The sequence below is a fragment of the Aotus nancymaae genome, unplaced genomic scaffold, assembly GCF_030222135.1.
Source record: "Aotus nancymaae isolate 86718 unplaced genomic scaffold, 86718_ANA_hifiasm-v0.15.2.pri h1tg000009l, whole genome shotgun sequence".
NCBI lineage: Eukaryota > Metazoa > Chordata > Mammalia > Primates > Aotidae > Aotus > Aotus nancymaae.
This window is the reverse complement of record NW_026988420.1, coordinates 1-70477: the sequence shown is the minus strand read 5'-3', so window position 1 is coordinate 70477 and position 70477 is coordinate 1. Positions and strand designations below refer to the sequence as shown.

Genomic DNA, 70477 nt, shown 5'->3' with positions numbered 1-70477 from the left:
CTCTCAATCCTCAGTGATGAGAAAAAGTGTAATACAGACCAGAAATAGGAACTCGAGAGTCCAGTGTTATTTACTTAGTTCAGCAATTAACTTGCAAAGGCTGTTAAAATCTTATTTTCAGTTGTATTATTTTTGCCATTTACAAAACACAGGCATTATGCAAGTAACCACGCAATGCTGATAAAGTACTGAGTCCTCATCACTACAGTTATCCCTGTCTGCTCTGTACTAAATCCATGACAGGATTTGTGTAATTTTAGGGCATGTGCCTGTTAAAAGCACATCCCCCACACAATCCATTTAGTCATTCACAAACAAAAGAGTAGGATTAAAAAAAAAAAATTTCATCTTACTAGGCTTTGTGGAATTTTTTTTTATTTGTTTCCGTTCCTATTGTTGAGATTTTATGCCTTATTTATTTATTTTTTTTTTTTGAGACAGAGTTTCACTCTTGTCGCCCAGGCTGGAGTGCAATGGCTCAATCTCAGCTCACTGCAACCTCCACCTGACAGGTTCAAGTGATTCTCCTGCGTCAGCCTCCCAGAATAGCTGGGATTACAGGTGCCCACCACCATGCCCCGCTGATTTTTGTATTTTTAGTAGAAACAGGGTTTCACCATGTCGGCCAGGCTGGTCTCGAACTCCTGACCTCAGGTGATCCACTCACCTCAGTCTCCCAAAGTGATAGGATAATAGGCGTGAGCCACCACACCCAGCTAATCTTGTGTTTTTTTCAAACAGTTGTTTTATAGGAAAAAAAAAAAGGCTAGACAAAGCTACAGTCAAGCATTAATAGTAGTAGTGAACTCCAGGAAGCGGAACTGGGTGTTCCTTTTATTTTACTTTATGTTCTGCATTGTTTGTATTTTTCACAGTGGGAATGTATTGATTTTGAAATTAAAAATAAACTTTTAAAATATTACCGATGATTAACTCTGAGTAGAGGGATTACAGATGATCTTTTAAAATTATTTGAATATTTATATTGAGAAAAATAAGCATTATTTAAAAGAACATTGACTACACTGTTGTCACTTTTTCTGCAGAAAGTGCAACAGGTGTATCAAGTTACAGGTACATCTGGCTGTTAGAAGTCTGTGAACCTTCCTTCACCTCATTAATCATTGGCTGACCTACAGAGATTTCAGCAACCAGAAATAAAGGCATGAGGTCAAACTGCACAGGGCTTGGGAAGGCTGTCTGACTTCAGATCCTTTAGGCCCTCAGACCTCACGGTTCAAGGTCAGACTGACTGGGAAGGGAGTGAAAGTCTTCCTGGGGCATGGAGTGTGCACACCATCGGAACCGGCCGGGGAATACCAGGTACTGCAGAGCAAGGGGCCGTTGTTAAGGGATTTTTTTATATGGTGTGATGCCTTATTGTGGTTTTCTGTTGGCTTTCACTCCATACACTTGTGTGAGCTTCTTACTATTTACCAAGCACTGTGCTCATACTTGGTAGGGGATAGAAAGAGGCAAAATATAGGATCCCAGTTCCCAAGAAGTCTCTCATCAAAAGTAAAGATTAGACAGGTAGAAAAGATAAATTATAACACAGTGGGACAAGTGATATAACGCAGGTTTACTCCTCTCAAGGAATGCAGAGAGGAAGGAAAAATCAAACCTGAAGGGTTCAGTGAGTCTTAGCACAGTTTGTCTTGCAGTAGGCAGCGTGGGGGAAGGTGACTGGGAGAGGAAGTTCTAGGCCCATAGAATACCTGGGGCGGAGATGCAGAGACAAGGAAGAGCACAAAGAAGGCACCCACATCTAATCTCTGTGTTTCTTTTGAATTGCTGCAGTCAAAGTACCACAGACGCAGTAGCTTAAAATGACACAGAGAGATCTGACCACAGAATGTGGCTATGTGGTAAGGATGGGAGCAAGAGGCTGCAGTGATGGATGGGAGGGAAGACCATGAGCCAGGGCATGCCGGCAGCCTTAGAGTCGGAAGGGGTGGCCAGGCATGGTGGCTTACGCCTGTAATCCCATCACTTTGGGAGGCTGAGGCGGGTGGATCACCTGAAGTCAGGAGTTTGAGACCAGCCTGGCCAACATGGTGAAATCCTGTCTGTACTAACAATACCAAAAAAATTAGCTAGGTGTGGTGGTGGGCGCTTGTAATCCTAGCTACTTGGGAGGCCGAGGCAGGAGAGTCACTTGAACCCAGGAGTTGGAGGTTGCAGTGATCCAAGATTGAAACTCTGTCCAAAAAAAAAGAAAAAAGATTGGAAAGGGCAAGGAAATTGATTCTCCCTAGAAACTTCTAGAAGGAACCAGTCCTGCCAACACCTTGATTTTAGACTCCTGGCCTCCAGAACTGTAAGAAAATAAATTCGTGTCATTTTAAGCCATGAAGGTATTGAAATAGTTGTGATTTGAGGTGGCTTGTTAAATAAAAATAGGTAATAGGAACAGAGTTTGGTGTCTGGATATAAAGTGCTGCTTAAATACCTAAAACATAAGTACCATGTTTAATTAGCCAATACCAAAACATGTGGTTTGAGGACTGAGTGGCAGGAAGAAACCAAATAGGCATTAGGTAAGCTGATAGTGAGTATTTGAATAAAGTGAAGAAAATATTATTTGAAGTTGGAGAAAATAAAGTATTTGTTATATATTGGCAGAAACTTTGGCAACACTGTCGTCTGAGATAATATGGAAAACAGGAAATGAACTTAATAAGCTTAACTGGTCTAGCTAAGGAGATTTCTGGGCAAGGCATTAAGGGTGCTACCAGCTTGTTATAGCTGCCTATGTAAAACTTGATGAAGATGAAATAAAAAATATGATGCTCAGCTTTCAAGTGAAAATAAGAGGATACCTACAGGGCTTTTAGCTGAATTTATCTAGCAGGAGATTCTCAAGGCAATAAAAGACCTCTAGGGAAGATCAAATCTAGGACACAGCCAAAAAAATGTGTTCTCAGAATAAAAATGAAGCCAAGCATGTGACTTTGAAGCTCCTTGCTGGGATCTAAGAAAGGTATAAATAAGGTGGTCCTTTGTAAACTGTTTCAAGTAGACAAAAGGCCTCCTAAGGATTCTAGGGAAGCCTTTCAAACAATCTCTGTCTAATAGTGGGGCTTCTGAAAATCTCAAGGGCATTGCTGCACTACAGCTTCATGGGGAGCTCAAGGTAGAGAAGGGCTTATCACAAAGAGATCTGTGGGTGTAGCCTTATCTAATGGAATGGATTTTATAAACTGATATGTAAGAAACCCCCAAAGATATTAAAGGAATTATATCAGCTTGGTTCAAAAGGAACAGATAGTACAAAATAAAATAAGTCTCCCCATACTTCTAGTCAGACAGCAGGCTGAAACTCTGCACAGGCTACTTTTTATGGAAAAGAAAGGATAACTCAGAAAATGTGAACAAAGACCTACAAAACAGAGGAAAAAGTTCCAGAGAGTAATTTGCAACCAGCAGGACTGGGTCCTAATCAATACAGTGGGCAACATATGCTCAGATGGGTTTCAGAATTAACATAAACCAATGACTGTTAATGTTTCCATTTTCCGTACTTTAGAACAAGAGTATCTATACACATTATCTTATATCTATACCACTGTGTGTTGGGTTTATTAGGGGGAAGAGTGGCAGAAAACTTGTCTCTTTATTTCATACGTTTTCAGATCAAGAGGAACCGTATTCAAGCAACTTAACTGAAGGAGGCTAATCTGCACCTGGACTTAATTTATATTAGAAAACCCTGGATCTTGAGCATAAGCTCAGTGCTTTAATGAGATGAAACTTTGGGGGGAAAAGAGCTTGGATGTGGAAGAATGTAAATAATTTGTGCACATGGGGCAAACTGGAAGTTTGAAACATGGCTGCAAATTTTTTGATATTCCTCCCATGGACTGTGGATTTATGTCTCCCCCTCTCAAACCTGGGAGGGCTTATATCTACTTCCATCAGTTGAAAATGGTGGTGGAAGTGACAGAATGTGATCTGAAGTGAGGTCAGAATAGTACATAGAGCTTCCATCCTGCTTACAGGGAACACTGACTCTCCGAGCTCTGAACCACTAATGTTAGAAGTCACTTCATGCAGAAGATTAAAAAAAAAAAAAAAAAGGCCAGTCGCGGTGGCTCACGCCTGTAATCCCAGCACTTTGGGAGGCTGAGGCGGGTGGATCACGAGGTCAAGAGATCGAGACCATCCTGGTCAACATGGTGAAACCCCGTCTCTACTAAAAATACAAAAAATTAGCTGGGCATGGTGGTGCATGCCTGTAATCCCAGCTACTCAGGAGGCTGAGGCAGGAGAATTGCCTGAACCCAGGAGGCGGAGGTTGCGGTGAGCCGAGATTGCGCCATTGCACTTCAGCCTGGGTGACAAGAGCGAGACTCGGTCTCAAAAAAAAAAAAAAAAAAGTCACAACCCTGTGGAAGCCCAAGCCAGATGAAGAGGAACTCTGGTTAACAACCCAAAGTAAGCTCAAATTTCAAATTTGTTTTAGCCCAGGCATCAGTAAAGAAACCTCTAGGTGATTTCAGCCACAGACATTCAATTCTTCCTGAGGCTCCAGACTGTAGCATGGAGACAAGTCATTCTTACCATCCCCTGTCTGAATTCTTGTCCCACAGAATCCATGAACATAATGAGCTGGTTGTCGTGTGACACTAAGTTTGAAGTTGCTTGTTGTTTGACAGCAATAACAGGAACACTGCTATATTAGTTTCCTGTGGCTGCTGTAACAAACTATCACAAACTTGGGGGTTCAAAACAACATACGTGTTTTGTCTTACAGTTCTGGAGGCCAGAAGTCCAAAATTGTTATCATTGGGACAAAATAAAGTGTTAGCAGGGCCACACGCCCCCGGAGGCTATTGGAGAATATCCCTTCCTTGCTTCTTCCAGCTTCTAGTGGTTGCTGACATTGATTTGTGTCAAAGTTAACATCTACAAATTTCTCTCTGTTCCTTCTTCACATTGCTTTTTCACGCTGTGTGTGTGTGCATGTATGTCTGTGTGTGTGTGTGTGTGTGTGTGTGTGAGAGATTAGATGGGGTGGGGAAAATCTCTTCTGTTTCTCTCTTATTATGACATTTGCAATGGCATTTAGGGCCACAAGAACAGTCCAGGACAACCACTCCATCTCCAAATTTTTTTTTTTTTAACTGAGTCTTGCTCTGTCGCCCCAGGCTGGAGTGCAGTGGCACAGTCTCAGCTCACTGCAACCTCTACCTCCAAGGCTCAAGCGATCCTTTCACCTCAGTCCTAAATAGTTGGGACTACATGCATCCACCACCATGCCAGGCTAATTTTTGTGTTTTTCATAGAGATGGAGTTTCCCATGTTGCCCAGGCGGGCCTCGAACTCCTGAGCTCAAGTAATCTGCCCTCCTCAGCCTCCCAAAGTGTTGAGATTACAGGTGTGAGCCACTGCAGCTGGCCTCAGAATCCTTGATTTAATCATGCCTGCAAAGACTCTTTTGGACTGGATTTTGATTTTTTTGTTTGCTTGCTTGTTTATCTAATTGTTTCTCATACAAAGTAATATTCATAGGCTCTAGGAATTAGGACATGGGTATCTTTTGGGGTGTCCTTTTACAGTCTGTTACCACTGCATAGTTGCAATATATATGCATGTGTGTATATATATTATATATATAAATAAAAATATATATATGGGGTTTCTCCATGTTGGTTGGGCTGGTCTCAAACTTCCGACCTCAGGTGATCAGCCCACCTCAGCCTCCCAAAGTTCTGCCAAAGTGGGATTACAGGCATGAGCCACCACACCCGGCCAGTGGCAAAATATTACACTGTACATATTCTTTTGTATCTTGCCTTTTAAAATGTATGAGCCAAAATAAGCATTCCCATGCCATTACATACTCTGAAAACAGCAATATTATTGGTTATGTAATATGCAATTGAATGAATGTAACTTAAGTTATCTAAAACCTTAATTTTTCTTTTCTTCTTTTATTTTAGGTTCAGGGGATACATGTTCGGGTTTGTCACATGGGTAAATTACATGTTGCTGGGGATTGATGTACAAATGATTGCACCACCTGGCAGCAGTAAGCATAGTATGCAATGGGTAGGTTTTGTTTTGTTTTGTTTTGGAGACAGGGTCTCGCTCTGTTACCCAGGCTAAAGTGATAATCTTGGCTCACTCCTCTGTCTCCCAGGTTCAAGCGATTCTCCTGCCTCAGCGTCCTAGGTAGCTGGGAATACAGGCATGGGCCACCACAGCTGGCTAATTTTAGTATTTTTAGTAGAGAAGTGGTTTCACCATGTTGGCCAGGCTGGTCTCAAACTCCTGACCTCAAGTGATCCATCTGACTCGGCCTCCCAAAGTGCTGGGATCACAGGTGTGAGCCACTGCGCCCAGCTCCAATGGGTAGTTGTTTGATCCTCACCCTTCTCCCACACTCCACCCGCAGGTAAGCCCTGATGTGTATTGTTCCGCTCTTTATACCCATGTGTACTAAATGTTTAGCTTCCACTTATAAATGAAAACTTGCAGTATTTGGTTTTCTTTTCCTGGCCTCTGGCTGCAACTGTGTTGTTGCAAAGGACATGATTTCGTTGTTTTTTATGGCTGTGTAGTATTGCATGGTGTATATGTACCACATTTCCTTTATACAGTCCACCACTGATGGGCATCTAGGTTGATTCCATATTTTTGCCATTGTGAATAGTGCTGCAGTAAACATACATGTGTTATGTGTCTTTATGGAGAATGATTTACATTCTTTTAGGTATATACCCAGTAATGGGATTGCTGGGTCAGGTGGTAGTTTAAGTTCTTTGAAAATCTCCAAACTGCTTTTCCACAATGACTGATCTAAACATTCCCATCAGCAGTGTGTAAACATTCCCTTTTCTCCACAACCCTGCTACCTGTTTTTTGGCTTTTTAATAATAGCCATTCTGATTAGTGTGAGATGATATCTCACTATGATCCAAAACCTTAATATTGGACACTTATTTCCAACTCTGTGTTTTTTTATTATTTCCTGAGACTAGATTCTAGATATGGAACTTATGAGTGTGAGCAGCTTACGACTTGTGACTATTGCCAGACTGCCATTTGGAAATGCTTATTAATGTATTATTTTATTATTCCTGTGGGTGCATGTCTCATCATCATATCCTCACCAGCATTGAAGTACTGGATTTTTCAGTTTTGGTTATTTGCCAATATTTCTTTAGAAGTCTATGTTTTCTTCTCATTTTGTATTGGATTCCTTATAGGGTAGCAATTTTTTTGACATTTTTGTAGCAAATACTTTTTCATCATTTTGTTATTTGCTTTTAAATTTTGGATATGATATCCTTAATTGCTACATACTTACAAAGTCTGCACTTTTTTTTTTAAATGGAGTTTTGCTCTGTCGCCCAGGCTGGAGTGCAGTGGCATGATCTCAGCTCACTGCAACCTCTGCCTCTGGAGTTAAAGCGATTCACCTGCCTCAGCCTCCCAAAGTGTTGGTATTACAGGCATGAGCCACTGCGCCCGGCCCAAAGTGCACTATTCAGAGAGCTGACTCAGTAGTGCTTGAAACAGCACAGGGTTTGATGTCAGAAAGGCCTAGATAAGAATCTCTCTCATAGAAATGAATGCTGGCTGTTTTAAAGCTTAAATAAAATAATTTAATTTTAAAAATCAAGCATGAAGGCTAGGCTATGCAAGTACTCACTCCATTTCTTTTGGTTCTGTTTGCTAGAAAAGAAAACAAATCATCAAAGAGAAAATCCAAATGCCCAATAAACATGATTATGTTCAACCTGTTTAATAATCTTAGAATGAAAAGTTCAAAATGGTTACCATTTTCTGTCCATCAGATTGGCAAAAATATAAGAGATAATGTCTAGGGAAACTCACTCAAGGGGACTGTGGACTGTGTGACTTGCTAAAGTTTTTTGGAAAGCAATGGCTATCTTTACTAGAGTTTTAAAATGTACATATTTTTGACCTATCAATTCCAATTTCTTAAATTGTGAAAAGAAGTTTATCTTTGTTTGGTTTGTAATAGCAAAACACTGATAACTTAAATGTTCATCTGTCAGGAAATTGTTAAATAAATTGATTTTAAATTTCTTTTCACTAGAATTAAGCTCCCCAAGAACAGGGATTTTTAACGGTGACGATGACTGCTGTTTTCCCAGCACTTAGAACATAGTAAACATTCAAGGCCGGGCGCGGTGGCTCACGCCTATAATCCCAGCACTTTGGGAGGCCGAGGCGGGTGGATCATGAGGTCAAAAGATCGAGACCATCCTGGTCAACAAGATGAAACCCCGTCTCTACTAAAAAATACAAAAATTAGCTGGGCATGGTGGCACATGCCTGTAGTCCCAGCTACTCGGGAGACTGAGGCAGAATTGCTTGAACTCAGGAGGCGGAGGTTGCGGTGAGCCGATATCGCGCCATTGCACTCCAGCCTGGGTAACAAGAGCGAAACTCTGTCTCAAAAAAAAAAAAGAACATAGTAAGCATTCAAAAGAAATGATTAAATGATTGAATAAATAAATAACATTGTATTATATCTTTATTTACATATGCAATAGACATTTTAAAAACTGGTGTGATTTGTGTGTAATGATCTGGGGAAATGCCCATGATATATTATTAAATGATAAAAAGAAGTCACAGAGTAAAGTGTGACGTCATTTTCGTTTTTTTTTTAAGGGCAAAAAAGGAAGAACAAGAGTATAAATATAATACATATTTGTGTAAGCACAGAAAATTCTCGAAATGACATCCAATGTAGTGTTAAAATTGTTAACAGAGGGATGGAATTGAAAGGATGGAGAAGTTATTAACTTTTTTCTTTACACATCTCCGCATTGTTTAACCTTCTTGGAAGGAATTGTTTGTGCAAGCCCTTAGCTCAAACCAAACTAGACTTTGCTATGGGAAAGTCAGTAGGCTTGAATCCGCGCACACATTAGGGGACAGTGACCTTGATACTGTTAGGTATTCTTTGTACAGTATTGGTTTGTTGCCTTTTTTTAAGTATCTGTCTAACATTGGTAAATTTTGCTCCCCTCCTCTCAGTAGTCGCTCGGCCTGTTCTTTCCTGCAGGTATTTCTCCCGCGGAGCCTGCCGCCTCGCCCCCGCCCTTATCTCTGGACGGCTTTGGAGCCAGCGCGGCTTCTGTGGGGCAGCTACTGTGTGCACGCTCGACCTTTGCCACCCTCCGCGCTGATGGGAACTGGAGGAGGATGTGGTTTCGACACAATGTGGCCCACGCGTCCTTGTTTCCTGAATATACCCCAAAGTACAAGTCCCATCTCCAGTTTTGAAAGAATTCCCCGAGAAAGGGGGCTTGCGTGGAGGAGGTGGAGGTGCGATGGTAAGATGAGGTGTTGGAGAAGCCCGGAGCATGGGGCCTCTATTAATATTAACTTTCATTAAGGACTTGGCCTTTCTCTCCCCGGGGCTTCAAAAGCAGGAAGTCAAGGGCAGTGGAAAAGGGAAGGGAATTGGCAGGAAGAGAAGACCTGGAGTAAATTATTTAGCTGTGACACGAGATTAAGAGTGATCCCACCCTCCTCCCTGCCCCACACACCCCAAAGTGGGCCCAGGTTGGGGAGCAGCGCTCCAGCCGCCACTAATCATGGGAGCCCAGAGGCGAAATCGGGTTCCCGGGGACCCGGAAAATTGCTAGAGTCTGGCGAGGGGCAAATCAGGAAGTGTCTTTGTCGGAGATGAGAGGGAACCAGGCCTTGGGGCGCAACCAGGCTCCAAGGGAGACCGCGTTTGCCCAGGTGTCAGGCCGCGCCTTCTGGTGGCTGTGAAGAGAAGGAGCTGGGTTAGAGCCACAGCGCCGCCGGGAGAATGGAAAGGAGTAGATTCGCTGGCGCCCGCTGTGCGAGGCGACTCCCCCCGAGACCCACCCGCAGTCCCGCGCCATTGGCCGAGAGGCCAGGAAAACCACCGAGGCGGCCGAGAAGGGCCGCGGGGGCACCCCTCGGCTTCTCCTGCCGCGTCTCCTGCTGCCCCCGCTCAGCCTCCCGCTCCCCGCCCGGAGTCCCAGCTCTCAAGTCGGCCGCAGGGCTGGAGACAGAGGCCGCGGGGTCTCAGCAGTTCGGCTCTCTCCGCCGGAGCAGCAGCGCCGCCTGCCGGGGGCCTCGCGGAAGCGAGACAGGCCCGCGGGCGGCTGCAGCTTTGAGGGACCGAACACACCAGCGCTCCCGCTCCGCCTTTTGAAAATCGAATCCTTCGGGCCTGATGCCCCCATCGCCGGCCCAGGGCGTCCAGCTATGACAGGTCGAAGGCAGGCGCCCCGGGCGTTCTTTGCCAGGGTGGCTTCGGCGCCCGCGGCCCAGGTTCCCCGCACCCCCGCGCCGCAGTGGCGCGCGCCTTTTGAAAAGCATGGCGTCTTCAGGTATGAGGACGAAAACAACCGCGGACACCACACCGTTCCAAAGAGGAAAAAGAAAGTGCCCGGAATCTCAGGGCGCACTTCCGGGGCGGCGGGCGGCGGCGGGGAGGCGCTCCTAGGGCTTCCAACCTGGCAGGAGGCCGCGGCCCCCGGACCTTGCCCGCTCCCGCCGCGCGCCACCCCTCAGGAGACGCCGCGAATCTCTCCAGGAAGCCCCAGGCGGCCGCGGGGACCCAACAACGACACGCAGCAGGCAGAGACTGGCCGTCTTGGACGAGAGCAGCGAGACAGGAGCCCCTGGGCGCCCGCCGGGAGCGCGGGGAGGCACTGGGCTCGGGGATCTTGCGCTCCGAGTGACCTTGGGGGAAGGTCAAGGAGCCCGGGCCCCGCGGCGGCCGGGAGTAGATGTCACTGGTCGCGTAGGCCGCAGGGGAAGGGGCGGATCGCCGCTGCCTAACCTCTATCTGCTCTAATGGCTGGGTAGATCGCAGAGATGCCTGGATACCAGGCCGAACGCTTCCCCCAGGCGCGTTGTGGACAACGAGCCCATTTAGGCATAGATAAAGAAGAAGTTCCATCCATTTAGACCGGGCGCGGTGCCTCACTCCTGTAATCCCAGCACTTTGGGAGCCTGAGGCGGGCTGATCACCTGAGGTCGGGGAGTTCCAGACCAGCCTGATCAACATGGAGAAACCCTGTTCTACTAAAAATACAAAATTAGCCGGGCGTAGTGGCGCATGCCGGTAATCCCGGATACTCCGGAGGCTGAGGCAGGAGAATCGCTTGAACCCGAGAGGTTGAGATCGCGCCATTGCACTCCAGCCTGGGCAACAAGAGGGAAAATCTGTCTCAAAAAAAAAAAAAAGTTTCATCCATTTTTCTGTCTAAAACATTCAAAGACTCAAATCTAGACAATAGTTTCTCTGAGGTAGAAGTGGGGGGGAGTGGGAATAAACTAAAAGTTGGGGTGAGGAGCTTGCTTCTTGTCTATTTTGTCTGACTACAGATTTGCAAAAGGAGCGCCCTGCTGTATTCAGTAGCACCCAGCCCTCCTAGAAACTTACCCACTGAACAGCTTCACGTGGCATGATCATTTGATGAATCGCTTTTTAGTTTCCCATTCCGGCCAAATATCCACCCAAGAGAACCGATCATAATACTGGATGCATTATGACATGTCAAGACTCTCACTTCTCTGTAGAAATGAGAAATAAATGTCTTTTGTTGGTTTTCTGTAGACTTGTGATCACACCCAAGAACTGTCATTCTCCAGTTACCAAAATCCGAATCATTGTCTAATGTGCCATGTGCATAACCATATATCACTAACAGCGATCTGAAAGTGTAAAGATGTTTATGTAAAATTCATAGATATGATGAAAATGATAATAGGAATGGAGGAAAATAAATACAAGAATGTGGATTTCTAAGATATGCGTTATTTTGAATAAAGTGGTCCAAGAGAAAAATAATGTTTTAATTTTTTATGTGTGGATTCCAGACAAGCAGTCTTTCTTTTTATTCTTTCTACAGTTTTCTGTATTTCTGTATTGTTACTAGACAGTAGTCTTTGGTTCTGACATATTTATGTCTTTTTTCTGTTTGTTTCTGGCAATGCACATAATAAGAAATATACACGCAGCAATAATTGTGCTGTTGTTATTCACAAACACCCAAGGGAACAAAAGAGGCAACAAGGAGAAATGAAAGAAGTCTCAGCCATAGAATGGCAAGAAAAGTTATATGCTTTTTAGGGCCACTCCGACAGGTTGCTATTTACCAGCTTACTGACCTTGGGAAGGCCCCGACCTCTGAGCTGCTACTTCCTCATCTGTAACCTGGGGATCCAGTGAGGTGGTGTAAGCCAGTGTCGCATTGTATGCTTATGACTAGACCCCAATCATGACATGAGCTGCTTCTGTCTAGAAAATAGAGGGCCAGGTGAAGACTGAAAATAGAATCTAGTTCTGTTAAGTTTTGTTGTAGCTGTTGTTTTTTAAATATATTAGCTACACAGAGTGAAAGAACAATACCCAAAGTGTATTTCATGAGTAGAAAACAGCCTGCCCTGGTCATTTTTAACAACTCCTAATCTGTGGTTTAGGTATTTAATCCTTGTTCTTGATTCTACTAATCATCAATAAGTTGAAATTATTTAAGTGCCACATAACAAGCCATCGTAAGTTTGTACTACAATTACTTAAGCTCTGCATTGTTTTTGCTTGTTTGCTTCCCTGAGGTTGGAGAGGAACTTATCAACTACTATTTGCATAAAACCCATCATCATACTACAGATACTAAGTGTGATGATAGCAGACTGTTAATCCTGAAAGTTCTGAGATAACGCATGAATAATTAGAAAAAAAATCCTGTTTAGTTTTAAAGTTAAAACTCAAATATAAAAATGCATGAACTGCCTGGGGTTTACTTACCAATAAAATATTGGACACATAAACCCAGAATACAATATAAATATTATTTTTAAGTAAATGTGCGTGTGAAGCGATGGTTTGGTAATCATTTCATGTCAGGGAAGTCTTTTCCATGGATTAAAACTGGTCGTGTTGTGGCTTATGGATTAGATCTCTAGCACAGAATCACCAGGATCCTGCTTTACTGGTCATTTAACTTTGGGGCTCTGGCAACCTCGTTGATATTATCTATATCTACTGCGGTTAATGACAAATTCCAATTGGGAAAAGCTGTTGTTAAAACAAATGTAATGTTTGGGCACTATAGACATAGAGCCAAAAGGTCACCTAAGTGCTGCCCCCACCTTCTCCGGACTGATTCCTCCAAGAATGTCAAGGTAAATGTTGGTATAATCTCTGGAACTCACAGAGTCTACTTTCTTTATTTGGAATTTGAGAGGTTTTTTTTTCCTAAATCTAATGTCATAACCTTCTAGAAAATCATATTTTATACATATATGTCTATATATATATAAACTATCTCTATTTTTATATATGTATTCCTCTGATTTGTAGCTAAGGAAAGAAGACAGCAGGTGACCGTGCTGGCCAGTATCACACAGCTAGCCCCACTGCCACCTCTAAAACCTGCCTGGTTTGTTAAAATCATAGTACACTCTCTCCAAGAAGAGCAGGAGGCAAAAAGAAAAAAGGCAAAGGAAAACTGACTGAATGTAAGAGTTGTGGGGTTGAAAGTTTGTACAGTCTAAGTGTGATTAAGAAGATAAGTTAAATGTTTATTTTAAATATTTACAAATTAATCTACATTACTCAGATATGAATTTTTTTAATACTCCAAAGCAAAACCAATTTCATACAAGATCTGCTGCTGTAATTTTATTGTAAGGTAGAATTCTGGAGATGAGAGTAAAGCACTTTTCTTAAAACAACATCTAAGTAAGAATAAGCCTTTGAGAATTTAAAGCTCAACAGCCTCCTGGATGGCTCCTGAAGAGTACAGAATTAATATTGAGGTGTTGGGGTGGAAATTGTCTCAAAATAAAGAAACTTTTAATGCCATCTAGTTAGAGTATCTGCCTGTCTGCTCCTTTTGGGTTAAGAGTGTGCTGATGGATTATAAGAAGGTTCTCAACTACATCCTCAACTAATCTGGATTCTCCTAAGTATGATTAGATACGAGATGTTCTAGTTGGGAACATCTCTTCCAGTCAATGAAAGGGCAAGTAAGTTATACAGATCAGCAACTTGTCGCCACATCTGGAATGCTACTTTGTGCCTTGCCACTCAAGATTTTATGCAGATGCTTAGGAAGTGGCAATCAAGAAACAACAGACTTCAGGCAATTTTGACAAAGTAAGCAAAGCTGAATGCATTAGAAAAAAAATTCTGGGAAGGGGTTATTCTATTGTCATTTGAGAAATTATCTTGCTCAAAAGCTCTTTGTAAGGACTCTCTAGCACTTCGAAGAATATAGTACAAAAAGCAGCTCATATCGTGACTGGGGTCTAGTCATAAGCATACAATGCTACATTGGCTTACATTACCTTGCTGGATCCTCAGGTTACAGATCAGGAAGTGATAGCTCAGAGGTTGAGATCTTCTCAAGGTGGGTAAGCTGGTAAATAACAACCTGTCTCTAAAACGAGGTGCAAAGAGTGGCCCTAAAAACGTATAACTTTTCTTGCCATTCCATGGCTGAGACTTCTTTCATTTCTACTTCTTGTCTCTCTTTTTTATTTTTTCCTGAATGGTTGTGGATAACAACAGCAAGAATATTGCTATGTGTATATTTAGATTGCTATTTAATATTAGTTTTCTTCACTGATGTAGGCATCTTTCTAGATATTACTAGAAAGAAGTGAAACACATTGCAATGAAATATTCGTTACTTTCATTGACAGTCCATCGTGTTAATTTTATTGGATGAATATGATAAAGCCACGAATTGTTCACAAAGGGGAAAAAAGACTTAGGCCGTTCACTCTCCATAAATACTTTTTTGTTTGTTTGCTTGCTTGGTTGCTTGCTTCCTTGTTTTTGAGACGGAGTCTCTCTCTATCACCTAGACTGTAGTGCAGTGGCTCCATCTCGGCTCATTGCGACCTCTGCCAACCAGGTTCAAGAGATTCTCCTGCCTCAGCCTCCCAAGTAGCCGGGATTATAAGCGCACGCCACGACGCCCGGCTAATTTTTGTATTTTTAGTAGAGAAGGGATTTCGCCATATTGGCCAGGCTGGTTTCAAACTCCTGACCTCAAGTGATCTGCCCGCCTGGGCCTCCCAAAGTGCTAGATTACAGGCGGCAGCCACCGCGCCCGGCACATAAATATTTTTTTTGGACCTCAGTTCCACAACAGTGATAGGTTTTATTCCCTATTTTATTCCCATATTTATCCCAAATTCCCAGTATTACCATGTATTAATACTGTGCCCACATTACTGTAAATTTTAGAAAGAAAATACCTTGTGCAAAATGACCCTTTTAGAATGGTAGATAGTCCCTCTCCCCTAAATTTGTTTTTCTTTTTTTCTTTTTTTTTTTTCTTTTAAAGACGGGGTTTCACCATGTCGGTCAGGCTAGTCTTGAACTTCCAACCTCAGATGATCAGTCCGCCTTGGCCTCCAAAGTGCTTGGATTACAGGCGTGAGCCACCACGCCCGGCCAAATTTGTTTTTCTTAAACATTCAACAGATCCAAGAATATCCCGTGCCTGACTTAGTTTGAACTTAGTTTAAACAGGCCCATGGCCAACGTGGAGAAATCTTGCAGCGCCTGGGTCTGAGCTCAGCGGGAGCCGGGAGAGGCGCAGGCGCTTGCACCTCCCAACTGAACTGGAACCTTTCCGGGTCCACCAGCCGAAGCCACATCTCTTCCCAGAGCGCGCGCGCCCTCTGGCGCCTAAGCGGACTACTGGACGCGGTGGAGGCGTGGGATTCGGAGGCCACCGCCCCCAGCCCTGCGCTGGAGGCGCCAGGAGCCGCGAGGTCGTCTGGTCTCAAATAACCTCAGGCGCCCCTATGCAGCCCTCCCTAAACTCCTCGAGCCGCGCTCCCCACTCGTGCCACATCCCTTGCTCCATAGGTATTGCCCCGGGGGTGACACGGTTGGCGTTAGAAGCGCGGTGGCCTCACTTGACGGAGAGGGCCCCGGATTTGCGCCTTTTACCGTGGCCCGGGAGTCTTGCCAGGACAGCCAGGTGCTTGCATGTCAGAGAGCAGCCGAGCTCCTTTCCCTGGCCCTGGACCCGCGTGCAAGGGGACCGAGCCCCTGGAAGGGGAAGAACTTGTAATCGCTTGCAGCGGGACAATGTCGACTTTTGAACCTCTAACCACTAAGCAAACAGCCCATGTGCTCTTGCTCCACTGTCCAAACAGGGTTTATTGACAGGCGTTTCACAGCAACGCATAGCAACCGCGGCGACTAGGGGGCGGGCGTGTGGGCGCGGCCGGAGCGCGGGGAGACCTGCGGGGCACCGGGGCTCATACCGGCCCTGACCCGGGACCCCAAGCCCAGCGGACCGGGACACGGCTTCCTCGTCCGCCCGGCAGCCCCCGCCCCCGCGCCCCGCGCCCCGCACTCGAGCCTCTGGCTTCGAGGCCAGGCGCCCGCGGGCGGGGCCACCGAAGCCCCTGTCCCAATCCTGTAGCTGCAAACGCCACCAGGAAGGGCCGCGGAATTGGGGAGGTGCTGCAGAGGGTCTCTACCTCTTGATGGCTCGCTGCTCGGCTCATCCTCCCAAGCTGCCCTTGAGGCGCTTCCTCCCTCCGTGGGCGCGCTGATTAGGCTCTCGGATGCTGGTAGAAAGACGGAAACAAAGGCGAAGCCCCTCTCACACAGGTCCTGCCGGGAACGCTCAGCTCGGCGGCCTCCAGGATCAAAAATCTCAAAGGCTGCAGCCAGGTCCCCAGTGAATCGGCCAGATAACAAGCAACCGTCACTAAGAGGATCATTTTATATTGAGTCTTGAAATCTTGTTTGTGGGGGTAATTGGGTAGGAAGAGGGACGCAGTCGGGGATAAGGAAACTTCGAGAACAGAGAAGAGAGTGGAGGCAGAAAGGGCTCACGGAAATGCCCTGTGATTTACATAAGACTAAATTCAAGGCAATGCTGTCTTGGGAAAGTAGGGGGATTTTTTTTTTTTTTTTTTAAATTTAATGCTCGGTTAGGGAGTGTCCTTAGAGAGGAGGGAGTCCCTCCAGAAGGGAACTGCCTGCTGTTTGCAAAAGCTTCCGTGTGGATTTGGTGAGATGCTGTAAGGGCCCTCTCACCCCCAATCCCCGTAATTCCTGGCTGCTGGGAAGCAGCTGGCCATGCAGATGTGCATTTCGCCCAAAGGCACCCCCAGGAGAGCCACGCATTCCAAGGCTGGGCTCAGGCTTGGGGGCAGGGAAGGTCTCAGAACCTGCTCTTTCAGGCTTCTGATGCTCTGGGGTAAAATGAGGCTATCCAGATAACCTCCACTCCCTCTCTGAATTTCCCAAATCAGCTTGCAAGCAGAGAAGATATTTCATTTCTTTAAAAAAAAATAGTTGCAGACAAAATCTGAAGATAAATACAGAATCTGAAATCTGGAAAGCTCATTTATCTCTTTTTCTTTTTAGAAAAAATTCAACTGTGTTCAAATACCCCCACTTCCCTTCACCATATCAGTTCTCACCCCCATGGATCCAGAAGGCTTTAAAAACTCTGGCTTGGATGTTACACAGACCAACAACCCAAACAGCAGCAACAACACCAACTCCCCCCACCCCCTTCTTCATCAGCCCCAAGATTGTGAAAATGACAGGAAGTCCAGGTTGGCTCTGGCATTTATAGCACTGACACACATTCAGCCCAGAGAAGCTCTGGTGACAGGCTCTCTAAACAAGTCCCTGTTTGGGCCCCCTGGTCAGGCCTGGAGTCCAATAACCACCCCCTCATACCACACCCTGTGCATACACCAGCCAAGCCTTTCCTGGTCTGGGAAGGGAAGAGAAAAAAGACACAGGCCATCTGGGGGTTCTGCAGTCTTTGGTCAGTCCAGCTTTCTATCTTAGCTGCCTTTGGCTTCTGCAGTTTAAACCTTGCCTGCCTGGAGGCAGGAGGCCCAGCTGGACCTCTGATGGCCATGAGCAGGCAGCAGCTATCTCGGCCCCAAGCTTGCCGTTCCCCTGAGTCCCTCTCTCCCCTCAGCTCCAACCAGAGGTGCAGCCTGCAGATCTAGGAGGGGAGGAGGTGGGGAGGAGGAAGCTGAAGGCCTTGTTGGTGTGGTCAGTCCAGGCAATGCTTCTGTCAGTCCCGAATGAAACTCAGTGGCCGCTTTCTGTCTCCTCAGTGGCAGAAAGAGCCAGATGGGAAAAAGTAAAAATCTGGGAGAGTATATTTCTTGAGGCCCCAAATCCCACTTGTCTTGCTCCTGGCTCCCATTTTTCCTCTGAGAGCCAGGTTTGTAGGTCTCCGGCTGTGGGTGGGAGGGGAGGGGTCTCTCCTGAGGAGTCTAGCAGAGTCCATGCTCCTCATGGCTCAGCCTGGAATTGCTCTGCCGCTGCAGACCCCTGTGGGTCACTGGGTGACAGTGGGGTTTAGCACCCCCCCAGTCGGCCCCAGAACCCCAGGGACAGAGCCAGGCACTGAGCCTTGCAGGGAAGACACCGGACTCAAGGACTCCGGGACACTTCTCAGAGGACCTGGCTGAGGCTGGGGAGGCTGTGGCGGCGGCGGCGGCTGCGGTTGCTGCTGCTGTTGCTGCTGCAACTTCTTCTTGTTGATTTTCCTTTCCTTGGCTCTGCGGTTCTGAAACCAGATTTTAACCTAGAAACGGAAAGGTGGAGAAAAGCAGATGGTGGTGAAGAAGACGTGAGGGAAAAGAGGAACCATACCCAGCAGTATCATCATCTCCCTCTCAACTACAGAACTCCAAGTCCTTCTAGAAGCTTTCCATGGGCATCCCCGAAGAGCCCAACTCTAGAACCATTCTCAGGCCCAATTCAGCCTCATGGGGAAGAGTCTTCCTCCTTCCTTGCTCCCTGGGTTTCTTTTCAAAGTAACTTTTATCTACTCATTTACTGGAAAAGTTTAAAGTTTCAGAACCAAGGAAAATAGAAACTGCAAGTCCCCTTCTCTGCAGCAAAGGGAGGCCAGTGCTGGGTGGTGTACTTCAAATGGCAACCTTTGACCCCTCAAGGCTACACTAAAATGCAATTTTCCTCACCTGAGAGCTGAAAATGAGATTTAATTGTGTGGCTTCCTGGCTGTGAAGCTGGCCTGTTTTTCTAGACTATATAAATAGAATGTTCATGAACTAAGTCTTGTCCGCCTAGTTTTTATGACCAGAGACTGAGTATTTTATTTAGTTTATTTTCTTAGGCACAGTGCTAGAAACAGAGAATGGGTCTTGTAATAAGCCCTTATACACTCAAATGGAATTCTGGATTAAACTAATACACTTGGCTTGTTTTTTTTTCACATCGCCTATATTCCTCAAAAGAGAGATAGAAAAAATCAACAACAGCAAAAAAAAGAGGAATAGAGGTAGAAAGAGGCTTTTTAAAAAGTACTCCAGGCCAGGCATGGTGGTTCACACCGGTAATCCCAGCACTTTCGGAGGCCATGACAGAAGCATTACTTGGAGTTTGAGACCAACCTGGGTAAGATGGTGAGACCATCTCTGCAAAAAATTCAAACATCAGCCAGCCATGGCGGCTTGAGCCTATAGTCCCAGCTACTCAGGAGGCTGAGGTAGGAGGATCCCTTCAGCTCAAGAAGTTGGGGCTGCAGTGAGCTATGATTGTAGCACTGCACTCCAGCCTGGGCCACAAAGCGAGAACCCATCACCATTAAAAAAGAAAAAAAAGTCCTCCAAAGACGAATGCTTGCACCCTCCTGCTTCAGTCTTTCCACAGATCTAGAAGACCCCTGAAGCCAGATTTTCTAACTGTCATCGTCCTCTCCCAGGCAGTAGCCTGCCCGGAAGGAGCTAGGTGGTCCCCACCTGCCTCTCAGAGAGCCCCAGCGTGGCGGCCAGCTCGGCTTTCCTCCGGATGGTGATGTAGCGACTGTAGTGAAACTCCTTCTCCAGCTCCAGCCGCTGGTGGTCCGTGTACACCACTCGGTATTTGTCTTTCGTCCTGGTTTTCACTGTGGAGGAAGGAGAAGTGAGTGCTGAGAACTGCAGGGCAGCCCATCAGTCATGGTAATGACAAACCTCCCTAACCCAGGGACATTTCTCTTCCTCCACCACCCTGGGGGGCCCAGGTTTGGCTGGTTCCTGCCAAGTCTGACAAGACCCCCCAGAGGGTCCTGTGGTGGGAGGGGGAGAGGGTGTGCGGCTCCGGAGGCAACTAAACTAACCTTGGTATTAACTGGTTTTTAAAAATTAAGAAAAGTTAAAACTTCATTCACATAGAAGATAACAGAATGTACCACCCTTTCGGTAAATCAGATACAGTACTGGCATATATTTGATGCCAAGGGGAAAGTGCAGGGTGGAGCGGCCGGAGTCCCGGAAACATCCAGATTTCCAGGCCTACCAGAGGTACAAGTGCACCTGGAAAACAGCTGTCATTGTGGGCACGTATTGTGGAGGCGGTGTGGGGGTTACTACTTTCCTTTCCTGCATACAAATGGAAAGCAGGGCACAGGAGCTGACAAGTCACCACGATCATCCCGCAGACACACCAGGCCCATCCGGTGGAATTCTGAGCTGGGCTCTGGCAGAAGGAAGCTATGCCAACAGGCAGAATACCCCTCCTGCTGGGTAGACTGTATACCTGCCCAAACCAGGTTTGGCATTTGGCACTTTTTCTTTTTTGATCCTCCATTTATTCTGGCTGCAAACCCGGCCAGAGCTATCCTGACCAGTGATCTATGCTCATTGGATTGAGTCAACATATTAAATCCTGGATTGATTGTTTTACTGAAGGGCCTTGACAAATAGTGTCCACGGTGTTGGAGCAGGCCCGAGCCGGGCGTCTCCACCAGGTCTGTCTTGGCTCAGCCCTTGGCAGAGCCCTGGCCAGGGGCTGTTCTCTCTGACTTTCCCGCTTTGGGGTCTTCTTGCAGCTGGATGGGTTCAATCGCCCAGTGCCCAGTCCCACAGAAAGATCTGAAGGGCCTGGGAGTTGCCTGGAGGTGTTTAATGCCCTGCAGGCTGACTTTGTTCAGGTAAAACCCTTTGCAAACCACAACAAAAGCGCCCTGGGAAGATACAGGCCTGATCAGAGGGAGCTCCCCTGAGCCGCTGAAAGGGGAACACAGCCGCAAACAATGCAGGACAAGGCGATCTTATCAAAGAAAAGCCCTTTCAATGCCTTAATAACAGCCACATTCTGTTTGAATTACCACTACTGAGCAAATGGCGGCCCCGGCTTTCATCCCCCTCCCCGCCAGGCGCATTAACATAAACACGGCCCTGCAGGCGCATTTGAATGGGGCTGCGGCCCCGACCCCGCGCCTGCTAGGAAAGTAAAGGGAGCTAACGCGGCTTTCTCCGCGGTGACCGCGTGGACACGCGTGACTGCCTCAAATCCACTCCAGGCTGCCATTGGTACTCGCCCCTTTTTACAGATGAGGAAATGGAGAATCAGACCAAGTCACGCAGATAGCATCATGCGGGGCTGCCACCGGAGCCTGGCTGGAGCCACAGAGGACACCTCCGGGACTGGGGCGCAGAGCAGTTCCGTTAACCTAACACCCCTGGCGGGAGACTCGCCTGGGGGTACCTCGGATCGACCCTTGCTCGGGTCCTGCCCCTTCAGTGTCCCGGAGTGGCCGGGGAACTCGGTGACCAGACCCTGTGCGCTCTTCGGCCCGCGCACCAAGGGCATTGGAGGCGCCCCACACCCCCTGGGAACCTAGGAGCGGGGCTGTGGAGGGGAGGGATGAGAGGGACTTGTCAGAATTCATTATTGACTGCGAAAGTCACCACCCTCTTTCCGGTCCCTAAAAGAGACAATGGCAGGGCTGGGAAGGTGTATATCAAAGCGGGTCGGGCCGCGTCCCCTCCACCCACCCCTTGACAGATGACGCTCTGCGGAGGAGCCGGGCTCCAGTCCGCGGGCCGCGGCCACCCCACATTAACATCACAAGGGCACCCGGCGCCGACTGCGGCCTTCCCACCTCGGCGCGGGACTTCACAGCGGCCTCTCATCTGCTGACCCCGCGGCCTGGGCTCTGGCGGCTTCCCTCCCGCCCTCTTCTCGGTCCTCACCCTGCGGCTACTCTCCTGGGACACACAAAAGTCTTCCTTAGACCGTGCGCGATCCCCGCCAACCGAGCCCCAGACAGGCGCTGCAGAAAGTGGGTCTTTGGGAGCCAGAGTCTGGGAACGCCCTGCTAGGAGAAAGGCGCCTCCTCTTGGAGAAGGGACCAAGCCAAAGCTCAGAGGTCCATCCGAGGCTGATCTGTGGCCTTCCCCCTGGACGGTCGCATTTCAACCAGGACTCTGCCTAGCATGTGTACAGTGACGCAAAAACAGATGCCCAGAGACAGCCCCCAAAGGGCGCTTTGATTTATACAGCTGTAATTGGCTATAAAACTCTGCAAAGTGCCCATAACCAGCGTGCTGACCCAACTGGGGCAGCAAGGAGCGAAGCAAGAAAAGCGGAAGCGCTGAGTGCTGGGGAAAGACTTCATGGAATGAAGGGGGCACTCAACTAGGACTCTCCCAGAGCACTTCCTTGCCACCTCTCTGCACACCCGAACACCAGAAGGGGCAGACCCGGAGTCAAAGCGCCCCACAGTCCAGCAAACCTAGGATCTTTTTCAGATGCACACAAACTCACAGACATCCCCACACCCTTGAAAGGAAGCTTTGGGAGAAATGACCCCTACCTGGAGCTGCGGCTTAATTCCCACCAGGGTTTCCTTCCCGTCTCCCTGCTCTCTCTGCAGAAGCTAGAAGCCTCCCTCTCGGCTTCTTTCCCCTACCCTTCCAGCTTTTGCTTGGAATGACCCCTTCGCAGGTCAGAGGTTCAGAGACGGGGCGCGCCTCCCACCCCTTAGCAGATGGGGCCAGCATCTTCTTCCCAGCGACAGCAGCTCTCCCTGGTCTCTCTGCTCGCTGTAGCCCCATACCTTGAATTGGCCCTAATGGCCAAACCTGGGTCCACGTAGTCTCGCCATCCCTCGACCTCTCAGGCCACTTTCTTCTTGGGTGGCTCAGATGGGGAAAGAGAGAGCGGAGAGAAATGGCCTAGGCCTACCCCAGGAAGGTTCGAGCCTGCTTCTCCTCGGCAGCCAGGAGCCACGCAAGGAATGCGTGCAGCAGCAAGTGGGAAGGACGCGATTCTGCCCGCGTCCAGCCGTGCTCACGCCGACATTCCCGGAGCTTCCCGAAAGTGTCCCGGAGTTGTGAATGAGGAGCTATTGGAAAGAGGACGCCTCTTCCCTACCGTAAGCTGAATAGGGTGTTGTGAGACTCAAAATATTCACTCTCAGGCTCAATAGGTCGGAGAAGCCCCGAGGGGCCAGAGGCCCCCGAATTTGTCCTCGGCCCGTGCCCCTCCAGGCGCCAGGATCCCAGACAGCCCCGGACGCCCCTGTGCGCACTGGACGCGCGGACGCCAAGCAGCCAGAAGCTGGGCCCGCGCCTTCCCGAGCGCCCTTCCGCGGGGCGCCGCCTGGGCTTACCTTGGCTGCCAAGAGACGGCTGCGCCGGCTTCCGCATCCACTCGCACAGGTTCCGCCGCTGGCCGCCGGGGGACAGCTGCTCGGCGGCAGCGGTGGCGGCGGGCCCGGGAGGGCCGGGGTTGAGCGTCTGCAGCAGCCCCGAAGCGCAGGAAGGCGCGGCGGCCGGGTGGTGCGGGTGGTGATGCGGGTGGTGGTGCGGGTGGTAGTCGGCGGGGCTGCTGTAGCCCATGGTGGCGGCCGGGGAGCCCCCGTTGAGGCCGTGAGCCACGGCGTTGGCGGCGGCCGCGGCGCCCCCGGGCGCGTAGCCATTCCAGTCCTCCCGGAGCGGGGCGCCGTACGCGGCCGGCCAGGACGGCCCCGGGGACTGCGTGCTGTCCAAGTTCGCTGCCGCTGCAGCCGCGGCCGCCACGTGGTAACCGCCGTAGTCCGGGTACTGCGGGGGGCTGACGAAGTTCTGCGGCGCCAGGTTGAGGCCGCCAGAGTGGCGCACGGAGCTAGGGTACATGCTCACGTCCTTGTCCAGGAGGTAGCTCACGTACATGGTGGCGAGAGCCCGGGAGCAGACCTCACCATGCTGCCTGGGGACGGAAGCTGGAGGCTGCCGGGGGGCGCGAAGGGGAAGGGGCGAGGGGACGTAAGGAGCGGCGGGTGCCTGCGCCCCAGTCCGCGGTGCTCCGCTGGCTCCTCTCGGCGCTTCTGCCTCCGAGGCGGTCCCTCCCTCTGGCCTGTCTCCTCCCTCCCTCCCTCTCTTCCTTCTTTCTTCCCACCTCCTTCCCACTAGGCTGCACAGGCGGAGAAGACCCGCCACAGGCTGGCTTGCGGAGCCCCAGACCGACGGCCTTCCGTGATTAACGAGTGTTTACAAGACTCTATTAGTAATGACACAGACACCAATGGCTGGAGACGTTGAGGCGCAGCGCGCACTCAACGCACAACCCCCCGAAACATGATTTGCATTTTAAAAGATAAAGGGGGGGAAGGCTCGTGAGAGGGCAGCGACCTGATCACAGCTAAATATTCAAACCTTTATTGTTAAGAGCTTCCTCCTTCCAACCTGGTGCACTTTAACCTCCAATCACAGGTTCAAAGAATGAAATCAAGAGACTTACAAAAGAGAGGGGGAGAGAAAAGGCTATCTTGGTGGGAATCTGGGCTTGGAGACTGGAGCAGTCGGTGTTTATGCATTTGCAGGGAAGGGGGCGGTCAAGAAACTCCTTCTGTCCCAAAGAGAAAAGAAAAGAGAAGCCATTGCTTTGATGAGAACGTTTCTGACCGACCTGGTAGGTGACAAGAAGAGAGCCCTAAGAGATGGGCCTTTCCTTCCCGCCCTGTGCTCCTGGCCAGGACGACTGCAGCCCCTGTCACCGCCAATCAGTTATTTTCTTGCCCAAGGAAATCACTCGCCCTCCGCACAAGATAAATTATGATACTAGTTTCAGGCTGCATCTTTGACTTCATCTTACGTTTAAGATTTGAGTTAAATTAAAGCGATTTATTGTTAAAATGTTTACATTAAAGAGCTACAAAAGTAATGGGCTTGTGATAGAAGTCAGGCTAGTGGTTATTGGAGTGCATAACTGGAGGCGAGCTAGGGGATCGTTGACACTTTTTTAGGCTGCTGGTTACATGATATGTTCAGTTTGTGAAAATTCAGCGAGCTACACTTGTATGTTTATTATACTTAAATAAATGGTTAACAATCAAGAAAAAGAATTTCTGCTAATACCTACCTAGATAGTTATGTGTCTTACGTCATATCTAGATCTTTAAAACACTTTCTCCTTTACAAAGTAAAACATTCTCCGAAGAAATTTATTTTTAATCTCCAGGAAATGACAAGGCAACTCAGGACCGTTATTAACGATTGCTAATGAAGAGTTCTGAATTGAGAAAAGATCTCTCTTGATTTGGGAAGCGCTGCGGCTAAGGGCCCTAGGGCTGGAAGTGGCTACCGAGGGGACCGGCGCCGCGCAGCCTCGACAGGAGCGCGGAGGCGGCGAGACGCAGCTCCCGCGCGGGCCCAGCTGTGTTTCAGCAACCGCCTGCGGCCCCCGTTCACCTTCTCTAGCAACCTTCGACGGCTCTGCCAGATTCGGGAATGAGGATTGCTGCGGCGAGGCCCAGCGTGCAGGGCAGCCTGACTCGCGGACTTTGAGCGCTCTCAGAACCTGTGGGCGCTCGCGGCACTCCTGGAGATCTGCACCTGTCTGTTCTCATTGTCAAGCGTTTCGCTCGGATATTTGCCACCGTCGCCTTCCTCCGTCATTTCTGGGGTGCTCTCCAGTGTCCTTTATCTCCCTTGAGCCTCACATCCCCCGAGGATCTAGAACAAAACCTAGGAGGTGTTTTTATCCTCCCCATTCTACAGGTGACAACCAGCAAGCTGCCTCTGCAGACACACCTGAAAGCGATCAGAACCAGCCTAGGATTGCGGGATCCCTTTTTCTGGTTCCTTCCACCCTTCGAATTTGTAAGGAAAAAGGCTAAAAATGGGGGGGTGGAGTACTTAGGAGCCAAGAAGCTGCGCACTCAAGAGGTGGGAGACCGAGCTGGTCCTTCTAGGGGACCTCCAGGGCCTGACCTGGACAGCCGAGTGTCATCGGACTTCCTGAAAAATAAAACCGGAAGTAAATTGCAAACCCCATTACAAAACCCAAATCATTGAGAGAAGGGCAGAAGGGGAGGTCGGCAGACCAGAGGGGGAGGGAACGTGGGAGGTTAAGTGGTGGGCACTGCGAACTTTTGATCTAGCAAACATCTTCCTCCTCTTCCTGGAGACACAATTCCCCTTTCCATCCCCCACACCCCCGTTCCCAGGCCTGAGTTCTGGAAGCCGAGGCTGAGGCTGCAGCCTGTGTCTTCGGAATGCGGGCATTCTTTGGAACAATCGCTTTATTAGGGACAACCATTCCCTCCGCCCCGCGGTGGCCACTTCCTGCGTTTTTATGGCCCAGGCTGCCGGCCGCTGGCTAATTGTCCCCGTTTTCCAGCTGCGTCTCTGTGCTGTGCCCTAAAGAAGTGGCTCTGGCCTGCTCATCCAACTGCTTTGGGAGTGGCCAGGGCTGCTCTGGCCCCTCAGGTCAAGCCAGCCTCAGAGCAGTCTAAGCCACAGGGAAGCCTGAGGCTCACTTGGAGTGCTCCAACCATGGAAAGGAAATCATTGTGAAAACCAATGCTTCCCTTGTTGCAAAAACGGGCCTCCTTAGCAGTAGCATGGCACAGCTATGGATCTAGAACAGGGTCTAAACTGTTTGCCGAAGAGAAAGGAGCTGGTAAATTATATCCTCGGACAAGCTCCTCAGAATGTAAGCGTCCCCATATATCCAGGTTGCTCTCAGCCAGGGGAGGGCCCAGCTGGGTCCCTAGAAAGGCAGGGTGGTGGGAACAGTCAGAGAGGGTTACAAGATAGCTTCCAGAACTCCAGGAGCCTGGTCATCTTTTGCATTTAGACAGCCCTGACCCCTAGCAGATAGTGCCCTATGACTGGCCTCTGGAGATTCGCTCTGGTCAGGGGCAGCCTCTCCAGCTTCTAAGTGTAGGCCTGTGGTCTTGGGAGGAGGCAGGAGCCACCCATATCAGGAGCCCATGCAGGGCTTTCTTAGTCCTAGGCCCAAGGTGCTTGGTGGCTTTCTTAGGAGCCTTTTGGCTCGCACTGAGAACCTCCAGGAGGGGACTGGCATGGTCATCCCTAACCTGCTGATGCCAGAGATGCCCTTCCATGCTGTAAGTCTCTTACCTCCTGATGCTGGGCCACAGAAGCCTACAGCAACTCACCCTGGGAGAGGCAAACTTGTTTGAGAAGCTCGGGCCTGTGGCCAGCCTGGGGCTGAAGCTGCAACCCTGCAGAGCCAGAGCTAGAGCTGACATCTAAAGGCAGGAAAGGGTGGGGAAAAAAGACACCTAGGTAAATGAAGCAACAGTAAAACTGCAGGAGCAGCCATGATCTGGTTATCAAAGGAATGACACTGTTACTGATGGTGTAGAGGCCATTCCACATTCTTCAGAGAGGGTCCAGGCTTGCAGGATTCTGGCTGGTGGCACGGGTGGGGGCCACAAAGGGGGTGGGAAGGAGGAGGCTGCCGGAAGGGCCGGCTGTCCCTCCAGGCAGATGAAACACTCCTAAATCCACACATCATTGACACAGCTCTCTCCCTGCTCAAAAGTCCTAGTGTTTGCTCTAAGGGGACCCTGCTCTGATCAATATTTGTGGCTTATGGAAACGGGGGAGCCCAGTGATTCATATAACCCAGTTAAGGCAGGCCATCTCTACCCACCTTAGCATGTAAGTTGACTTTCTGAATCTTTTTTAGATGAAGAAAATTGTCCAGGCAGGCACAGGGGCTCACACCTGTAATCCCAGGACTTTAGGAGGGTGAGGCAGGAGAATCACTTGAGCCCAAGATAGTGAGACCCTATCTCTACAAAAGATCCAAAAATTAGCTGGGTGTGGTGATGTGTGCTTGTAGTCCCAGCTTCTTGGGAGGTTGAGGTTGGAGGATGGCCTGTGCCCAGGTGTTCGAGGTTACAGTAAACTATGGTTGTGCCACTGCACTGTAGCCTGGGTGACAGAGGGAGACCCTGTCTCTAAAATTTTTTTTAATTTGGAAAAAGGAAAATAAAATTATCCAAAGAATGCAGCCCTTCTATACCCTGCACAGGAAACTCTTACCTTGTGTTGACCTGAATTATAGGGGTAATTAAGGGAGAGTGAAATGGAAGAGAATGTTGGCTGATAAAATTATTTGGCTTGGCCATCTATACTGCTGTGGAAAAAAAAAAAAAAGCTCAACCTCTACTTAATTTGGAGTTTAGGGAGTCTTTCAGCCATTGCACTCAATCAGCCATCCACTCACACAAAGAAAGGCTCAATAATGGTTGGTTTGACCTCAACAACCCTGCCCTGCCCTGCCAAGACCACTCAACTAACATCTCTGGGAAGGAAATCAATGACAGTATCCTTTTTGTAGGGCCTCCCCAGAGTCTGCCACCTGTCCAGCCCTATCAGGCCACAATGGATCCCAACGTGTCCATCCTGAACAGCAGGGAGGGGCCGCAGCTGCCCACAGCCGCCCAGGCTTCATTCACAGCAGCAGATGTGTCCTTGCCCAGTGGAGTGAAGCGTGTTTTCTTCCCAAGCAAACTGGGTGTCTGGCCCTCTTTGCCTGAGGAAAGGTTCCCGAATTCATGGGAGGTCATTGTGGGCTAAGGTGTTATGACTCGACTCGGGGACCAAGCTGCAGGAGAAAGGGATAAGAAAAGCCAGCCATTTTATTCCTGTTGTGATGAGACCAGCAAGCTTTCTGATCCAAGGCAGGGAACATCTTTTTTTTTTTTTTTTTTTTTTTTTTTACGTTTCTCTATCCAAAATATATCCTCACAGCCAAGAGATTAAGGAAAATAAAGAGCCTCAGGAGACAGGGTAATATTTGTGTACAGAAATCTGGTTTGGTACATTGGGCAAAAGTTATGCAAATAAATAGTTGTTACCCATTTTCTTCTTTTCTTCTGAAACTAGGGCCTGAGAACACTGTTTGGGCATTGTATAACACATTCTATGTGGTAGGTGAGTACAGAGAACAATTTTTTTTTTTTTTTTTTTTTGAGACAGAGTTTTGCTCTTGTTACCCAGCCTGGAGTGCAATGGCGCAATCTCGACTCACCACAACCTCTGCCTCCTGGGTTCAAGCAATTCTCCTGCCTCAGCCTCCTGAGTAGCTGGAACTACAGGCACTCACCACCATGCCCAGCTAATTTATTTTTATTTTTATTTTTAGTGGAGATGGGGTTTCACCTTGTTGACCAGGGTGGTCTCAATCTCTTGACCTCATGATCCACCCACCTCGGCCTCCCAAAGTGCTGGGATTATAGGCGTGAGCCACCGCGCCTGGCCCACAGAGGACAATTTAAATCCAAAAGAGGGGCTGGGCGCAGTGGCTCACACCTGTAACCCCAGCACTTTGGGAGGCCGAGGAGGGTAGACCACCTGAGGTCAGGAGTTCCAGACCAGCCTGGCCAATGTGGTGAAACCCTGTCTCTACTAAAAATACAAAAAATTAGCTGGGCGTGGTACCACATGCCTGTAATCCCAGCTACTCGGGAGGCTGAGGCAGGAGAATCGCTTGAACCTGGGAGGTGTAGGTTGCAGTGAGCTGAGATGGCTCCATTGCACTCCAGCCTGGTGGACAAGAGCGAGACTGAATCTTAAAAAAAAAAAAAAAAAAAGCCCATAAGAGGGAGGGACTTGGAAGACTCAAAGATTTGTGTCCCTACTGGGAACCAGGTCTTCCACCCTAAAGGAACCCTCTTGATGCTGGAACCCCAGGCTCTCCTGGCAACACCAGCCAAATGTCACCACGTGGCTTTGGCGTGGAGAGCTTTCAATTAACATTTGTTCACTCACCATTGTCTCGTGCCTGGAATGACCTTTGTTTACCACATGAAAATATGTTCCTAGGAAGTCCTACAGGGTAAGTTTTATGTGGCTAAGGGAAGGAGTTTAAATAGAGCTACTGGGCCCACTGGCATTCCCTGGAGGGATCCAGGGGTCTTAAAGTCTGTGTAACCTTTCTATTTTACAAAGGTGAACCCAAGGCCCAGAGAGGTTAGGTGATTTTCCCCTAGTTGCATGGCCAGCTGTTCAAGTTTCTTAAAGTAAATGAGCTACAGTATGTGCATTCTTTGCAACCCATAGCAATCTATATAGATGTTTATTATTACTACGGCTGCTGGTGCCACCCTGGAAACATTGCACCCCCAACACAAAACTAGCACGATTTCGAGAATTCCATCTTCCTGCTCCCACCCCCTACACCAAACAGTACCAGAACAATCAGGTTCTGCTATTGCTACAATTCTGACCATGTTCCATGCCCTGTGTCTTTCACAGGCACTCCATAACTGTAGTTTATTCTTTTATTGCATGAATTTTCCATAAATTCTATCCCAAATTTTTGTTCCAGTTGACAAAGATCGTATCCATCTACTTTTGTCTCATATTAAATACTTTATTAGAAGACTCTATTTTATTATTTGACTCTATTTTTGAGTCAAAACTCATATCCTGTGGCTAATTTCTAGAAATGTGTCATATTTAAAATGGGTAAAGATCATGTATAGAATTTATGTTGCCCTTTTCCCTTTCCTTCCCTCCAATTTCAGTGTCTGTAGACATCTTTTGGGCACACAGACCAAAATGCCTACCTTTCGGGATTAATGAAGAAGAGGCTTCATTCCGTGTCCCGTTTAAGTTACACAGGTGAGTGGCAAGCCTGGGTCGGTTCCTGAGTTCTTACCCGGAGCTGCGCTCTCCGGTCCCTTCACTGGAAGCGTTCACCTTAAGGAGCTTGGACATTTCCAAGGGAAGTGAAAATCTACAAAGCCGCCCTCCACCAAGTAAGGGCCTGTGCCAGGAGGGTGGTCGGGTTACACAAATTGAAATCAGCTCCTTGCCTTTCAACTCTTCTTGGCCTTGCCACTGTGATTGGCTTTGTTTTGTGTGTGTGTTTTAACGAATTCGTTAGTAAAATATTAGCTGTTCACCCTGAAATCTCCCCTAACCACTTCTGTATCCCGCTGACGCTCGCTAGGCTCTCCCTGGGCTATCCCTTCCCTGCAGCCGGGGCTAAAGTCAGCGCGCGGTGATTGCCGCGCGCGCTGGGGTCCACGCGGCCGGGACTCCTCTCCCGCCTCTGGCTCACCAGAGGCCAGAAAACGGAAAGCCGCTCTGCCAGGCCAAGGCCGACAGAAACCCAGGGCATGCAGCTGTTTGAGCAAAAAGAGAACTGCCCTGCCCTGGCCGCCACAGGTGACTCGCTCGCGCGAGCAGTGGCTTCTGTGCAGAGCTCCTCCGGAAGGGGAGAGTCAGAGCCACCCGCAGCTTTGGTCGGGGATCTTCCCAGCCCGGCGTTCACGCCCCGCGTCCTGTGCTCACCCTCGCGGCTGCTTGTGCTCAGGTGTTTCGGAAGAGGCGTCGCAGCCAGCTCTCTGTCCACTTAGCTCCAGCTCCTTCTAAAAGGACAGACTCGGCGTCTGCCCCTACCTGCACCCCTTCCCGCAGGAATAAACCATTTTCCGGACCAGCTTTGAACTGTTGAAATGTAACTGTGTAATTGGAGTCACCGGGGTCGTGTCTGGGAGGTTCTGAGCTCTTCTACACTCATGCTAAACTGCGGGAACTCAGCTCTGGTGGGCTCTGTGCATCTCATATGAGCTCCTTTACATAAAGAGCACAGACTCTGCATTAGGGACCTGGTTTATCTTTTCTTTTCTTTTCTTTTTTCTTCTTTTTTTTTTTTTTTTTTTTTTTTTTTTTTTTGTAGAGATGGGATTTCACCATATTGGCCAGGCTGGCTCGATCTCCTGACCTCGTGATCCTCCTGCCTTGGCCTCCCAAAGTGCTGGGATTACAGTCGTGAGCCACCGCACCTGGCTCAAAGCCTGGTTTATCTAAGCGTGGGATTTACTCTCATGGTTGGGACAGGGTGCCCTGACTACTGTGGGTTATTCTGAGTCTTAGGCCTAGCCCGTGGTATTTGGATCCTGGGTCAGAAAATCCTCTTCACCAAGCAGCAAGTTATTGTGTGTGTCAAGAAATCCCCCAGGTTACCCTGGCTAGAGAGAGGCTGGTGTCTGGCCCAGGCCCAGCACCCCACCGTTGCTGAGGGGTCCCAAAGAACAGGAGTGAGCCATAGAACTGTCTTCATGGTGTGCACGCGGCGCTCCTACACCCAGAGAAGCTGTCTGGACACAATCCCAGGGACACTGGTAGCACAGCCTGCTTTCCTGGCACCTGCCTCACTACCAGCTTTTTTCCTTCAGCCTTACTAGAGCAGGAAACACCTGTGAGATGGGAAGGGCAAAAGGGCTCCCTTGCCTAAAAGTCCTAGTGCTCCAGGAGTGATTTATTTCTACGGAGTATCACCCAGAACCAAAGGTGCGGCCACGTAGCTCTTTAGGGAAAGGTTTCCCTGCTGCTGCTGCTGCTGCTGCTAATCCTGGACACCGTTGGTGACTAATGGAAGCTCTTGTCTTCAAAAGGGCCACCTTGGCCTTAGCCTCTTACCTTGTCTATGTTGGAGAGACCATGGGTATTTCGTTTCTTCTCTGCCAATAGAAGCCTAAGAAGTGTTTGTTGGGGCTCTTTACACCTTCAGTGTGTGTATGTGAGCGCGCACGCGAGAGAGGGCAGTCGGGATTGGTAGAATGTGGTGGGCTCCTCTGCAGGATGCACTTTCCCCCAGTGGCCAGTCTGGCTGCTGGTCCAGGAAGCTGCCCAGCCTAATCGGGCTCTGAAGCGCCAGGGCTAACAAGCAAAGATTTCTACGGGCATTTCTCTCCGTTTAATCGACACTGGAATCTCGCTTCATTCTGGGGTCCAAATACCCAGCGCTGCTCAATGAATGTTATTATTTTAATAACTGATGGGCTTCCCGGGACAGTCAAGCCAACCCCCACAAGCCGACCTCCGGGAGAGATCTTCAAGCCCGTCCAGCTTGGACGTCCTCCGCCATTTAGGAGAGATGACTGCAGCTATTCCACCCGTCCCCACGGGGCACCTTCCCAACGCCAGCCCTTCGGAGGACTCTCCCTGGCCCACTGCCTTCCTGCCGCGGTTTCCCCGGCGCCCCGGGCCGGACCCAGGCCGTCGTTTGGCTTTCCTCGCTCCCGGTCCGTTCCCCTAGTGCTCAAGAGAAAGAAAGCCGCTTCTGCTTACATGTAAAGGTCGGGTGCAGCAAATGAGGTGGGAAAAGAAAAAAAAACAAACAGACAAACCGCTGTGGCATAAAAGGATTCCTTTTCCTACCGTTTTGCTTTGCAGTTCGGGCTTAGCAGGAGAGGGTGGGGAGAACTGGATAAACACTTTGGAATCCACAAAGGTCAGGGGGCGTCGGCGGGCCGCAAAGGGAGTGAAGAATTGAAGCAGTGAGTGGATAAATCCAGGGCAAAGCACTAAACAATATGGATATTTTAGCAACGCGTGCGCGTGCGGGTGCGGGTGGGTGGACAAAAGGTCTCATTACTCGTATGATTGCCTCAATTCCCTACTTCCTTTGTGCACGTGTGTGGACGCTGTTCCAGGCCGGAGTCCGCCTCCCGCCCAGGACACATAGCTCCGGGCCGTGGCCCCCGCGCGTCCCGTGGTGTGTCCCGGGTCCTAGGCCCGCGCGGCTCCTACAGCTTGGCGGGGTCCGCGCAGAGGAGGTCTGCCAGGCGCAGGCCGCCGATCTTCTTCACCTCGCCCAGAGCGGTGCGTAGCTCCTGCGCGGGCGGGCAGAGCAGCCGGCGCGCCAGCTCGCTCGGCACCGCCGCCCGGTCGCTGAGGCGTGCGGCGAGGATGAAGGGGAAGCCAAAGCGCGCGCGGTATTGCGCGTTCAGCTCCGCCAGCCGGAGCCGCTCGTCCGCGCCCAGGCTCGTAAGGCCCGCGCCGCTCTGCTCCCGCTGCGACTCGGCCGTGAGCTTGCCCTGCTGCAGCTCGCGGCCCGCCAGGTCGGGGTGGCAGCGCAGGATGCCCTCCTGGCCTGCGGAGAAGCACAGACACCGGCGGGAGCGCATCACCGCGCCTGCTCCGCACCACGCACTCGAGAGGGCGCTTAGGCCGAGCCCGGTACCCCCGCCCCGCCCAGCCCCGCCCAGCCCCAAAGAAGGCTGAGGGAGGGTGAAGGAGGGTCCCCAGGCGGTAGTGTCCAGGCGGCGCAGGGGCGCCCATGGAGCCCGCCTCTCTAACAAGTCCTGGACCCTGCGCCTCTCGGTCCTCACTACAGTCGTTCAGGACCAGAATCCAGGGGCGGGGCGGGAAGTGACACGTTTGTCTTTTGAGACCTTGGGTCAAGAAGAGCGGAGGAGAGAGAGGGCGGCCGCTGCGGCTCGGAATTTACGACTAGGTCGGGAGGGAGCAGAGACGCGATAAGGAGCCTGAGCTTTTCCTATCTTTCAAAGTCCTTTGCTCTCAGGGGGGGCTTTGATGTCGAAAGGGGCCGGACGCAAGGGCCTGAAGACTTCCTGCAAAAGCCCTGGAATGGGTTTCGTTCTGCTCCTAGGGAGAACGGGCAGGGGCGGGGTGCATCCACAGGGATAACATCCATGGTGCTCGGCAAATAAATGCCCCGGATTTTGTGACCCTAAGTGTGAGTTCTGGATTTGTGGAAACAAATCCAAAGAGCCTTGCAGATGATTAACTGCAAAGAAACCCACCTCTAGCCAGAGTTCCACAGCCCTTTGAATGAAAGTGGCTTTCCTCTATTTAGGAAATTGCACCACCCATCCCCCACCGGGCCGGGGCTTATTCCCCTTCTCCGACTGTAGAACCCAAAGAGGCTCCAGAGAACAGCGTTTACTTGAAGGAAAGATTCGCATAATCTCCTAGGCCTAAAATTGGAAAACTCTGGTGAGTTACCTACGATTTTCAGTCCCGGGGATTTCCCGGGGTTAGCGCTGGGCGATCGTTCATCTTGCTCAGCTCTCTAAAGTGAAAATTAGAATCCTCCGGGGTGAGGCAATTTTCCAGATATGATTTGTAAAATGCGGGTGACACCTAGCTTGCTGAATAGTTGTGAGGATTAGAGACAATTCATTTCCTTAAAACACATTGCCTAATACCTTGTAAACAGAAACAGTCATTTTTAGTTGTAGTAAACCCAGTGGAACTGGACTGAGGTGCCTCAGGAAGTACCTGTCTCTGTTTCTCAGTAAAGCGATTGTCCGCCTCTGGTGCTGGGAATAGGTGTGGGGCGCTGTTGGAAAAGGCGCACATGTAAAACACCATTCAATAAATTATATCTCAATGAAGCTGAAAATTAAACCCCCTATAAGGTAGACGTTCTCTTCCTCAAACTTATTGTTTCTGTCTAATAAAAGGATGACTGATATTGCACTATCTAATTCATGAACTAATGTCCTGAAGGACAGAGAGAACTGAGGGTAACATCCACATGTAAGAGAGGATTCAATGAAGGCTCGGAAGGAGCTAGTGACCTGCCTAGGGTCACTCACCACACTACGCCTGGACCCTCCACTCCAGATCACGGGCGTTTTCAGGGCGCTGCTGCCCCTGCAAGGTTAAGGAAAGTTCAGAACAAAACTTTAGTCACCAATAATGTCATCCCTCTAACACTACTCTTTTTTGGTTTTGAGGTTTTTTTTTTTTTTTTGAGACAGCTCTGTCGCCCAGGCTGGAGTGCAGTGGCGCGATCTCAGCTCACTGTAACCTCTGCCTCCCGAATTCAAGCGATCCTCCCGTCTCGGCCTCCGAAAGTGCTGGGAATACAGGTGTGAGCCACCGAGCCGGCCTAACACCACTGTGGTAGAACTCCTCCCGTCGCTGCCCTGCCCGGCTGCCCTTGCAAACAGGAAGGGTTCTTTCCCGCTTCCCGCGTCCAGCCCCGTCCGGGTGGTGCGAAAATGTGAGAGTTAAATTCCCCACCTGGGGCAGCAGCCCCAGCCCTGGGTCCGGGGTTGGTTGTGCCACACGGCCACTTGCCAGGCCTGGGGAACCGAGCTCAGCCCCCGCCCGGATCCCCTCCGCGCTCACCCAGGCCCAGAACCGCAACCTGCCCGGGCGGCGGCGGCGAAGGGGGAAACTGCGAATCCTGGGCGGCTGGACCTCCTGCGCCTCCTCCACAGGTGTTCAACGTTTCAGGGCAGCCACTAGGTCCCCCGCCCAGTCAGGGGACTTCCCTTCCCCCCATTGCATGCTGTCTGGAGGATCAAGCCAAGCTGCAGAGGAGGTGGTCACTGGTGGGAGGTCCGGGCGCGGGTCTGTCCTCTTGCCGCCCCCACCAGGCTCACCGTGCAGGCCGCGCAGCAGAGGGAGGCGGCGGCGCCCCGCAGGCCAGCCCCGCGCACGCCCGAGCCCCCTTTTGCCCTCGGTGCCCTGGCATCTTACTTCTCACTCTCTGTTGTCTGCCGCTTGGAAACATCGCCCGGGGTTAATGTTTGCCTAGAACTGAGCATGAGTTTTCCACTCTTGCAGCGGCGAGAACAGAAAAGGCGCAGAGGAGCAAGCAGAGCAAAGGGCAGAAGAAAAGAGACTAAAAAGGAGAAACTGGAATTTACTCTCTCTCTAAACTCTCTCTCTCTCCACCCCCCCCCCACCCCCCCCCCCACCCCCCGCCTCAGCGTCGGCGCCTAACAAGAAAAAGGGAATCAGATGGAGGATGGTAGCTCAGAAGAAGCAGAGCCTGGCCTCACCTGGAGAGATATCCCATCTTCATTGCCCCAAACCACTGGACCCTTGGGTATACCAGGAATGTCGCCTACTGTGCCTACTGGCCTGCAACAATAAATTATATCTCAATGAAGCTGAAAATCTCAATGAACCTCCCTGCCAGTGCCAGCATGCTATCCCTAAGCTGCGCCCGTGAGACCCAGTGGGAGGCTGGAGACTGGTGAAGTAGGTGCCATCTCTCCATCTCCGGCCCTCAGTGTCCCTACCTGGAAGTCCAGGAGCCAGCCAGATCAGTCTTTCCTGAAATTCTGGACTTACCTCCTAAGACATTTGCGCATCATATCTGGAGGTGCAGATATGGATGTGTGTTATTTGCTGGGACCATAAGACCTGAATATTTGCACCTAGAAGAATTCCTGGCACAGAGCACACACTCATTGTTCCATGGGAGAGGAACAGGGTAGGCAATTGTGCCTGTGGAAGCCCAGAATCCCATAATAATCCAACTGCCTTCCCTGTCCATACCCAGTGATGTCTGGGTGTGTTCTTACTCCTGGTACAATGGATAATCTGTTCTTCCTATGGAAGGCCAACCCCTCCATTCGTGTTCTTGAAGCTAGCTTCTTTCCTCTCAAAGACTTTGCTTCTGCAATTTCAAATATCTATTTCTCCATCCCCAAACCACTTACCCTTATCAATGTGCAAACATGCCTTAGAATCACTCATCCCATAAACAGTATTAAAGTTTTCCTTTGATTCCCTGTTGCCCTCTTGTTTCTCCCTATTTCTCTGCTCCTCCTTACAGAAAAGGTCTTAAAGGAGTTGTCTTCTGGTCTTTCCACTTCTCACCTCCCTTTCCAGCCTCACTCTGTCAAGCGTGGAGCCCCTCCACCAACCCATCTGCACTGATTAAGGACACCTTGCCTGGGTCCCAAGACCAGTGCCTGACCTCTTCTTTCTCAGCCTCTTCAGACTATGTCACCTGGTGGGCCCTGTCTCCTTAAAAAATGACTATCACTTGCCTTCAGAGACACCTCTGACCTACTTCCATCTTGCTCTGCCAGATAGGTCACTAGCATGGAAGTACCCCGGGATTTAGTACCCACATCGCGTCCCTTCACTACTTACCCCAATGTACTTTCTGAGTGTCCTCAGCCAGTCCTAGGGTTGGAAATGCCATCCATTCTTTGATGACACCCAGATATAGTTCAGCCCTCAGTGTTTCACCAAGCTCTCTGTTTTGATGCAACTGAGCAGTCAGCATTTTCATTTGGATGATTTTTTGGTATCTCAGACTCAGCAAGCTCCTTCCTCCATCCTGTCTTCTCAACTCCAAGTCTTCCTCACCTCAGAAAATGGCACCGCCACCCACCCAGCTGCTCAGACTGAAAACTTAGGAGTGACTCTTCATTCAGCTTTGTTTCTGATCTGTCTTCTGCCATCAAATCAATTTTTTTAAAAAAATCCTGTTGACTCTAACTATAAGCCCCATTCTGAGAGCCCAGTCGCATCTCTCCATCTCTGCTGCTGCAACCATAATCCAAGCAAACTCATCTCTTACTCTTACTGCTGCAGCCCCCCTCTACCCTGCCCCTGCATCTGACATAGCCCCTACATCACCATCCTAAAGCATAAACCCCAGTGACCCACTGCAAACGGAGAAGCAAGTTCCTTATTAGACCTAAGCAGCTCTACGTGATCCAGCCCTTGCTGCCTCTTTTTCCTCACATCCCTCCACTCCTTACTATTTTCCAACCACCTTGCTCTTTCTGTGCCCCTAAAATGTCAAGTTCATCCTGGTCTCAGGTTCCCTTTTTTTTGTTGTTGTTCTTGAGACAGAATCTCATCCTATTGCCCAGGCTGGAGTATAGTTGTATGATTTCGACTCAATGCAACCTCCACCTTACGGATTCAATTGATTCTCCTACCTCAGCCTCCCAAATAGCTGGGATTACAGATGTGTGCTACCATGCCCAGCTAATTTTGTATTTTCAGTAGAGACAGGGTTTCGCCATGTTGACCAGGCTGGCCTCAAAACTCCTGACCTCAAGTGATCCACCCACCTCAGCCTCCCAAAGTGCTGGGATTTCAGGCACGAGCCACCACAGCTGGCCAGGTTCTTTTTCTAAGAGTGGCCTCACCTTAGATTTCAGTTACTTATTTCTCATCCTTCGGTCTTCAATTTCAACTTCCTAAGAAAGACCTCCTTTATTATGTATTTTCTGCCATATTACACATATTTTTTCTGAGAACTTCTAGAACCTGAAATAATGGTATTTTTAATGTTAATCCTGTCTCTCTTCACTAGAATATAAGCTCGTTTAAGGCAGGGACTTGTCTTGGTCACTGCCTCCCATTCCCAGTGCTCAAAACAATGCCTGGGACACAGTGGGCATTCGGTAAGTATTTTTTGAGCAACACAGCACTTTTGGTAAGAAGTGGTTTTTTGTTTTGTTTTGTTTTTTTGACTGAATTAACAAACACATTTGAATAGCTTGATCCAAAACCTATATTATCATAGCCTATATTATACGGAACTTACTAATATCCAACTCCATTCATTCACAAAAATGTTGTTTAATAAGCATAAAGTAATAAATTGTGGCACTACTATAATTCTGAAATGCACAGAAATGCACATTTTTTTTTTTTGAGACAGGGTTCTTGCTCTGTCATCCAGGCTGGTGTGCAGCGGTGCGATCATGGCTCACTGCAGCCTCAACCTTCTGGGCTCAAGTGATCTCCCACCTCAGACTCCCAAAGTGCTGGGATTACAGGTGTGAGTCACCGTAGCCAGCAGAAATGCAGTTAATTAACTCTTATGAAAGTTGTATTATTGCTCTTTAATTTTATAACACAAATCCATACTGAATTTGTTCAGGTTAGTGCATGTGTCTTTCAACTTTCTTCCCTTTACTAATTGTCAGTTCTCTTGCCTGGAAAATCTTTGCCTTATCTTCAATCTGTAGGAACTGACTGGCTGGAGAAAGTACTTTGCCTGAGCTCAATAGTAATCCTGGACTGCCATCTACTGACCAATAATCATCATAGCAGCCCCTAAATGGACTCAACCTTAGTCTAGAAACCCAATTTCTTTTTCTTTTCCTTCCTTCCTTCCTTCCTTCCTTCCTTCCTTTCCTTTTCTTTCTTTCTCTCTCTCTTTCCCTCCTTCCCTCCCTCCCTCCATTCTTTCTTTCTTTCTCTCTCTCTCTTTCTTTCTTTCTTTCTTTCTTCTTTCTGACGGAGTCTTGCTGAAGTGCATTGGTACAATCTCGGCTCACTGCAATCTCCACCTCTCAGGTTCAAGCAATTCTTCTGCCTCAGCCTACCTACAGGCAAGCACCACCATGCCCAGCTAAGTTTTGTATTTTTAGTAAAGATGGGGGTTTCACCATGTTGGTCAGGCTGGTCTCGAACTTCTGACCTCATGATCTGCCCTTGGTCTCTCAAAGTGCTGGGACTACAGGCGTGAGCCACCATGCCTGGCCCCAATTTTGTTTTCTGTTAATAGTGGAGGATTTCCTTCAATCACCAAAACAAATACGTGACTAAGTAGACCACTGTATCCTGAACGTCTCTCTAAGTTCCCTTAGTTTTAGGATTCAAATAATCTATTTCACCCACTTTTTTTCTTACCATCCAAGGGGTAAAGCTAGAGTGTAATAAATTCCATTTTATTGTTTTTTTGATAAAAATAAAAATTATATATACTTACGGTGTGCAATTTGATGTCTTCATACATGTATACATTGTGAAATGATGAAGTGAAGCTTTTTAATGTATCTATCACCTCACATATTTATCATTTTTTGGTAGTAAGAACATTTAAAATCTACTCTCTTGAAGGTGGGGCAAGGTGGCTCATGTCTGTAACCCCAGCACTTTGAGAGGCCAAGATGGGCAGATCACTTGAGGTCAGGAATTTGAGACCAGTCTGGCCAACATGGTGAAACTCTGTCTCTACCAAAAATACAAAAATTAGTTGGGTATGGTGGCAAGTGCCTGTCATCCCAGCTACTAGGGAGGCTGAGGCAGGAGAATCGCTTGAACCCCAGAAGGGGAGGATGCAGTGAGCTGAGATGGCACCACTGCACTCCAGCCTGGGTGACAGAATAATTTTAAAATAATTTAAAAATAAAAATAAAGCCTACTCTCTTCGCAATTTTCGAGTATACAACAGATTATTATTGACTATAGTCACCATGCTGTGAAATAGATCATTTTATTTGATTATTTAAACAATAAAACATGGGGTCTGGGACATCAAGCATTTATGTTAATCAAATACATTAGCGGATAAATGAATGAAAACTCTAAAAACTATTTCTAGACTTTGTTCTGATTGTCTGGGAAAAGACTTCAAAGCCTGTTGGGTTGACTCCGAGGTCTGCCACTTTCTTCAGAAGCTGTTGGGTTGACTCTCAGGGTTATTAGAATTCCAGTCCTGTCACTTTCTAGCAGTGTGTCCTTGCTCAAGTTACTTAATCTCTGTGTGTCTCAGGTTTCCATCGGTAAAAATGGGGGCAATAATAATACTATTCCTTATTTTACAGGGATATTGGAGGATTCAAGTGGTTAACAAGTGCAAAGTTTTTGGAAAAGTCCCTGAAACACACCAGTAGCAAAAGTTCAATAGATTTTCACTATTTGTTGTAGTTGTTGTTGTCACCATTGGTAACATCACTTATCTACTGTCACTGAGATGATAAGATTGGGAGCAGCTGCCGGACAGCATTGAGGCTCCCAGCTATCCCAGAGACAAGTGCAGAACCGAGACGCAGGCTCCACCACAGGGCACTCCTCCCCAGAACCGTGTCTCCGGCAGACGCCAGCAACCGTCCAGGGGCCCAAATCCCCTCCAGCCATCTTACTCACTGACCTACCACTAAAGTCGCTACAGTTAAAATGTGTGTGTGTGTGGTGGGGGTAATGCCAGAACCCTCATCTTTCAATATCACCTTAGAAACTATTTCATGCATTCATTCAGCAAACCTTGATCAAGTCCCAATATCCTGTTCACTCTGTGATCTGGGATTCTGACACTAGCCAGGAGACAGAGGTTTCATCAAGTTATGGAGGCATCAAAACAAGCCTCAGGAGTGGGGAAGCCCACGCCCACACCCCATTGTGCTCAGGGCCCTGACTGGATTGGCCCATAACTAGAACCTCTGGTCAGACAGGCTGGGGGGATTGTTGGTAAGAAATAAGATGAAAATGGAGGAATTTTTATGTTTTTATCAAAGTTACAGACACAGAGTAATAAACCCCAAAAAAAATGTGTTAAATAACTCGCCAAACTTAAGAATAATAGATTTAAATTATTCATACGATCCTAGCTTTCTCTCTCAGCACGCTTCATCCTCAGCCTCACCACTCTTTTGGGTATTAAGACAATCATGAGGGGTCGGGCGCGGTGGCTCACACTTGTAATCCCAGCACTTTGGGAGGCTGAGGCTGGTGGATCACCTGAGGTCGGGAGTTCGCGATCAGCCTTGGCCAACATGGTGAAACCCCATCTCTGCTAAAAATACAAAATTTAGCCAGGCTGGGTGGCGCATGCTCATAATCCCAGCTACTCAGGTGGCTGAGACAGGAGAATCGCTTGAACCCAGGAGGCGGAGGTTGCAGTGAGCCGAGATTGCGTCATTGCACTCAAGCCTGGGCAACAAGAGCGAAACTCTGTCTCAAAAAAAAAAAGACAATCATGGGATTTGCCTCTTTTTCTTCCTTTCTTCCCTTCTTTTTTTTTTTTTCTGATAGGAAATTACTTTCCTGTGAGGCTGTCATTTTGCCTCCTCTATTGTAGTCTCCTGTCAGACATTGGGAGCATGGGCTCCAGGGCCTCTGGCTCCTTCCTGCCTGCCCTGTAGGAGTTCAGCTGAGCGGCTGCAGTCCCCTTCTCATCAGACTGGGGCTGGGTTGTCCCTGTGAGTCAAGGGTCAGGAGGCTCCAGTGCTGTTCCCCAAGCCCAATGATGGAGCTGAAGTGCTCAGCTGTGGAGAGGTCCCCATAAGTGGGTGAGTGTCCCCATGGTCCCGACATTCCCGTCCGTTTGACTTTATGGCATCCTCTACTTTTCCTAGATGAGCCTCAAATGAATTAAAAGGAGCTCCCCATTTTGGAGACCTCTGTGTGACGGTCAGAAGCCCTCTGGCTGTCAGAGCCCGTCCTGAGGGGCAACGCTGTCTGCTGGCTCCTTTTTGAAGCAGAGAACAGCAGCTCTCCTTCCCCACCCAGATGTCCATGGAGGGAGGCCTCTCTGCCCCTCGCCGCCCCTTCAGCACATTTCAGGCTTCTCCACAGAGCATCCAGGACAGCCTCTGTGGCAGACTGGTCTCTGTGAAGCTGTGTGTGCCATTCAGAGTCACCTCCTCTTCTCCCCACCCCACACCCAGAAGTGCCTTATTTCCTCCCTCTCTCCCCAGAAGAAATCAGTAACTTCTTTCTCCTTCTCCAGAGAGATGCTGTCAGCTTCTCCTTCTTCCCCTCCACCCCTCAGGGAGTTGCTGATCTGAATGAATTCACTCTCCTTGGCTGTCCAGTCCAAACTAGCCCTTTCTGGTACAAAAGTCGGCCGATTGCCCTTTCCCCTGGGCTGTAGAGATAGTCTGATATCTAGCTGTCCTCTGTCGCATACAGGACATTCCCAAGCCAAACGGGGTAGCTGAGAGGGTGGGCCCTCAGCCTGGCCTTTGGCCTCTGAATCACTCTGATGCCTTTTGCCAGTTTTCTCCTTGTGACCTCAAAGCTCTAATATTTAACAACCACTTACCTTAGCCAATTCGTTCTTCCAGCCCATGTCTGACCAAAGCCACGCAAGTGCTTGACTCTCACAGACTAGACCTAAGGAAACTTACTGAACCTTCCAAAGGAAAACGCTCAACAAACACATCAAGTACAAGAAACTAGACTAAAATATCTAGACAGACAGACAGACAGACAGACAGATAGATAGATAGATAGATAGATAGATAGATAGATAGATAGATAATTGTTTTTTTTAGACAGAGTCTCACCCTGTCACCCAGGCTGGAGTGCAGTGGTGCAATCTCAGCTCACTACAACTTCCACCTCCCAGCTTCAAGCGATTCTCCTGTTTCAGCCTCCTGAGTAGCTGGGACTACAGGCACGCACCACTATGTCTGGCTAATTTTTGTATTTTTAGTAGAGATGGGGTTTCACCATGTTGGCCAGGCTGGGCCTCGAACTCCTGACCTCGTGATCCACCCTCCTTGACCTCCCAAAGTGCTGGGATTACAGGTGTGAGGTACCATAACCAGCCAGTAGATAGATTTTTAACAACAATTTTTGTAGTGACGGATCTCATCATGTTGCCCAGACTGGTCTCAAATTCCTGGGCTCAAGTGATCCTCCCACCTCAGCCTCCCAAAGTGCTGGGATTACAGGTGTGAGCCATCATGCCTGGCCAATATCTAAAAATATTTTAATAAGCATATTTTAAATCCCTTTGCAGAGAATGTCTGATACTGAAGCCTTACCTGACTGTGGAAGGGCATCAATAAAGGCAAAAAAGTGCTTCTCTAAATCTTCCAAATCCAAGAAGGGTCGCTGGGACCAAACAGCGGCTGCAATCAGAGGACATCTCTCAATGACATTCCCAAACACATCCACGAATTCTCCAAAGTCCATGGAGTTGACCTTCTCGATGTCCATCGCTTGTATTCCACAGGAGACAGTGGGACGCCCAGCTCTCCTCTCGGCGAGTGAGTGATGCTGTCTCTGCTCACTTGGTTATATTTGCTGAACACACGAGCTTGCTTTTTATGCAACACCAACTTCACGTGTTTTAAATGCCTGTGAGAGAAGCAGATCCAGAATACTTGTGTAATGAACAAGCACAGGCTTAAGGTTCTAATCCAGGGAGCAAAGATCTCCGCATGGTCACCGTTTCCAACCAAACCATTCCCATAACCAAAGGCAGCAGGGTCCATATTCCACTCTCAGCATTAGAGCCAGATCTGCTTTTCATGTTGTTAGGGTGTTTGTTTTGTTTTGTTTTTGAGACAGAGTCTCACTCTGTTACCCAGGCTGGAGCGCAATGGCAAGGTCTTGGCTCACTGCAACCTCTGCCTCCTGGGTTCAGGTAATTCTCCTGCCTCAGCCTCGAGAGTAGCTGGGACTACAGCCGTGTGCCACCACGCCCTGCTAATTTTTGTATTTTTAGTGGAGACCGGGTTTCACTATGTCGGTCAGGCTGGTTTTGAACTCCCGACCTCATGATCCACCCGCTTCGGCCTCCCAAAGTACTGGGATTACAGGCATGAGCCACCATGCCAGGCAGAAACTTTTAAGACATGAAAGGTTACAAAATTAAATAGTCATGGATTTAGAAGCAACATTGACAAAAAGCAAACAAATACATTATTAATGTGGAATTTAACAGTTCATGTCACAAAGGAACTCTGGGCTTAAGTTTTCCTGTTTGATTCTCATCAGCCAAATCAATCAAAGAAATGTAAGGTGGTCAGAAAGTAAAGCAATTTTCATCCAAGCAAAAAACTAATTTATCAAATCGTACAATACAAATAGTTGAATTGTATACTATGTGAATTATATATCAACAAAGCTGTTTTTGAAGCTACTTTATATACTAATGTAGCCTCATAATTTTTGTTTGACCACACAATATAGGATTCTTATGTCTGCTTGTTGATTATATTTGACTTTATTCTAATTTTGTTAAAAGACTGTTTTAGCAGCACATAGAGAAAGTTCTTAAATAGGTAAAATCCAATTTTTTATTTCATTTTTTAGTGGAAACATTTTAGGCTGGACACGGTGACTTACATCCGTAATATCAGCATTTTGGTAGACTGAGGTGGAAGGGTGGTTTGGACCCAGGAATTCAAGCTTGCAGTGAGTTACGATCGTGCCACTGCACTTCAACCTGGGTAACAGAACAAGACCCTGTTTCAAAAAAAAAAAAAAAGCCAGGCGCAGTGGCTCACACCTGTTATCTTGTAATCCCAGCCCTTTGGGAGGCCAAGGAGGGTAGATCATCTGAGGTCAGCAATCCAAGATCAGCCTGGCCAACATGGCAAAACCACATCTCTGCTAAAAATACAAAGATTAGCCAGGCATGGTGGTGGGGACCTGTCATCCCAGCTACTTGGGAGGCTGAGGCAAGAGAATCCCTTGAACCTGGGTGGTGGAGGTTGCAGTGAGCTGAGATGGCGGCATTGCACTCCAGCCTGGGGGACAGAGCGAAACTATCTCAAAAAAAAAAAATAAGACAAAACAAACAAAAAAACACCACATACACACAAACAAACAACACATGGCCAGGTGCGGTGGTTCATGCCTGTAATCCCAGCACTTTGAGGTGGGAGGATTGCTTGAGCCCAAGAGTTTGAGACCAGCCTGGGCAACATGGAGAAATCCCATCTTTATTAAAAAATAATAATAATCGGCCAGGCGCAGTGGCTCACACCTGTAATCCCAGCAGTTTGGGAGGCCAAGGCTGGTGGATCATGAGGTCAAGAGATTGAGACCATCCTGGCCAACATGGTGAAATCCCATCTCTACTAAAAAATACAAAAATTAGCTGGGCATGGTGGTGCGCACCTGTAGTCCCAGCTACTTTCGAGGCTGAGGCAGGAGAATCACTTGAACCTGGGAGGTGGAAGTTGCAGTGAGGCGAGATTGGGCCACTGCACTCTAGCCTGGCAATACATCAAGACTCCGTCTCAAAAATAATAATAATAATTTTTAAATTAGCCAGATGTGGTGGCTGAGGCAGGGAAGATTGCCTGAGCCCAGGAGGTCAAAGGTGCCATGAGCCATGATCACACCACCGAGCCCAGGCAACAGATTGAGACCCCCATCCCATCTCAAAGACAAAACAAAACACATTTCATGCATCTGCATTTGTTATCCTCAACTACAGTCATTCACTTTCATGACTAGAGCTTATGTAGAAATGTTTTTTTTGATAAGATACAAGAAAGACAAATTACTTTCAGGTATATACATCTTCAATTTGAGGCAAATTATACATTGGAACTCATTTGTTCTGCTGTTACCAGACCCCTTCACTGGCCAGGTGACTGAGCCAAGGAAGATGAAGTACCGGTGGGTGGGGCTCTGAAAGGCCATCACACCGTGTGGCTGCCAGGAGGTGGGCAGGCATGGGTTCCAGGTCACGCGAGGCAGGTACTGGCAGGTACTGGCTCCATGTACGAGTGACTTAACCGCCTTAAGCCTTGGTTTCACCCTCTGTTAAACTGCCACAGAGCAAGCTCCTACCTCATGATTTGTTAAATGGGACGATCTGTATGAAGCCTTTAGCCCAGCTCTAGCATAGAGTATGTTATCAGCAAGAGAATTCATCAAAGCAGACCTGGAGGATATTATGCCAGGTGAAATAAGCCAGTCACAAAAAGACAAATACTGCACGATTCCACTTAGAAGAGGTGCCTAGAGTAGTCGGATTCAGAGAGACAGAGAGTGGATGGTGGTGGTGAGGGGCTGTGGGGAGGGGAATTGGGAAGGGGATTAATGAGCACATAGTTTTAGTTTTCCAAGATGAAAGTTCTGGAGGGGGATGGTGGTGACGGTTGCCTGACATAATATGTCCTTAACACCATAGAACTATGCACTTACAAGTGGTTAAGATGGTGAATGTTATGTTATGTTTATTTTGCCACAAAAAAATTCACCAAAGCCTTTTATCCCTCATTAAGACAATCTGGAATGTAATACATGTTGGACCCCCCTAGGAGCTAAAAAAAAAAAAAAAAAAGATGTGATTTTTTTTTTTAGGTGATGATTCCTCCCGCTTTTCATTTCTGTTGCTAATGGTGACTATGGCATGGACAGAATCAAATGTAAACACGGATAGATTCTTTTCTTTTCTTTTTTTTTTTTTTTTTTTGATATGGAGTCTGGCTCTTGTCACTCAGGCTGGAGTACTGTGGTGTTGAACATTTTTTCACAAATCTGTTGGTCATCTGTATGTTTTCTTTTGAGAGATGTCTATTCAAGCCCTTAGCCCCTCCCCCCGCTTTTTTTTTTGAGACAAAATCTCGCTCTGTCTCCCAGACTGAAATGCCTTGGCGCCATCTCAGTTCACTGCAACCTCTGCCTCCCAGGTTCAAGTGATTCTTGTGCCTCAGCCTCCTGAGTAGCTGGGATTACAGGCACCCACCACCACACCCGGCTAATTTTTTTATTTTTAGCAGAGATGGGGTCGCCATGTTGACCAGGCTGGTCTCAAATTTCTGACCTCAAGTGATCCACCCACCTTGGCTTCCTAATGTGCTGGGATTTCAGCATGCCACCACGCCAAGCAGATCATTTCTTTTCGACAAAAAAGATAAAGGGAGTGGCAGAGGAAGGACAATCTTTAATAAATGGTGTTGGGAAAACTTGATATCCACACACAGAAGGATAACAATGGACCCTTATCTCACCCCTTATGCAAGAATCAACTCAAAATGGATTAAAGATTTAAATGTTAAGCCTGAACTATAGAAGTACTAGAAGAAAACATCAGTCATTTCTTGGATGTGACCCCAAAAGCACAAGGAACAAAAGCAAAAATAGATGAATGGGATTGTATCAAACTAAAAAGCTTCTACCAACAAATGAAATAATAGAGTGAAGAGGTGACCCATAGATTAGAAGAAAATATTTGCAATTTACAGATCAGATAAGGGGCCAATATCCAAAATGTATAAGGAACTCAAACTACTCAATAACAAGCAAACAAATAACCCTATTTAAAAATGGGCAAATGTCTGGGTGTGGTGGTTCACGCCTATAATCCCAGCACATTGGGAGGCCAAGGCAAGTGGATCACTTGAGGTCAGGAGTTCAAGACCAGCCTGGACAACATGGTGAAAGCCTGCCTCTACTAAAAATACAAAACTTAGCTGTGCATGGTGGCACGTGCCTGTAATCCCAGCCCATCAGGAGGCTGAGGCAGGGGAATTGCTTGAACCCAGGAGGCAGAGGTTGCAGTGAGCTGAGATGGCGCCATTGCACTTCAGCCTGGGAAACACAGTGAGACTCCGTCTCAAAAAAAAAAAAAAAAAAAAGGCAGGGGGTGGGGGTCTAAGGGCTTGAATAGACATCTCTTAAAAGAAGACATGCAGATGACCAACAGATATGTGAAAAATGTTCGACACCACTAATTGTAAGAGAATTGCAGTTCAAGCCAGCAATAGTGTATTTAAAAAAAGGAAGGGGAGAGAGAGAGAGAAATGCAGGCGTGGTGGCTCACACCTGTAATCCCAGAACTTTGGGAAGCCCAGGCAGGCAAATTGCTTAAGTCCAGGAGTTCAGGACTAGCCTGGATAACATGTGAAACCCATCTCTAATAAAAATACACACAAAAATTTAGCCAGGCATGGTGATACATGCCTGTAGTTCCAGCTACTTGGGAGGCTGAGGTGGGAGAATCATCTGAGCCCAGAAGGTTGAGGCTGCAGTGAGCTCAGATCACATGACTATGCTCCAGCCTGGGCAACAGAGTGAGACCCTGTCTCAAAAAACAAAAAATTTTTAAAAAGAGAGATGCAAATTAAAACCATAATGAAATACCACCTCACACCTGTCAGATCAGCTATTATAAAAAGATGACTGGAACCGTTATGCACTGTTGATGGGGCTGTAAATTAATGCAGCCATTTTGGAAAACAGTATGGAGGTTCTTAAAAAACTAAGAATAGACTCACCATCTGATCCAGCAATCCACTGGGTATATATCCAAAGGAATTGGAATCAGTATGTGGAAAAGATGTCTCCACAACCATGCTCATTGCAGCACTATTCACAATAGCCAAGATATAAAAACAATTTGTGTCCAGCAACAGATGGATGGATTTTTAAAATATAGTATGTATACACAATAGAAACTACTCAGCCTTTTTTTTTAAATGTTTTTCTCATTTTTTGAGACAGAGTCTCGCTCTTGTTGTCCAGGCTGGAGTGCAATGGCACCGTCTCCTCTCACTGCAACCTCCGCCTCCCGAGTTCAAGTGATCCTCCTGCCTCAGCCTCTGAAGTAGCTCAGATTACTGACACCCACCACCATGCCTGGCTAATTTTTGTATTTTTAGTAGAGATGGGGTTTCGCCATGTTGGCCAGGCTAGTCTCGAACTCCTGACCTTAGGTGATCTGCCCACCTGGCCTCCTAAAGTGCTGGAATTACAGGCATGAGCCACCAGGCTCAGCCTATTCAACCTTTAAAAGACAGGTGTCCTTTATGACAACATGGATGAATCTAGAGGACATTATGTTAATTGGAATAAGCCAGACACAGAGGGACAAATATTGTATGATCTCACTCAGGTGTGGAATCTAAAAAAGTTGAACCCATGAAAGTAGAGTCAAATGTTGGTTACCAGAGGCTGGAGTGGGCAAGATGTGGGGGAGAGGTGAGGGGAGAAGTTGGTCAATGGGTACAAAGTTTCAATTAGACAGTAGGAATAAGCTCTGGTGTTCTATTGTACAACACAATGACTATAGTTACTAATAATGTATTGTATATTCCCAAATGGCAAAAACAGAGGGTTTTAAATAGTCTTACTATAAGAAAATAATAAATATTTGAGGCCAGGAGCAGTGGCTCACACCTGTAATTCTAGCACTTTGAGAGTCCCAGGTGGGGGAGATTACAGAGTGAGGAGTTCAAGACAAGCCTGGCCAACATGATGAAACCCCATCTCTACTAAAAATACAAAAATTAGCCAGGCGTGGTGGGGCACACCTGTAATCCCAGCTACTCAGGAGGCTGAGGCACAAGAATCGCTTGAACCTGGGAGGCGGAGGTTGCAGTAAGCCAAGGTCGCACCACTGCACTGCAGCCTGGGTGACAGAGCGAGACTCCTTCTCAAAAAAAAAAATAATAATAAATAATAAAATAAAAATAAATAAATATTTGAGGTGATGGATATGCTAATTACCCTGACTTCATCATTCTACAGTGTTTACATGTATTGAAACATTACATTGCACCCCATAAATATATACAATTATTATTTGTCGCTTTAAAATAAAACTTTAAAAACCCAACTGAATGCTGAATGAATTAATTGAAGTTACCTGCATAGAGGGTTGTTTTCCTTCGAATCAATGGATTGGCTTTTTCATTCATTCTGCTGCTTAAAATTTGCCTTTCCAGAGGGGCAGGCAGGGGGTAGTGGTGAAGTCAGGCCTGGGGCCTGAGATCAATTTTTTAAAGTAGTGCTGCTATCCCTCCCCTAGCTCCCCCACCCCCTAGCAGGCCCCAGTGTGTGATGTTCCCCTCCCTGTGTCCATGTGTTTTCATTGTTCAACACCCACTTATGAGTGAGAATATGCAGTGTTTGGTTTTCTGTTCTTGTGTCAGTTTGCTGAGAATGATGATTTCCAGCTTCATCCATGTCCCTGTGGAGGGATAACTTTAGGAGAAATACCTAATGTAGATGACGGGGGCGCGTGGGGGAGGGGAGGGCCGGGATGGAGTCAGCAAACCACCATGGCATGAGTATACCTATGTAACAATCCTGCACGATCTGTACATGTACCCCGGAACTTACAATATAATAATAAAAAAGGAAGAGAGAGAGAGAGAGAGAGGGGGGGGGGAGAGAGAGAGAATGGGGGGGGGGGGGGAGAGAGAGAGAGAGAGAGAGAGAGAGAGAGAGAGAGAGAGAGAGAGAGAGAGAGAGAGAGAGAGAGAGAGAGAGAGAGAGAGAGAGAGAGAAAGAAAAGAAAGGAGAAAGAGAAAAAGAAAGTAGTGCTAGGGCGCCACCTGCTGGCAAGATTACGAAGTACTGGTGGAAAAGGGCTGTCCTCGCACAGCACCTGTGTAGGAATATGCCTCCTCGGTGTTAAAAAAAAAAAAACGTAGGTAGGTCAGGGACAAAACTTGACCCAAACTGAAATAGAATCTGTGGTAAGAGTTGGGTTTAATAAGTGTCGATTTTCATTTCTCCTTAAGAGGCTTTTAAGTGCCGTCATTCCACAGAGAATGTTGCCTTTTAAATATCAGATTTGGCACATACGGAAGAAACGTTCCGAAGCACAGCAGCAGCCAGGCACGGTGGCTCCCACCTGTCAACCAGCACCTTTGGAAACAGAGGCGGGCAGATCGCTTGAGCCCGGAGTTCAAGACCAGCCTGGGCAACATGACAAGACCCCGAAAAATTAGCCAGTTGTGTTGGCAGGTGCCTGTAGTCCCAGTTACTCAGGAGGCTGAGGTGAGAAGATGTCTTGAGCCCCGGAGTTCGAGGCTGCAGTGAGCTGATTGCACCCCTGCACTCCAGCCTGGGCAGCAAAATGAGACCCTGTCTCAAAAATTAATTAATTAATTAAGTACAGTAACAGGAAGAACACCTGCGAGCCACCATCCAGCCAAACTATCAGTCCAAAACACTACTCACATGTTATTAATGTAAGAATGAATAAATAGTGTAATTCTCTTTTTATACAGTACATCGGCGAAACAAAAAAAAACTTCAGCTCCATGTTAATACCGTAAATGAATCCTAAGAGCATCATGCTGATTTCTTTTTAGGAATGAAGGATCTGGAGATTTACGTGATTCCATTTTGATAAAGCTCACAGACAAAAGAAAATCACTTTCAAGGAAATCAAATTCTTTGGTGACTTTCATAGTGCACATGGCAATGAGTGGGCTCCGTTGGTGATGCTAGGTATAAATGTATTCTTTTGGCTTTGATCAGAGAAGTCATGTTGAAAATGTGCATGTGGCTGGGCATGGTGGCTCACACCTGTAATCCCAGCACTTCGGGAGGCTAAGGAGGGCGGATCACTTGAGGTCAAGAGTTCGAGACCAGCCTGGCCAACATGGTGAATCCTGTCTCTACTAAAATACAACAATTAGCTGGGCATGGTGGCACGTGCTTGTAATCTCAGCTACTCAGAAGGCTGAAGCACAAGAATCGCCTGAACCTAGGAGGCGGAGGCTGCAGTGAGCCAAGATCGTACCACTGTACTCCAGCCTGGGCAACAGAGCAAGACTCTGTCTTAAGAAAACCAAAAGTGTATGTATCCTGAAGGAACTCAGTTTGGCAGAAGGGAAAGGAGGGCATTTCTACAAGTGTTAACTCACATTTATTTTCCTCCCTACCATCACCAGCAAGCATTTTGTGACAAGCAGTTCAAGCAGGCTTACTAAACACTTGTGACTCCACTCCCTCCTCAGATCCTATCCAGATAATAGAAAACTACAAAAATGAAAATAAATTAGTATAGCTCTCAAAGCTAGAAAAACCATTAGCAGACCAAACCAGAGAGGACATGCTGGAGAAGGGAAAGCAAGCCGGGCGAGGTGCCTCATGCCTGTAATCCCAGCACTTTAGGAGGCTAAGGCAGGAGGATCGCTTGAGCCCAGGAGTTTGGGACTGGCCTGAATAACATACCGAGGCCCCATCTTCACTAAAAATGAAAAAATTCACTGGGCCTGGTGATGCCCACCTTTGGTCCCAGTTACTCAGGAGGCTGAGGTGGGAGGATTGCTTGGGCCCAGAAGGTCGAGGTGGCAATGAGCTGAGACTGCGCCACTGCACTCCAGCCTGGGAGACAGCATGAGACTCTGTCTTTAAACAAACAAACAAACAAACAAACAAACAAAAGGTAAAGCAGATGAAAGCCTCAGTTCTGCCAAGGAATCCGTGAGTCAGCACAAGTGGACCCATCGCAAGGTTCTCAAGTTGTAAGCAGCAGAGGCAGACCTGGCCTCACGACATCAGAAGAGCATTTGCTGAAACGATACGGGGTGGCTCAGAGGAAGCCTGGAGACCAGGCTGGGGAAAGAAAAGAGACCAGCACAGCTCCGGGGATCTAGAAAGTGAGAACTGCTTGCCGCTCTTTGAGACTGAAACTGTATGAATAAGCTCCAACTGTTTTTCGTCCTTGCCTGAATCTAGCCAAAGTATAAAATTCCAGAAAGGAAGTTGATTAGCCTTGGGTGGGTCAAGGATCCTCCTTGGCTAGAAGGCAAGGCCACCTGACTGAAGTCCCCACAAACTGCATTACACTAGGGAGAAGTAATATCCCAAATCACAGTGCTACTGCTGTGAAATGGGAATTGATACTGGATGGCCGAAGAAACACATGAGCACTGCAGTAAGGGTCTTTACAAATAATAAATGTGGATCTGGTGCTGTGGCTCACACCTGTAATCCCAGCACTTCAGGAGGCTGAGGTGGGAAGATCACTTGAGGCCAGGAGTTTGAGACCAGCCTAGGCAACAAGGCAAGACCCTGTCTCTACCAACAATAAAAATTAATAATAATAATAATACAACAAAAAGTTAAAAATACAACTACCTTATGATCCAGCAATCTCACGTCTGAAGATTTACCCAAAATAATTGAAAGCAGGTCTTTTTTTTTTTTTTTTTTTTTTGAGACAGAGTCTCACCCTGTCTCCAAGGCTGGAGTGCAGTGGCGTGATCTCGGCTCACGGCAACCTCTGCCTCCCGGGTTCAAGCAATTCTTGTGCCTCGGCCTCCCAAAGCTGAGTGTACATATATTTAGCAAGAAGATGGGGGAAATATACTTCAAACTTTTTTATTCTTTCAGAGACAGGATCTCACTCTGTCCCCCAGGCTGGAGTGCCCAACACCATACCCAGCTAATTTTTTGTATTTTTAGTAGAGATGGGGTTTGACCATGTTGGACAGGCTGGTCTTGAACTCCTGATCTCAGGTGATCCACTCGCCTCGGCCTCCCAAAGTGCTGGGATATAGACGTGAACCACCGCACCTAGCCTAAAGCAGGATCTTGAAGAGATATTTGCACACCGTGTTCATAGAGGCATATTCACAATAACCCAGAGGTGGAAGCAGCCCAAATGCTCATGGAAGGATGAATAGATAAATAAAATGTGATAAATACATACAAAGGAATCTTATTCAGCCTCAAAAAGGAAGGAAATTCTGACACGTGTAACATAGATGAACCTTGACGACCTTACGCTAAGTGCAATAAACCAGACACGAAAGACAAGTATTATATGATTCCATTTATAGGAGGTCCCTAAAGCAGTCAAACTCCGAAACAGAGAGTAGAATGGTGGTGGCCAGGGACCAGGGTAAGGGGGACTGAGGAGTTAGTATTTAAAGGGTGCTGAGTTTCACCTTTGCAAGACGAAAAGAGCTCTGGAGATCTGTTTCACAACAGTGTGAATATACTTAACATGATTCCATTCATACTTAAAAATGGTTAGGGCCGTACATTTTATGTGTTTTTTTACCACAATAAAGAATAAAGACTGCCATGGTGGCTTTTAACTTTTTTAAAAAGGAAAAAAATAAAAATAAAATAAATAAAAGAATAAAGACAGGTGTGAGAAAAAGAGACAAAAGAGAATTACAGAAAGCTAAAACATAAAAGTAAAGAAATACAGAAAACCACGTAATAGTAGAACCCAACAGTCATCTCAAGGTAAGTGTTAACAGCACATTGGAGAGGGTAAGTTATTAACTCAAGTTTAAACTTCCTCAGAAAACATCAAGCGCATTTTATGTTTTACTTGAGTAGGTAAAAAAGTGATTGACTATGTATACTCATTGTATCTTGACTGTATACACAAATCAGAGTTAAGTGTACAGCTTGGCATAAATCATATCTGCTTTCAAACTTCTTAAAATCCTGTTGAGAAGACAGGACATTTACTTAAGAAGATAACAGCATAAGGTAGGCAGGCTCTATGTTAAGATACAGACCAGGAGCCCTTACAGGATTTCAGTGCAGGAAGCCATCACTCATGCGTGGGGAAACTGAAGGAAAAGAAAGAGCTGAAATCTGGTCGGGAAGCAAGGACATAAATAGGAAGCGTAAACGTTGATATCCCAAGAAGAGGGAGGGTGACAAAAAGGAAGACCGGTGGGGGGAACGTTCAAGACATACACACTAGAGAGACAAGCTAGGCAGCCAGGGCTGAGCAATGCTGAGGCCCAGGCTGTGAGCGCATGGGGAGTGCTAGGAAGAGAACCTGGCTTTTGCAGCTAGACCCCAGGAAGCCCTGCAGGCAGCAAAATAGCCAATCAGTACTTCAGGAAGATGAATCTGGCAGTGGCTTAGAGAAAACACTGGAGGCGGAGAGACAGGAGGAAGAGTTCGGTGAGGACGGAGTCACGGGATCCTTGGCTGTTGCTTTGCCAGGCCGAAACCTTTATGGCCCACGGTGCCTTCTGCCTGAGTATTGCTTGCAGCCTCCGGGCTTATTCCGCCCACTCAGCCCAGAAGTCTGGCTCAGCAGCTTGCCCTAGGAGCCCAGATCCCACACCCGCCAAGGGTGAGCCAGACACAGAGCCAGGAAGGGTGCCTGGGCAAGTGACCAAGGGTCTGACCACTGTGCACAGCCAGGCATTCTGGCTGCTGCAGAGGGGTGGGCAGCTCCAGGCACTGGCACAGGTGCCGGTTCAGGGAGAGGCTACAGCTGGGCTAGATGCACCATATTCGGCTACCACTGCAGACACCCGCGTCTGAATGAGGCGAACACGGTGGTGCCTGGCAGCTTGGAGATGCCAGGAACTACAGAGCCCCAACGAGGATGTCACAGCCCTGGCTTGGGGAGCCCCTAGGTCTGGGCTTTCCTCCTTGTCACCAAGTTGTTAAAGTTCTTTCAGTTCCACCGATCAGTGGGTCCCAAGTTCTTGTCCAGTGTCCAGGAAGAATGAGGTACCTGGACATGTGGAGGGTGAACAAGGCAGAGAAGAAATTCACTGAGCAACAGAACGGCTGTCAGGAGACCTAAAGTGGGTAGCTCCTTTCCACAGGCAAGTTGTGCCCAGGTCTCTGTAAATCTGGCTGAGTAGGGGGGTGGGCAACAGAGAGGTGAATAGGCTTCAGAAGGGAGGAGGTGCATGCTGATTAGTGCATAGGCCAGGAGAAAAAGCACCGGAAGTCCTCACTTCCTGCCGGGGACCACACCTGGAACTGAGTCTGGCCCCCATGCTTTGAGCAGTCCCTGGCTTGAAGGTGGGGCTTCACTGGGGATCTGACCCCTTCTGCCCTGGAGCCTATCTGCCTCCTGCTACCATCAATTACGTCCTCCATAGATGCCCAGGCTGTTCCTCCTGAGGAGCACCTGCAGGCCCGCCCCCAGTCACCCTCCGCCCTGGCTTGGCCTCCTTCCTGTGCTGGTCGGTACCTAAAATCCAGAGGGGCCAAAGGCAGCAGGGGGCTGGCATGTCAGCACCGCCCTGAGTGTGCACACACGCAGCAGGGTGGCGACAGCACCCGTGCTCAGCCTCAACTTTGCTCCAAAATCTGAGTGCCACCGGGAGTGGGAAGAGGCCAGACAGCAAGGGCAGACTCTTCTGAGCAGTGGGGGCAGGGAGGGCTTCCCCAGCTGAGAGTGCAGGGATGCCTGGGTCCGCAGCTGGCAGCTGCTCCCAGGAGGGCGGGTTTCCCGCCTGCCGTCTCAAAAGGGGGCGGGGCTCCCGCCTGCCGTCTCAAAAGGGGGCGGGGCTCCCGCCTGCCGTCTCAAAAGGGGGCGGGGCTCCCGCCAGCTCCGTGGCCCTCACAGCCCCTGCAGCTCCCACACTACAGCTGGCATCTTCACAATGACCACTGCAGATGGCCGCTGCTGCCATCAAAAGGACTGGTAATCTAACTGAGTTCATGGTTACCTGGTACTGGGCAAAGGATTAAAACTATAAAGGAAAGCACAAATGATGCTATTAGGTCACACTGAGATGCCAGGCATTGATCTACACGATGTATGTGTTTATGTTCTATATTTCTATGCTACCTACGTTATATATTTAAATCATCTAATTCTTCTAGCAACTCTATAAAAGAGATGCTATTAGTGGTCTCATTTTCCAGAAAAGGAAACTGAGACTAGAGAAGTTGAGTGACTTGCCCCTGGTGACACAGCTAAGACCAGGTGGAAAGAGAATTCCGACCTGGGCTGACTGGTGCCAGATCCCTTGTCCTCACCACTACACACAACAGAGGTCGAGAAGAATAAAGAGGCAGAATTTGGTGGCATCTGTCGTGTAAGTGCGGGGGTGAGGGACGAGCCAAGTTCATAAGCCTGCGGGATGGAGGGTGCTAAGCCTCAAAGAACAAAGGGAGCCGGGCACCGTGGCTCACACCTGTAATCCCAGCACTTCAGGAGGCTGAGGCAAGAGGATTGCTTGAGGCCAAGAGTTTGTGACCAGCCTGCACAACATAGAAAGACCCTGTCTCTACAAAAAATTTTAAAAATTAGCTGGGCATGGTGGCATGTGCTTGTAATCCCAGCTACTCAGAAGTGATTGAAGATCGCTTAAGGCCAGGAGTTTGAGGCTGCAGTGAGCTGTGATCTCACCACTGTACTCCAGCTTGGGTGACAATAAATAAGTAAATAAATAAATGGGTACTATGGGGACAAGAGTAACTTTATTGAAAATACTAATCCTTCATGTTACTTCTGACTGCTCCTGAGTCTGGGAACGCTGCCAAAGTGTCTAGGTGATGTATTACTGTTTATGCTAGAATACCTATTCTTTATAAACTTGCTGTTTGTAATGAACCCTTGTTGTTGCAGACATCTTAGGCTGTGACACCATAGCTGCCTACACATTCCTTATATCTTGGGGTAAAAGCACACGTGCTCTGGAAGCAATGTGTAGGTGGCTATGGGTGCACAATTTCAGGGGGTTCATGAACTCCAGTTAAGACCTGCCCTAATTATACCATGTAAATAATTCAATAACGGCCAGTTCTATAGTAGAAATTTTATTCCCATCCATAAAATATATCACTAAATAGCTGAAAAAGTTACATATTATTTTAAAACATAGATTTTTAAAAATGATATTAGCTTCTCTTTAGCAAAAATGCTTTTGTTTTATGTATTTACAAGAATATACTATATTTCAGGTACCCAGTTCACTCAAGCCAGCCAGAGAAGGCCTTGGATGCAAGTCGATGCTCCAGTAAAGTTCATTATCAGCTCCTCCTGCCTTGTGACAGGATGATTTGATTTTACAAAAGTCCCTTTGAAAACAAGAGTAAATGCAGACAGCTTCTAGAGAAAAGTCCAGCAAAGCAGCAGTTGATAACAGATTTCCTTTTAGTAATGAAATTAATCTTGTTTTGGTAATCTACAGCCTGTTAGGGATAAGTGGAGGGATGAAGTCCTTAAGACTAAATCGTTCCTCTATGAATCTTCCACCTGAGCCTGTGGAGAAAGTGGCCCCGAATTCATATCTCTACTGAAAGGTCGCCTGTTTTGGTAGGTGTGAGGACGTTCTGAAACACGGCCATCCATGTTCTGATACATCTGAATGTGGGAAGGAGAGAGAACACTGATAACCATCTGGTGTAACGTACATGTTCTGCACCCATATTGCAAACTATTTAAACAATAAAGCGTTTTATATAGACAATTACTTTTTGTTTGTTTGTTTGATTTTTTTGAGACAGGGTCTCACTCCGTTGCCCAGACTGGAGTGCACTGGCACAGTCATAGCTCACCATGGTCTTGATTTTCTTGGTTTCGGCAATCCTCCCACCTTAACCTCCTAAGAAGCTGGGTCCACAGTCATGCCACACCACATCCCACTAATTTTATGTTTTGTAAAGACGAGGTCTCACTACGTTGCCCAGGCTGGTCTCAAACTCCTGGGCTCAAGTGATCCCGCACCACCCCGGCCTCCCAAAGTGCTGCGATTACAGATGTGAGCCACTGCACCTGGCCTAGACCATCGCTTTTAAAATGTTTTAATTGGTATATAATACATGTACATATTTTCAGGAAACATGTGTAGACAATTGCTTTTATTATGCATAGGTCTCAAAGGATATTCCATATAACTAACAAAGCAATTTTGGTCCTTTTATTAACGGAGAAATCAAGTCATAGTCAAATATTTTATTTCATTATTCAGTCTACTCCTAGATATAAAATGTCACCCTAGAAATCCTAAAACCATGCAGAAAAATCATAAAAGAGAAAGGCCACAAAAAGAAATTTGTTCATTATGCAGTTAATACAAGGGACTGATTCTTGAGTTTCCCCCTGGGAGTTTCACAACTTTTAAATGTTTTTCTGAAATGAAAAGAAATTTATTTTCCTTTTCCAAACGTGAAGTTAACATGCAGTCATATAGATAATTTAAGAAATACAGAAAGAGGGCCAGGCGCGGTGCCTCACGCCTGTAATCTCAGCACTTTGGGAGGCCGAGGTGGGTGGATCACCTGAGGTTGGGAATTTGAGACCAGCCTGACCAATGTGGAGAAACCCTGTCTCTAAAAAATAAATAAATACAGAAAGAGATATAGGAAAAAGGCTATAGGCTGGGTGCGGCTCACGTCTGTAATCCCAGCACTTTGGGAGGCTGAGGCAGACGGATCACGAGGTCAGGAGATCAAGATTATCCTGGCCAACATGATAAAACCTCATCTCTACTAAAAATACAAAAATTAGCCAGGCATGGCGGTGCACGCCTGCAGTCCCAGCTACTCAGGAGGCTGAGGTAGGAGAATTGCTTGAACCCAGGAGGCAGAGGCTGCAGTGAGCCAGATCACGCCACTGCACTCTAGCCTGGGAGACAAAGTGAGACTCCATCTCAAAAAAAAAAAAATGAAAAGAGAAAAAAGGCTACAAATCATGACAAGTAGCCACTGTTATAGACAGCCTGCTATGCACACACAAATTTGTGTCTGTGGACTCAGGCTGTATATTCTATTTTAGATCCTTACTTTAGAATTATCAATATATTGTTATTATACTGCTCATAAGTTGCCTGTGTTACATATTTACATTATTCACTAAGTATGGCCACATATTTTTTTTTCATGGCAGCCTAGAGTTCCATAGTACTGATGCAACATCATTAACCTTTTGACCAACTGGTTACACAAAACAAACTGAAAAGTGCACACTCGATCTAGTCTGACTTTGGGGTAAGCAGGAGAAGTGGAATTGCTGGATTGAGAAGGGTGCACACTTGAACTGTGATACACAAGGCCAGGCTGCCCTGCAGAAACGTTGTATTGAGTTCTACTACTACCAATGGTGCCTGGGAACTCTGTATTTTCCAGAGCCTTCTGAACAGTGGGTACATCAGCCTCTCACATCTCTTTCGCTGAGCAAGAAGTTCTATCTCCTTAACTATTTCACTAGCTGCAAAGTTGGGCCTTTTTCCCAGACTTAATATCTATTTCATTTTCATTTTCAATAGCCTGCCTATTTCCTTTGCCTTTTATAGACATAGAAGGCTATACAGGCTGGGCGTGGTGGCTCACGTCCATAATCCTTGCACTTTGGGAGGCCAGGGCAGGAGGATTGCTTGAGGCCAAGAGTTCAAGACCAACCTGGCCAACATAGCGAGACCCTGTCTCTAAAAGAAAAAAAATTTCTAAAGGCGATAGATGTTTTTATTAGTATTTGTTCATAAGAACTTTATGATTTAGGAATCATGCATTCTATTTAAATTTCATAGACTTGCTCCCTTCCCTCAGCCCTTGCTACTATCTACTTCTTTTTGTCTTTTGTTTTTTTGACAGTTTTAGTGTGAACTGTCCAGACTGCCTCCTACACTTCACTTTTCTTTGTAGAAAATTGTGTGTGTGTGTGTGTGTGTGTACGTGTGTGTGTGTGTGTATATATATCCTTTCACCCAAAAATATATCCATTGTGAACTGGGGGTTGCACAATGACAGCTTTGCTTGTACCCTGAAGGATGAACAGTAGCTCTTTATGCATGCCTTTTGTGAAGTAGAGCAGTTAGTTAGCATTTGTTGAAACTATTGAATCCATACGTACATCTCTACCACTGAATTGCTAACCATCTCGAGAAGCTTGTGTAGCACAAATACCCACAACATTTCCAGTCCTCCACCTGAATTAATTAACATCTGCTTTTCATCCATACTCACTGTCTAGAAGTTTCCAGAACCATCTCTAACACCTCAGTCTCTCTCTACTCCCATAACTAGTTGCTGGGTATAGTTGTAATATATCACTCTTTTCCATTTCTTTTTTGTTTTGGGTTTTGATTTTTTTTTTTTTTTTTTTTTTTTTTTTTTGAGATAGAGTCTCACTCTGTCGACCAGGCTGAGTGCAGTGGCACGATCTTGGCTCACAGCAACCTCTGCCTCCTGGGTTCAAGCAATTCTCTGCCTCAGCCTCTGGAGTAGCTGGGATTACAGGTGTGAGCCACTGCACCCGACCTTTCCATTCCTTTATTTCCCTTGTTGTTGTTGTTGTTGTTGTTGAGACAGAGTCTCACTCTGTCGCCCAGGATGGAGTGCTGTGGCATGATCTCAGCTCCCTGAAACCTTTGCCTCCCAGGTTCAAGCAATTCTTGTGCCTCAGCCTTCCAAGAAGCTGGGACTACAGGTGTGCACCACCACACCAGCTAATTGTTGTATTTTTTAAATGGAGACAGGGTTCTGTTTTCCTTAGTTGTATTCTCCTTTTCATCTGAATGTTATTTATTTGGGCTTTTTCTTTTTCGAGACAGAGAGTCTTGCTCTGTCACTCAGGCTGGAGTACAGTAGTGCAATCACAGCTCACTGCAGCCTCAACCTCCTAGGCAGAAGTGATTCTCTTGCCTCTCAGCCTCTGAGTAGCTGAGACTACCGGTGTGCACCACCACACCTGGTTAATTTTTTTTTTTTTTTTGAGATAGAGTCTCCCTCTGTCTCCCAGGCTGGAGTGCAGTGGCACGATCTCAGCTCAGTGCCACCTCTGCCTCCCGGGTTCGAGTGATTCTCCTGCCTCAGCCTCCCAAGTAGCTGGAATTACAGACACCCACTACCATGCACAGCTACTTTTTGTATTTTCAGTAGAGACGGGGTTTCACTGTGTTGACCAGGCAGGTCTGGAACTCCTGACCTCAGGTGATCCGCCCACCTCAGCCTCCCAAAGTGCTGGGATTACAGGCGTGAGACACCACATCTGGCCCCACCTGGTTAATTTTTAAATTTTTGGTAGAGATGGGGTCCCATTATGTTGCCCAGTCTGGTCTCAAATCTCTGAGCCCGAGGGATCCTCCCACCTTGGCCTCCCAAAGTGCTGGGATCACAGGCGTAAGCCACCGTGCCCGGGTTCTTTTTTCTTAATTGTTCGCTTCAAAGATAGTAGCTTTAGTAGTATATTTGTATACTTTGTTGATATATAGTATTAATATAAAGCATAGACTACACTCAGACTGCTGTATTCAAATCCTAAGTCTGACATTTACCATGTTACCTTAGGCAAATGACTTAACCTCTTTGTGCCTGAATTTACTAGTCTGATGAAAGGTGTAATAATGGAACCTACTGCTGGGTGTGGTAGCTCACGCCTGTAATCCCAGCACTTTGGGTGGCCAAGGTGGGTGGGTCATCTGTGGTCAGGAGTTCAAGACCAGCTTGACCGACATGGAGAAACCCTGTCTTTACTAAAAATGCAAAATTAGGCAGGCATTGTGGCGCACGCCTGTAATCTCAGCTACTCGAGAGGATGAGGCAGGAGAATTGCTTGAACCTGGGAGTCAGAGGTTGCAGTGAGCCAAGATCGAGCCATTGCACTCCAGCCTGGACAACAAGAGTGAAACTCCGTCTCAAAAAAAAAAAAAAAAAGAGCCTACTTCAGGGGGTTCATGTGAGGATTAAGAGTTATTATATTATGGCTAATACATTAGTAAACTGTATTATTTAATACTCAAAAAATGTTAGCAATTACGTTATTAGTTCAAAGAAACAACTTTTGGTTTTCCTGATCATCGCTATTGCTTTGCTCTTGCTACTTCCTGTTTCATTAAATCTGGCTATCTCTCTATTAACTCCTTCTTCCTGCTTTGTTCATTCTCCTCCTCCTCTCTCTCTCCTCCTTCTTCTTTATTGTTACTTATTTTTTGTTTTTTCCCTAGCTTCTTGAATTGAAAGACTAATTATGCTAGGTGTGGTGTCTCACACAAGTAATCCCAGCACTTTGGGAGGTGAGGCAGGAGGACTGCTTGAGGCCAGCAGTTTGAGACTAGCTTGCACAACATAGCAAGATCCCCACCTCTGCAAAAGAGAACTTTTAAAAAGCTACTCAGGAGGCTGAGGTGGGAAGATCACCTGACTCCAGGAGTTTGAGGCTGCAGTGAGCTATAATCATGTCATTAAAGCCAGGGTGACAGAGCAAGAACCTGTCTCAGAAAAAAAGAGGGGGAAAGAAAGATTAGTTATTGATCTTCATTTTTCTTTGTTTTCTAATCAATGAATTTAGAATTATGGATTTGGGTAACTCTCACAGGTTTTAATAGGCAATAGCCATTTGTATTTCTTGTCCCTCTTTCCTTCTTAAGCAAAGAATTCCTTAAGAAGCATGATTTTTAACTTTTTTTTTTTTTTTGAGACGGAGTCTCAAGCCCTTGTCATCCAGCTGGAGTGCAATGGTGCAGTCTCGGCTCACTGCAACCTCCACCTCCTGGGTTCAAGCAATTCTCATGCCTCAGTCTTCCAAGTAGCTGGGATTACAGGTGCCCATCACCACACGTGGCTAATTTTTGTATTTTTAGTAGAGACGGGGTTTCACCAGGTTGGCCAGGCTGGTCTGGAACTCCTGACCTTAGGTGATCCTCCCACCTCTGCCTCCCAAAGTGCTAGGATTACAGGTGTGAGTCACCGTACCCAGCCGATTTTTAATTTTTGGTATATAAATTTGGGGGCTTCTTTCGGTTGGGTGATTTTTTATTACATTGTACTGAGGTTAGTGAATGTGGCATTCACTAACAATATATGATAACGATTTTATTTATTCTGAGATTCTCTTTCCTGAGTAGGCTCACTGATTCTTGCCATTTTGTGTTTTCTTTTTGTATTTTCTTTTTATTTTTCTTTTTATTTTTTTAAAGACAGGGTTTCGCCATGCTGGCCAGGCTGGTCTTGAACTCCTGAGCTCAATCGATGCTTGTGCCTCAGCCTCCCAAAGTGCTGGAATTATAAGTGTCAGCCACCACACCTGGTCTCACTTCTCTTTTTAAAATAAACCACCACATTTCCTCTAATTTATGGGGGCGAGTAGGAGAGGGGAGATGATGTTAGTTCAGATGCCTTTTCTGAAACAGGACACACGCATGTCCCTCCCTTTTGTCAGCCCCTGCCTGGTGCGCTCCCCCAGCGTGCCCATCCCTGCTGCTACCGTCCCCTCTCAACTGATGTCCTGACATCTCATCTTCTGCCTCGCTTTTCGAAACTTCCTTTTATGCTCTTTTCCTTCCTTGTTCCAGCATTGTTTGCGGAGCGCCTACTACCTGCTAAGTATCATGCTAGTAACAGGTTCTATAACGACAAACCAAACAGATGTGGTCTCCAGCTTGCTTTCATACTGACTTCACTCATTTATTTAATATCACAGGCCAAGCACTACCCCCATGGGGTGTAAAGATGAACAGGGAACAATCTTTGCCCTGATTAATAAGTCTAGTGACTACAGAGAGAGACGCATAAAATAAAGTCGTCAGACACTAGGATTGAGTCTCACATGGAGTTATATCTGGAAGTTATGGGAATTCAGAAGAAGGAGCCTGAAATCTGACTAGGGAAATTGAGGGAGGCTTTGCAGAGCACAGAATATTTGATCTGGTTCTTAAAGATTGAAGCATGTTTCTCCATCCTAAAAATCTTCATCAGTTCACCATTGTCTAACTGCCTAGGTATGTAATCATGTAATCAGTGATTTCCCTGCTCTAACCCTGTTGTACTGAGGTTAGACATAAAAGCCTTAACCGATGTTTTCTCCATGTATTTCCCACTCCTTCTCTCTGGTTCTCTGAGAGTCCTTTTCTTTCCCTAGTTCTTGATGCAGAAACAAAGATTCTGGCCAGGCACGGTGGCTCACACCTGTAATCCCAGCACATTGAGGCCGAGGTGGGTGGATCACTTGAGCTCAGGAGTTTAAGGCCAGCCTGGCAAACATGGTGAAACCCCATCTCTACTGAAAATACATTAGCTGGGTGTGGTGGTGGGTGCCTGTAATCCCAGCTACTTGGGAGGCCGAGGCACGAGAATTGCTTGAACCCGGGAGGCGGAGGTTGCAGTGGGCCAAGATCACACCACTGCATTCCAGCCTAGGTGACGGAGCGAGACTCTGTCTCAAAAAAAAAAAAAAAAAAAAAATTAAAAAGAAAAGAAAAGAAAAGAAACAAAGATTCTACAAAGGTATTCACAGATGTACCAGGGAAGGTCACCCTGGGGAAGGTGACAAGGCCAGTTTTTCAACCAAGGGACTAGAGAGGATTGTGAAGAGTGGGCAGGACTGCCTGTGTGGCTGTGTGGGTTGTGCTTTGCACCAACCAAAGTGCCCAGCAGAGTGGGCAAGGCGGCTGAGACCCACTTCAAGCTCCCCTCCTTCAGACTGGCTCAGACTGGGGCAGGCTGCAGGAGCCGTGAGTAAGGCTCCTCTTTGGATTCCTCCCATCCAGAGGGGAGCCTTCCTTCTCTCTTTCTTTTCCTCCCTTCCTCCCTCCCTCCCTCCCTTCCTTCCTTCTTCCTTTTTCTTTCTCTTTCTTTTCTTTCCTTTTTTCCTTTTCTTTTCTTTCCTTCTTTTTCTTTCTTTCATTTTCTTTTCTTTCTTCTTTCTTTCCTTCTTTCTCTTTTTCTTTTTCTCTTTTCCTCTATCTCTCTCTCTTTCTTTGTCTCTTTTTCTTTCTTTCTTTCTTTCTTTTTGAGAAAGAGTTTTACTGTGTCACCCAGGCTGGAGTGTAGTGGTGCCATCTCAGCTCACTGCAACCTCCACCTCCCAGGTTCAAGCAATTCTCCTGCCTTAGCCTCCAAAGTAGCTGGGACTACAGGAATGCACCACCATGCCTGGCTAATTTTTTGTTTTCAGTAGAGATGGGGTTTCGCCATGTTGGCCAGGCTGGTCTGGAACTCCTGACCTCAAGTGATCAGCTCACCTCAGCCTCCCAAAGTGCTGGGATTACATGTGTGAGCCACCATACCTGGCCATGGGGATCTGTTTCTAATCTGCTTAAAGGAGTTACCATTTTCTCTGGGTGCTTCTGACACTGGTCACCTAGGGTCAGGAAAGAGTGGAAGGGATTGGGAGAAAAAATTTGGTGAACTGTCTGTCCCAAAGCATGGATTCCCTCAACTAATTAACCATGCATGGATATGTTGCCATTCAACAGTTCCTGATACCTGACAGGTCCCCTGAACAGAAGGAAGGGGATCCGGATATCCTGTGGGTATGGGGACATGAAAAGAGAAGCTCAAACCAAGACCCACGTGGTCCTGAACCCTCCATCCTGGCAACACGGCCTTCACACTTGTGTTCTCCTCTCTATTCCGGCATTCTCCCTGTATATTAGGTACAGCCATTTACTTGCCACTCTACATTCTCAACTTTGGACTTTTAATTTATATGATTCATTCATCCTGAAATATGCTGCTCACCCTCTACTCTCCAGCAGCTAAGATGCTACTTAGTCCTCACATCCAGCTTGAATAAGATCCCTACAAGTCCACGCCCAACTATGCAAGTAACATCAACCAATCCTCTCTCAGCTGGGCACGGTGGCTCATGCCTGTAATCCCAGCCCTTTGGGAGGCTGAGGCAGGTGAACCACTTGAGCTCAGGAGTTTGAGAACAGCCTGGGCAACATAGTGAGAGCCCGTCTCTATCAAAAATACAAAAACATAGCTGGGCCTGGTGGTGTGCGCCTGTGGTCCCAGCCACTTGGGAGGCTGAGGTGGGAGGATTGCTTGAGCCCACAGTACCGAGGCTGCAGTGAGCTGAGATCATGCCACTGCACTCCAGCCTGGATGACAGAGCAAGACCCTGTCTCAAAAAAAATGGGGATAGATAGATACACATATACATATATACTCTTTCTTTGCCAGCTCACTTTCTGTTTCATTCTATAAGTCTTCTTTCAGTTTACCTTATAGTGTCGTTAACTGTTTATAGGTATCTGTGCAATAGGCTTTGAGTCAGTTGGGGACTTTCCATTTCCTCCAACGTTTTGACCTAATTCTCTGACAGTAACCAACTTTCTATGTAATTTTCAAAGAAATCACAGCAGGAGGAAAGGACACACTATCTACCCAGGTCTATGTAGACAATACAGAACTGAAAATGGACTCTTAACAATTTAGGAAGGAGGACAGATAACCCATTTAAAACTCAGTTTATATTTAACTAGCATTTTATTGAGTAAATACTAAGTGCCCAGTATGTGCGAGCTCTTTTCACTTATATCACCTTATTTTTTTGTTATTTTTTTTTTTTTGAGACAGAGTTTCGCTCTTGTTACCCAGGATGAAGTGCAATGGCACGATCTTGGCTCACCGTAACCTCCACCTCCTGGGTTCAGGCAATTCTCCTGCCTCAGCCTCCCGAGTAGCTGGGACTACAGGCATGCGCCACCATGCTCAGCTAATTTTTGTATTTTTAGTAGAGACGGGGTTTCACCATGTTGACCAGGATGGTCTTGATCTCTTGACCTTGTGATCCACCCGCCTCGGCCTCCCAAAGTGCTGGGATTACAGGTGTGAGCCACCGCGCCCAGCCTATATCACCTTATTTACTCCTTACAACTCCATGAGGTGAGATTTGTCAATTACATATTTCAGGTAAAGAAACTGAGACGGAGACTCCCCAGCAGATTAAGTGACTTGTCAAGTAAATGATGCAGACAAGATTCGAACCTCGGTATTGGGAGCTCTCCTTTATTTACTTCATCTGGAAATGCCTCTTTTCACTACACCGGGTGGTGGTGTTGATGGGGAAAGCATTAGCAAAGAAATTCCAAGTTCCCAAAACTCAAAGATAATCTAACATAACAACCCATTTTACAGGTGAAAAAACTGAAGCTCAGAGAAGTAGTGATTTGCCACAATGGACACAACTGGGAGGCAGAGTGGTAAAGCTGGTATTCAACCCTCGGAACTCCAGCTCAATGCTGTTTCCCTGCTACCAAACAGCGTGATTGGGCCACGTGATTTTTCCACACTCATGCTTCCTAAGAAAGGGCTAGTGGCTTCTGGAGGCCAGGGATTATTTTTATTTAGTTGTTGTTTTTTTTGTTTGTTTTTAGACAGAGTCTCACTCTGTTGCCCAGGCTGGAGTGCAGTGGCAGCACAATCTCAGCTCACTGCAACGTCCGCCTCCTGGGTTCAAGTGATTCTCCTGCCTCAGCCTCCTGAGTAGCTGGGACTACAGGTGTGTGCCACCACACCCGGCTAATTTTTGTATTTTTAATACAGACAGGGTTTCACCATGTTGGCCAGGCTGGTCTCAAACTCCTGACCTTGTGACCCGCCTGCCTCAGCCTCCCATGTGCTGGGATTACAGGCGTGAGCCAACGTGCCTGGCCTATTTTTATTTAGTTGTCTACTTCACTGCACTGAATACTTAGGAGCTTTTAATTTACTAATCATTTAGCTGAAATCAGGAAAATTTTTTTTTTCCTAAAAACTTTTTTTTTGAGACAAAGTGTCACTCTGTCGTCCAGGCTGGAGTGCAGTGGCACAATCTAAGCTCACTGCAACCTCTGGCTCTGGGTTTAAGCGATTCTCCTACCTTAGCCTCCCAAGTAGCTAGGATTATAGGCACCTGCCACTTTGTCCAGGTAATTTTTGAATTTTTAGTAGAGACGGGGTTTCACTGTCTTGGCCAGGCTGGTCTTGAACTCCTGACCTTGTGATCCACCCGCCTCGGCCTCCCAAAGTGCTGGGATTACAGGCATGAGCCATGGTGACCAGCCTAAAAACATTTTTATCAATAAATATGTCAGGGCAGGCACACTGGCTCATGCCACTGTGATCCCAGCACGTTGGGAGGCTGAGGTGGGAGAATGGCTTGAACCCAGGAGTTCAAGACCAGCCTGGGCAATACAATAATGCCCTATCTCAACAAAAAATTTAAAAATTAGCCTGGTGTGGTGGTGCTTTCCCGTGATTCCACCTACTCGGGAGGCTGTGGCTCGAGGATTGCTTGAGCTTGGGAGGTTGAGACTGCAGTGAGCCATGATCACACCACACACTCTAGGTTGGGCCACAGAGTGAGACCCTGTCTAAATAGATAAATAAAGTCTTACCCCATACAACTTTGAAAAGACAACCAAGAAAAACCACAATGAGAAAGACAACTTGGTACCTTTGGTTCTCAGGAAGTCAGCAACAAGTGTTTTAATTTACCAATTTCCTTTATAAAGCCTTATAAAGTCCTGGCTGCTACATACCGCTTCTTCTGCATCTGCCAGCTGACATCCTAAAAATGAAGTCAAATTAGGGAAGGATGGCCGTTTCCTTGAGTCAAAAGCCCAGCAGGATTGCATTATAAAGTATCTGTAAAAGCAATAGAACAAGGAACAAGATGAAGAAGTCTGAATGAAGCAAAATGGATCGTTTTCCATATAATAAAGCACCATTTATTCCAGCAGAGCTACGTATTTTTGTTTTTGTTTTTTTGTGTGTGGCAAGTCCTCTACCAGATTTTGAATTCGTATCAGAGAGGAGAAATCAGATGATGGGCAGAAATACATTTAAAGAAATGTGATGTACTGGATGGAATCGAATCACCTTCATGGATCCCTCAAGCAAAGGAATTAAAACCTGGAAGCAGGTGCCTCTGAGAACAGGAAAGGTTCAGCTTTATTCAGAAACTCTCAAAACAAAAAGGAAGAGTTTCTTTTTCTTTTTAAAATGGGATCAGACAGCCAGATGTGGTGGCTCACACGTGTAATCCCAGCACTTCAGAAGGCTGAGGCAGGAGGATTGCTTGAAGCCAGGAGTTTGAGACCAACCTGGCCAACACAGCAAGACCCCACCTCTATTTTAGAAAAAGGAATCATGTAAACTTTGCATTAGGAATTTTGACTACTTTTGGTCATGGATTTGGAAGTAGACAGACTAAATTTCTGATTTCAACCAAATTACAGTCTGAATTTGAACTTACATTTCTTCCGTAGCATAAAATGGCTGATCCATCTTAAATCCATTTCGAATCAGTCTGTAGAAGTTAGCA

General features: G+C 47.4%; 2 protein-coding genes and 1 long non-coding RNA gene across 4 annotated transcripts; all 3 read right to left on the bottom strand.

The window, feature by feature from the left end:
• Nucleotides 1-9520: 9520 nt before the first annotated feature.
• CDX2 (caudal type homeobox 2) lies at nt 9521-24316 on the bottom strand. The gene is made up of 5 exons (XM_012471069.2): nt 23394-24316; nt 19756-19901; nt 16489-18575; nt 11417-11547; nt 9521-9759 (listed from the first exon to the last, which is right to left on the bottom strand). Exons 1-3 carry the CDS (start codon nt 23932-23934, stop codon nt 18327-18329), a joined length of 936 nt encoding a protein of 311 aa, XP_012326492.1. The 5' UTR covers nt 23935-24316; the 3' UTR covers nt 9521-9759; nt 11417-11547; nt 16489-18326.
• Nucleotides 24317-33167: 8851 nt separating this feature from the next.
• On the bottom strand, nt 33168-44386 carry URAD (ureidoimidazoline (2-oxo-4-hydroxy-4-carboxy-5-) decarboxylase). 2 transcript variants are annotated; one of them, XM_012471071.2, is made up of 2 exons: nt 44055-44386; nt 33168-33910 (listed from the first exon to the last, which is right to left on the bottom strand). In XM_012471071.2, exons 1-2 carry the CDS (start codon nt 44227-44229, stop codon nt 33564-33566), a joined length of 522 nt encoding a protein of 173 aa, XP_012326494.1. In that variant the 5' UTR covers nt 44230-44386; the 3' UTR covers nt 33168-33563. The 2 variants fall into 2 exon arrangements, 1 of the variants encoding a protein (XP_012326494.1); XR_001110378.2 differs by lacking the exon at nt 33168-33910 and adding an exon at nt 34067-35439 and having other exon boundaries at nt 44055-44142.
• A 13861-nt stretch (nt 44387-58247) lies between these two features.
• Nucleotides 58248-70477, bottom strand: LOC135273816 (uncharacterized). The gene is made up of 3 exons (XR_010341613.1): nt 70409-70477; nt 69693-69798; nt 58248-58810 (listed from the first exon to the last, which is right to left on the bottom strand). It is a non-coding gene; the product is annotated as an uncharacterized LOC135273816 (long non-coding RNA).

Coding starts and splice junctions, on each gene's coding strand:
- CDX2 (XM_012471069.2), bottom strand. CDS start 23,934: ATGTACGTGAGCTACCTCCTGGACAAGGACGTGAGCATGTACCCTAGC. Junction 19,902..23,393: donor GCCGTCTCTTGGCAGCCAAG/GTAAGCCCAGGC, acceptor CTTCCTCCACAG/TGAAAACCAGGACGAAAGAC. Junction 18,576..19,755: donor TGGGGCTCTCTGAGAGGCAG/GTGGGGACCACC, acceptor TTCCGTTTCTAG/GTTAAAATCTGGTTTCAGAA.
- URAD (XM_012471071.2), bottom strand. CDS start 44,229: ATGGACATCGAGAAGGTCAACTCCATGGACTTTGGAGAATTCGTGGAT. Junction 33,911..44,054: donor TGATGCCCTTCCACAGTCAG/GTAAGGCTTCAG, acceptor GCTTCTCCGCAG/GCCAGGAGGGCATCCTGCGC.